This window comes from Echiichthys vipera, assembly GCF_963691815.1.
Source record: "Echiichthys vipera genome assembly, chromosome: 3".
Lineage (NCBI taxonomy): Eukaryota > Metazoa > Chordata > Actinopteri > Perciformes > Trachinidae > Echiichthys > Echiichthys vipera.
The window spans coordinates 31,529,459-31,601,547 of record NC_139828.1 but is presented as its reverse complement, the minus strand read 5'-3'; the positions used below and the strand labels follow the sequence as shown (position 1 = coordinate 31,601,547).

Below are 72,089 nucleotides of genomic sequence, written 5' to 3'. Positions count from 1 at the left end.
TAAGCATTTGTTTGTGAGCTATGCTTCCGTAAGTCAGGTAGGCTGAAAAGCAGCAAAGTAATGTCAGGGAACTGGCTATTTGCTGCAAGTGATTTTCAGGGAAAAGCTATTTAGCAAGCAGCACCTTGGCTGTTTGCTCACATCTATATACAGTAGGTTTCACCTTTCCAGAGAGTACAATAGCACTGCACTGAAGGTTCATTTATTGAGACGGCCAGGAGGACATTTTGGTAAATGTGAATAAACATCAGTGTTAGTCTAATATTTTATATTTTGGGGAGTAAAGATTAGTTTCTGTTATGATGCTGTATTGCTGTACATCATTCTCCCTCAGGAGCTGTTTGGCATTGTATTGCATTTCTACTGACGGACTGGATTCTATGGACTATTCACTGAGAAAGCAAAAACAGCACCACTGTATTCACAGATAGATGGATAAATGCCACGTCACAGGAAGGCTGATTTATATTTACTTTGTAACTTATTATTAATGGAATGAAGAAACCAGAAGGATTTCAAAAAAAGGTTAAATATTTATCTGATGACTGAATACATGTTACTTAGTTACCATGTGAGAACACTACAGGAGTAACTGTGATCAGTCAAGTCAGAGCTTAAGCACCCCAACTTTGATAAGCAATTAATGGATGATGCATAGATGGATGGATGAGTGGATGGCAATAGATAAATATGTAGGTATGTGGATGGATGGGTGAGTTTCCACAGATGGATAGGTAAATGGATGAATGGATGATGGATGGATGGACATTTATGAAAAGGCATATAGATGGATGGATGGATGAATTATCCATAGATGGATGGATGGATGGGTTGATGGATGGATGGATGCATGAATTATCCATGGATGGATGGATGGATGGATGGATGAATTATCCATGAATGGATGGATGAATTATCCATGGATGGATGGATTGATGAATTATCCATAGATGGATGGATGAATGGATGGATGGATTAATTATTCATAGATAGACGGATGGATGGATGGATTGATGAATTATCCATACATGGATGGATGGATGGATGGATCTATTATCCATAGATGGATGGATGGATTGATGCATGGATGGATGGATGGATTGATGCATGGATGGATGAATTATCCATAGATGGATGGACGGATTGATGCATGGATGGATGGATGGATTGATGCATGGATGGATGAATTATCCATAGATGGATGGACGGATTGATGCATGGATGGATGGATGGATTGATGCATGGATGGATGAATTATCCATAGATGGATTGACCATATATTAATAGGTATGTGGATGGATGGGTGAATTTCCACATATGGACAGGTGATGGATGGATGGATGAATTATCCATAGATGGATGGATGGATGGATGATGCAGTGATAGATTGGTGCAAAGATAGATGACTGAATGAATAGATGGATGGTTGGATAGATAGATCGATATTTTGACACTAACTGGGTTACTGTTATCTGTAACAGAAGGCAGAACTCTATTGAAAGTCATATCCATTCATATTAGTCTGATTGTAACAAAAGACACTCCTCTGGAACAAGCTGTACATTTTGTTGATGCTATGCTAAATAAAAAATATTGTATCTTTGTAAAGACATATTTCTATTGCACTGTGTTCTGCTGTAATTTTGTCATTCAACCATATTATAGAATGTATCAAGGCTGTATATTGTACAATCTGCCATTGTAATGTACATATTGATTAATTGTGATAATTTACAATATGCATTTTGTCACCCTGTTTTTTCTATATTAAACATAGTCCATTATTTCAAACTTAAATGCATGCAAGACTGAGATTTGAAACACACAGGGGTTTAATTTGAAATAAAGACACAATTCTTAAAGAATGTTTTACATCATTTTGAAAAAGGAAGGTTCCACAAAACCACATACACTCTACATAAACCAAGTGAGCCAACCAGATAAAAATGATTCAGTTATTAGCAAAATAAGGTTGCTGAAGAGAGAAAAAAACATTGTCTCTGTCTAATTTTGCTATTTGCCTTTTTAGTATTTCTAAACATTTTTGCTCTGATTGTGCTTGTAGGAATTTGTGCACTGAAATAGTTTTGTGATTTTATGAATTATGAATTATTATTGTGCACAACTCAGCAACATAACTCATATTAGTGTATGTACAGTGATAGAGAAATTGTCCTTTGAGTGTGCCAAACGAGACTTCAACTAGAATTATGATTGTTAGTAATCCAAAAATATGAATATGTAGAATATTTATTAAAAGCTATATTTAAAAAAAAAAATACACCCACAGGGTGTTTTGAGGGGTACAGAACAAAGTATTGCTTTTCCATAAAAACATATATTTAGTCTGAATTAATATTTAAAACATTTTTGACAGGTTTAACAATGACTTTCTGTCAGTTCTGTTTCCATTGTAGCAGCCAATAGCGTTGGGCGTTGCTGGTTGCCAGGGTTGTCTGTTGTTGCTACAGAAACAAGAATCATGTTGAGTTGAGAGCTAGCTAATGGATTCCACAGCACTCAAAGAAAGACTTCAGCCAAAGACTGGCTAACGTTAAATACTGTTATAAATTCATTGATTAGTCCTAATGAGTGGTTCCCCCCTGATTCATCACTGACAGGTAGCAGGCTGATCACTGACACACTCTGCAACAAATCTTGCGTAGTTATTGCGACTATGATCTTGAGACACTATGTGTCGGAGTTCTGCTCATTCTCCATATTCAACCTTTAATTATGATTTTACATGGCTATAGGTCTTTTTAAGTTAAGTGACGCAGATGCAAGCACACAAAAACACCAGCAAGTTCATTTTTTCCATACATATTTATTGCATACTACAGCTACAGCTGCTAAACACTACAATTGTTTTATAAACAAGAGGAGAAGGGAAACTGGTACACAAGGCTATGGCTATCCTATTGCCGGTGTGGATGCAAACAGAAAAAAAGCCCTTAAGGTATGTAGTTCTCGGGGGAGCTCCCCAGTGTGCAGTTCCTCTCAGTGAGTCCCCCTAACTGTTTGGTCCAAAAATGCCTCTGAGAGTTCAAATGAGATGATGAAGTCTGCAACAGCGGTTGGGTAATTCACTCACTGTCTGAGCAGAATCCTCTCTGCGTGTCATCACAGCTTGATTTATTATGATTTAAGACTTACAGTATTAAAATGAAATGTAATTATTATAAGTTGGGTGGTGAGAGGGGGAAAAATAGGAGGGCAAGAGATAATGCGGACATGGCTATCAAGGTGATAAGTGTAAATGGCTTTTCCATTTCATTGTACGTGATGAAATATGAGCATCATGGAACACCCTGGTGTGTTTCTTTTTTTTATCAGTGATCAATGGCTCCTCGGGTATAGTGGACCGGCACCTCCGCATCATTACCATTCCAGCCAGCCCTCCGCTTCTCCATCAAGGGAAAGAGAACAAGTTAATGTTAGACTTAAAGCATAATGTATTCTCTCTGTCTTTGACTGGTGCTAACTTTATGATCAGCTTTCCGCTGCCCCCAGATGAAACCATCATTTAAAGTGAGGAAATGCCTGTTATAAAGTCTTAAATGCTCCATATTGTCTGTCTGGCCTCATAAAGGTGATTTAAGGCTGCCATTTTTATCAGGATGCTTGCAGTTGCTTACCTTTCTCACTGTTTTCTATCTAACTACTATACTATAAGTCCGGGTAAAGTAAATTCAGAGATTTGTTTCAAAACAACAATTATACCTCTGCACCTCTGCAGTAGCATGAGAAGAGTCCCTACACATAAAACAAAGCACCAACAACGTAGTTAGTGAACCCAGAGTTTATTAAAAGAGTGTTTTAAAGACTTACCTACTGGCCCCTGTACCAGCTCCTCTCATAGTAAAGTCCATTCAAGTGGATTACCAAAGTAAATCCCAAAGGAAGGAGCCCATTGGTGCTTTGTTTTCTGTGTAAGGACTCTTCTCATGCTACCGCAGAAGTTTGCGGTTATTTTGAACAGTATTAGTGGTTAAAAAAGACGTTTTATTGCCCCGAGCTAATCAGTGTTAGCCACGTCCAGCGTCCATTTTATTGTTCATACGCGAAAGAAATTGTCTTGATGGCTTATTTTATGACCAAATTTGCCAAAAAAGACCCTGGGATGTTTTTACACCGGAATTACACTCTAAGGGTACAAATGGGTTCGGATGGTGCCAGAGCCAATCAGTCAAAACACCTTAAATACGACAATAATAATTCAATATGACAATACTTACTATTGATCTTTTTTGATCAGATTTCAAGCAGATTTTAAATTGGGGGAATAGAGAGAATTGGGTACTGGATGGTGGATGGTATTAGCAGATACTCTACTGAGTAGAGGTATCAACATGATAATCCTTTTTCTAGGAATGGCCATTGCAAACTAGCTTAGGCCATAAATGCAGTGGTATGTTGGGGTATGAGTCATTGGTTCATGCTACATACTTGTATCCAAATCAACATTAAATTAATAAAATCCTGATAGAAAAAGTAGGATTGTGCGTTACTAGTGTAATAATATGAGGATGGGTTTCATTTATGTGTGTATGTATGAGCCTAACCTAAAGCAGAGGGGTTGTTGTCTGCTTGCAAGCAATTTGTTATCTGTGTACTGAACTAACTTTTGTTTCACTATGCTGGGGAAATGCAAGCCAGTTCACAGGGCTCTGGGCCTTTTAGAAATCATGCTTTACAAAACCCCCTGTGGAAATGGTTTGCGGTTATTTTGAACAGTATTAGTGGTTAAAAAAGACATTTTATTGCCCCGAGCTAATCAGTGTTAGCCACGTCCAGCGTCCATTTTATTGTTCATACGCGAAAAAAATTGTCTTGATGGCTTATTTTACGACCAAATTTGCCAAAAAAGACCCTGGGATGTTTTTACACCGGAATTACACTCTAAGGGTACAAATGGGTTCGGATGGTGCCAGAGCCAATCAGTCAAAACACCTTAAATACGACAATAATAATTCAATATGACAATACTTACTATTGATCTTTTTTGATCAGATTTCAAGCCGTTTATCATATAGGACAGACAGGAAATGGGGTGAGAGAGGGGGCCGCTGCCTCGAGAACCTTCAGCCTCATGTAAGGCTGATTACTGACCAGTCTTCATTGCTTTTTGACTGATTATACATGTCCTTTTGTTTCTCTGCCAATATCCTGTGATTTCTGAAAAACCTCTGATTGGATTTGCTGAAATATGAGCAATTCATCTCACTTTTGCAGTTTTTATAAAAAGAACCCTTAAAGGCCTGATGGGGTGACAGTTCTAAACATGTTAGTTTTCTTTATTTGGTTGATACTATGAGTTCACACCATAACTATATCCTCAAAAGTGATGTGAAACTACACACAAAAGGTTGGTCTTACTGATGCTACGACTTTTATATCTGTATGACCTCTACAGATGCCTTTCCGTCAGCGCCATGAAATGTAATCTAAATTTATTTTAGTGTTTATGTTCATTCATGCACTTATTATGTCTATTTTGCAGATAGATTAGTGGTGCTGTTTGTGGTTGATGTTGGACAGGGATGGAATGAGGATAGGGAATCAACTCAACAGTCTCCTTCCCATTCAGCTAATGCCAGATGCCCACTACCTCATTTTAGCCCATCATTTTACACTTGCTGTCAGTTTTTGGAGCTCCCCGACAAAAGTCTAAGTTCAGAGGCAAATTGGGGTTTGCTGGTGCCTCACAGACATATCCCAGATATCTAGCAGGTTAAATATCTGGAGTCGTCTGGGACTCCAGGGGCAGTTTACTACATGTGCGGCCGCAGACAGGCCTGGGGGGAGCAAGTCAAAGCGCAGCACCTGACCGAAGGTTGTAAAAGCCCTTGGTGTATTATATGTACAAGCCATCCTTGAACATTGGTTTCAAATAGACCAGGCTTTAGATATCAGAGCACGTGCTCCAGTTTGGAGACCACACACACACATCAGGGATTCCTCCTGCAGAAAGATCTTGTAGCTGGTGACTCCTTGTCTGGTAATGTTAAAACCCCAACAAAGTCAAGACTCCTGACACAAGACAGCTTGTTGTATAATGTGAACAGTACAGCAAACTGACCACTTTGAAAGTCTTGGAGTGGAAACTTGGCATAACCTGACTGGTAAAGGTTTTCAAATGTAGCAATCAACACAGAGGACATGAAGAAGATGGCTATCAGCTATGTGTGGATGAATTAAACACTAGCTGCAAGGCATCCTGCTGACCAGTGTGCAGGCGTTGGGACAGTGACCTAGGAGGCCTTTGTGCCCATGTCCACTTTCGGGGGAAGTTGGGAGATTTGGCTGAATCCTGGAGTGCTGGATGGTTGGACCTGATACCAGTGTTTCCCCTACTTGCATCCAGGAGCGGAGGTGCGCTGCTTCAGGAATTTGATTGCTGCTTTTGAATTATTCAAATTATAAATAATGATTTTATTTAAATATATAAGGGATGGGCGTTTTAGGTAAGTTCATTATTCTAATACTCTCATTACCTGACGACCAGGCATATGAGTCACCAGCAGACAGAAGCACCTCTCTATCTTTTCCTCATCCTCCGTTGAGTGATTATTATTACTCTCCCTCTGAACACTTGGATGGGCTCGGTTTTCCCACTTATGCATCGGTTCTGTGTTGTGCTTTTAAAATGATTTCAAGAGCGTTGTGGGGCGTGAGCGGAGAGGAGCAACACGGTCTCTCTCACAGCGCGTCAGTGCGCGAAGATGAGAGAGAGGACACCGTCTGCCTCTACGGCCACGAATTGACCTACTGTTTTTTGCTGCCGTTAAGCTTCGTGGAAGGCTAAGGTTGTCATAAGCGGATTACTTTTATCGAGCCTGAGTACAAGTCCTCATGCAAACAACAGCAACAAGTTTGGAAAAAATGTATTATGACAGAGCGGCATCATTGAGGGCTGATTTGGAACATGTCGGAAAAGGCAACAGCTCCTCACTTCTGTGTAGAGAATGGATTCAACCAGTGGAACGATCTTTTTTACCGCGTGTCATGTATAGGGGGCCTTTATTATAGCCTACACAGCGCGAATAGTTAACCGTTACTCGAATAGTGACTTCAACGACTATTCGGTACTCGCGTAATCGTGCCCATCCCTAACATATATATATTATAAACAATTATATTATAAACAATTGTTCTTTTGCACATTTTACGGTACTTTGTAAATCATTACAGTACTTTTGTATATATAATATGACTATATATATAGTCATATATATATTGTTTTATACTTCTGTTTTTTACAAATATATAGTATGTTGTCTGTATATGCTGTGGTGTTAAATAGGTTGTTTGTATAGCTGGAGTTTGCAACGAAAATAATTTTCCCCTGGGATTATTAAAGTATTTCTGATTCAGATTCTGATATATGATATATATATATATTTTTTTTTTTTTCTGACCAGAGGAGCGTGTCCTAACAGCACACAAGAATCAGACTATCACGTCTCAATGACGCTCTCTGTCCTTACTTATTTACAGATAACAGGTATATATCTTGTGCACTATGGACTCCTAAGCAGCGCCATCACTTCAAAGGCCCCCGTCTGCCCAAAGCTTCCACACAAACACTCAGGCACACAGAGGCAGTGAAATTCATTTCCTCCTCACTTATCTGGCCTGTGGAGCAACAATAACACATTTATTTAGGTTTTGTAGTAGATAATAATGAAATTGTTTAGAGAATTCATCATTTCAACTTCATGAATCAGCTGTTCTTCGTCCGCCACAGCACTCTCAATGTGCCTGAATGAAATAACAGTTCAGCTGCATCACCTGTGGCTAGTGAGTAAAATCAAAATCTGTGTCTGCGTGGGTTTTCTCTGGCTTCTCCTTCTTCCTCCCACAGTCCAAAGACATGAACGTGTTAGGTTAACTGATGACTCTGTCTGTCACCTCACACTCGATGTCAACTGGGATTAGCTCCAGCCCCCCGAGACCCTTTTGGGGACAAGCGGATGAAGATGATGGATGAATGTTTTGAACTAATCTTGAGAAAAAAACAGAATAAAAAAAGACTATGTTATAAAAAGCTTGTTATTTGCATTTTCATCGAAGACTATGATTAAATTTAAAATGGTTGTCAAAATGAACTATGGGTGATACGGGTAACTTATAATTGCTTGTTCGTCAAATCACATTTTAAATTCCAGATGAGTAACTCTGCACAAAAGTACCATATGTACTTAGGTCCACAGAGCCCTTACGGATAGAGCACGCTTTGCAGGCCCAGGTTCTTTCTTGCAAATGCGCTTAACCTCCACTGCTATAACTCCATCCTAGGGGAAACACTGGATACAATCACATTTCACTGGAATTGTGCCTTGTACGATTTGATGTGACAAATAAAAATGATTGATTGATGTCCTGCTTATATTTCAAGAATTGGTAGTCTTCCTCAACCTTTGTGTGTTTTTATATTTCTGTTTGGTGATTGAGCGTCAAAGAGCAGAGGACAGAACTAGAAAACTAAAGGTTTAAGGAAGTGAAGAGGACAAAGCTGGATAGAAGGAAGATAAGGTCTCAACAAAGCTTTGTTACGTACAGAGAATTGAGTGTTGAATACAGGAAGACAGACCGAGATTGTATGTGCATGTCAGTAAGATGACTGGAGGAGCAGTCTAGCAGCCTCAGGCATGAAACAAGCATACTACGGATTTCACAACGTTCGAAGCAGAAGAAGAAAAACTTGGTGGAAATGAATGTCTTCACTGTCCTCCGGACTGCATGCTACTACCTAAAAGGCAGCTGTTTGGGCACCTGTCTTTTTAACTTACGTGTATTACCAATCTACTATCTTAACAGTGCACCCGGTAAACAGCAATCGCACAATTGCTTTTTGCTCCCACTAGATAGCAATGCAGTAACCGCACTGTGTTGTCTTTGAAGGGTTTATTTCTTCGGATGCACGCAAGTAGGTAGGGGTGGATAGAAAGAATAGCAAACGTGACACCCCTAAAACACGTTATTCAAAAGGTAAAGATTTAACTCTGTATGACAGCAACTTCAACAGTATTATTAACATTTATATTACTGGTACATGAGGGCTATAAATTGAACCGGGACCCAATTTTACAACCCTAGTAATACGTTTTTTAATAAGATTTTTTCATTATCTTTAACTCTAAGAGAGATGTTACTTTGAGGTTTAAATATGGTTTAAGGGTTCAGGTCAGAACAATTACTGGAAGTAGATTAGGATTCATCATGTAAGAATGAGAATGAAGAAGTGAACAAAGTGCACAGGATGCACTGATCCTGCACCTGATATCGGTGCTGATACTGACCTTTTTCAGCAGATTGAGTCAATGTCATTATAAAAAATATATATGTTTTTCATGATCAATCATTAATTCAGTCTTGGTGAGCTGCTGACTTTGTTTTAGCACTACAGCAATCCCTGACCTCATGTAACCTGAAGGAAAAAAATAACTTGTTGTACAAAGTGACGTATGCAGATTTTAAATTGGGGGAATAGAGAGAATTGGGTACTGGATGGTGGATGGTATTAGCAGATACTCTACTGAGTAGAGGTATCAACATGATAATCCTTTTTCTAGGAATGGCCATTGCAAACTAGCTTAGGCTATAAATGCAGTGGTATGTTGGGGTATGAGTCATTGGTTCATGCTACATACTTCCAAACACACATCCAAATCAACATTAAATTAATAAAATCCTGTACCTACACTGTTACTAGTGTAATAATATGAGGATGGGTTTCATTTATGTGTGTATGTATGAGCCTAACCTAAAGCAGAGGGGTTGTTGTCTGCCTGCAAGCAATTTGTTATCTGTGTACTGAACTAACTTTTGTTTCACTATGCTGGGGAAATGCAAGCCAGTTCACAGGGCTCTGGGCCTTTAAGAAATCATGCTTTACAAAACCCCCTGTGGAAATGTGCTCTTCCCCTGCCTTTTAGTCTAAAAGGAAAATCCAAGCATCTCACATGTTTTATTATTGACAGGGCTAGTAGGCTATACATACACCCACTTCCGAGAAGAGTTACAGTCACCTGCATAAATAGTGTGTTGTTTCAGGAGCAGCAAAAAAGTGATTTTCACAGGTATTACATAAAGACTACAGTACAGTGATTCTGTAACATTGTTTCCATAACCATAATTATAATATAAATGCATAGATTATATCCTCTTATTAGGAATATTAGGAGGGACAAGCATCAAACTGGTCTGTCTTAAAGCGTAACTCCGGTGTAAAATCCTCCCAGGGTCTTCTTCAGGAATTTCGGTAAGCAGTTAGGCCATCGAGGCAATTGTTTTCGTGTATGAACTATTAACGTAGAAATCGGGTAGAGATGCTAGCCGGACGTGGCTAACACTGATTAGCTTGGGGCAGCACTGTGCAGGCATTAATACAGCTTTTTTAACCACTAATACTGCTCAAAATAACAACAAACCTCTGCAGTAGCATGAGAAGAGTCCCTACACATAAAACAAAGCACCGACAATGTAGTTAGTGAACCCAGAGTTTATTAAAAGAGTGTTTTAAAGTCTTCATACTGGCCCCTGTACCAGCTCCTCTCATAGTAAAGTCCATTCAAGTGGATTACCAAAGTCAATCCCAAAAGAAGGAGCACATTGATGCTTTGTTTTCTGTGTAGGGACTCTTCTCATGCTACTGTAGAGGTTTGTTGTTATTTTGAGCAGTGTTAGTGGTTAAAAAAGACGTTGTAATGCCTTCACCGTACTGCCCCGAGCTAATTATTGTAAGCCACATCCGGCTGTTAGCGAGTCTACGACTCTAGCGGCCTACAGCTTGCATTTGCGCTGTGTTCCAATTTACAGGTGACACATTCTAGAACGTAACATCTTGTGAAGCTCGATGCGTCTGTGTTCCAGGCCTTGTATGACCATGTGTGACTACCATTTCAGTTGACATATATGAAATTGACGGCTCCTATTCATTTCCTGTCGAGAGCAGAAGATCTGGCTGCCTGCTGCATGATGGAAACAGCCTGGCATGTTCACTGATACACATGACTAAAGTTTGTGGCCAAAACCAAGCACTGCCCACTGGTCAGAGAGCAAACCACACTGTCTTGGGTTTCGAAATGTCAATCCGTTTGTTTTATGGAGTTGGTGGATCTCCGGCAAAGCCTTCTCTAGCATGCATTATCCAGTAACCCTGGGTCAGAATTCTGCCCTGTATAATATTTCTCACTGCGACTTGCAAAAGGTAGCCTATTCAGGTCAGGTGTTTTTGTGAGAGAAGGTAGATCCTTACAGAACTATTGGTAAATGTAGCTCTTTATTGCAAGAAATAGAAAAGATAGCTACTCCTTTTTTATGGCAGCAACAGTGGCAGAAAAAAATAAAACACAATTCAAACACAACGCTGTATATTTTCATTGACATGGCTATAATGTTTCATCATGCTGATACAATTCGTTTACTTAAAAAAGTTTTAAAAGTTTCTATATATCAATTAATTATGCACCTTGTTTCTTTCATGGAGAAGAGTATTTCCGACAGTACCTGAAGGCCGCAGGTCTGGGTGGAACGTGGAACGCAAGGCGCATCGTGATTTGAATGAACGGACCAATCAGCGGCCTCGTCGGGCGGAAGCCGCTGGCTTTCCGTCTCTCTGGCCAATCATCGCGCGGCACCGTTGTTTGCCCTGCTTTTTGAATTGAGCTCCAACAGCAGACAGACACCCTCTGGAACTACTATGAAGTAGTTAGCTGTCAACAAACTAAAGCAGCCACATTTCGACAATTTGGACTATTTTCACGCATCAAGGGAAACATGCATTGAAACCAGACTTGAGATTTAACGGAGAAATGTTACAGTTTTCCTGAGGGTTTCGGACCGAAGAGGACTTCTTCATTGTATTGTCTTACGAGCTCGGTAGCTAGCTAAATCAGCTACTGAGCTTATTTCATTTAGCTAGCTCAGCGGCTAGTGTATCTCTGCTCTCTCCCTGTTCTGATATTCCTTTATCTAAGGTACCAGCCGCTGAAACAGCCGGTAAGTTTGGTTTGCTACTTTAACGCGAGTTTGTTTTTGTGCTATTGGAAACGCAGCGTACCTTAATGTGAGCTAACCTCTGGTGACGTTAAGCTAAGGGAATCTGGTGCCAACGTTAACTGGGCTCACGTCAGCGTTACAATAAAGCCGAATAAATGCTTTGTTCGCATAGTAATTAAAGGCATTTAGCCCATTCCCTTGTACAAAGCATGTCATAAGAAACGCAAGATAAAGACACGTTGTTTAACCGTTTAGAGAAAAATAATTGCCCGTTTATTGCTTTGTTCATGTTTTTATCACGATACTTTTTGTCCTCTGTTTTAACCATAATCATAAATAACCCGTCGGTATTGACAAGTACTTCTCATTAAGCCCAGTGACTGTTGTGTGGCTACTCTTACGTAAACCATTCAAAAGTGTCAGTAACGTTTACACTTCTTATCCGCCTTGCCGAGTTGTGTTTTAAACATGTTGCTTTCTCTCCAGTTGAATTGTCAGACTTGGGCAGTATTTGTGTTTGAAGTCGTGCCAAGTTCTGTCTCCTGCCTTTAGTCTGACAGTTGTCACCCTTTTCCTCTTCTTCCCTGTTGCTATTTTCTCTCTCTTCTCTGCCTCGCCATGATCTCCCTCTGTGTGTCTCTGTTCACTCCCTGTAACTTCTGATAGTTTGGACAGTTTGGTGCCACCATAAGTTCCTGACATGGCTGACAGCAGCATAGTGACTTTAGGGACAGCTCGGAGTCTCTTGGTGGATTCTTCGGTCTATGATTCAAGGATTGCCGAAACCACCAAGGACCATGTATTTCTGGGCATGGCGTGTGAAGACGGGGAAGGTCAGTCTACATAGGTTACCATTTTTTCTTCCTTCCCCTCCTCCTTTATCTAAATATCTTAATGTATACCTTCAATTTCAACACAGAACCATCAGTGGTCAAAAATCAGGACATAGCTCTATATGTGTGCAAGTTAAAATCAGTACATTATGCTGTGGAGAAGCAGAGCAGTAAAACCAGAACACAGTCATTATAACAATAAGCTGTTCCTTGACTTCTACTGTGCATTCCTGCTTAGACACTCAAAGTACCTAATAAACTAAGCTAAAACAAATACTATTATCACAATACAACAGCCCTGCTCTCAGTTCTTGTTGAAATAGTTTTACACATGTCCGTAATTTGGGCTGGGGATTGTAAGAGCTGGAGTTTTTGAGTTGTAATGCATTATACTGAAAGGTTTTCCTAATATTTAGTCTACCCTCATTAATATTCAATGATGTGGACAAACGTATTAGAAACACAATAACATTAAACAAGAACTACAGCCTCTAAATTTATTATAAAGTTTAATCCAGGGTTGCACTTATTTATCGGCTCAACTTCAGCATCGCCTTTTTTGCTGCAATTGGCCAATATTCAGCAAATAAGATGATATTGACTAATTGCAGTGGCTGGTGTTTATCTGTAATGTTGCATCAGTTTTGTTAGATTTGGGGTTAAAAAGCTTTTGAAGCGCTTACTTTGCAAGAAATGGATCTTTTTAATTTAAAAGAAGGTTATATTAAAGGTTGTTTGTATGATTAAACGCTTGCTCATTCAACGATCAGTTAAAACAGTTCAGTTATTTTTGTTTCCCTGGTACAAAAGAAGGAATAAATGATAACAACAAAAAAGATCTGTAATGGCTTTTTGGGCGTAAGTATTTTTTATCGGTATTGGCCCAGAATTTCTATGCATCTATATGCATCCCTTGTTGAATCAACTTCTCTCAAACAGTTGAAACAAAAACTAAACATCCTAACCTGAATAAAGGTAGGAATAGTTGCAGGTCTGTTATCTTATGCCTGCAGAATGGTCTGTGTAGTGACCCGTGCGGTTCTGTGCGCACTGCCCTAATGTTCAAACTCACGCCAGTCTCTCATCCGTGTGGGAGTTGCCATTGCTCATGGACACTGTAGTTGGAAACAGTGTTTGGCATAAACCATGTACACGGTTTGTGCACACAATATCCCATCAGGTGAGACAGCTATGGCTTTCGGGCATGCTTGGTCAAAGCCACCTGCTCTGTGCTGACTGTTAAAGATGAAAAAGAACAATAAAATAATTAAGTTCATCTTTACTTATCTGGCTATTGCTCAGTATTTCAGTAACTTGTATATTCGCTCACCTTTCACCGGTTTGAGTCTCAGACAGACCCTCACTTTCCTCCTGAAGTGTTTCATCTGACAGGTTTGTTTATTAAGAAAGTGTTGGAAGACAATGGGGCACATTTGCACTGTATTAAATGTCACTGTACTGAGTTACTGTCCGAGTCTAAAGATGTTAAAAATAGCCTATTACAGTCCGTCACCTTCCTCTGTTCTAGGCCTTTTGTTAAAAAACAAAAGTCAGACACTCAAACAGCAGTACACTGTAGATCCATTTTAAGCTGAACTTCTTTTATAATCAAACAAACTCAGAACTTTCACAATCTGCTGGACAGCATGGGTCGTATGTAGATTGATTTTGTCTGGTCTGTTGTATTCTCACCTTCAGAACCAGAGAAACAAAACACTGTCACACCTCTGATTTAAAACAGGCTGGTGTGTCTCAGTTTGTCTCAAAGGGCATTGCACTCTTTTTCAGGTTCACACATTTGTTTTGGCTCCATACTAGAGTGCCGCGCATAACATCTGCACATTTAGTGTAAACGGTCCAAAGCAGTTGCTGATAAAAGGCGCAATAGTTTTGCCGTAAAAAGAAATTAGAATTTTCACCCACGGTGACAACCAATTAGACAAAGGCAGCTTGCCGTTGAGTTAACTTAACCTTTACTGGCCAATATGAATATATGTCAAGTTTGGGACTGTTAATTAGCCTGATAAGGTTGAGGTTTTTTGATATTGCCAACGCTAGCAACCACAATTTCGATTGTGTGTGTCCTTGTGTGCGTGTCCGCGTGTTCGTGCGCGTGTGTGTCCCAGCGTGTGTCTTCTTCCTTGTTCACTGTGTGTCCCTGTTGCTCTTCATCTCTCTCAGATATGCTGCCAAAAGTGGAGACAAGGGTTGTTCTTGTGGGAGAAGCAGGCAGAAATGGAGCGCTGGTCAAAGCACTGCAGGTACATCATTCTTCTATTAATCCTGAAGGTCCACCATCAGAGCTTGTCAACATTACTGCTGTTCTCTGTTTGATAAGTAGGGCACGGTAACTCTGTTTTGAAGGACGATCCTGATACTTCTGGGATATAACTGTCACTAGATGAGAACTTTTTGCCATTGTTCATTGTTTGTTAAATTTTCAGTCTTTCCTTCAGCTATTGTCTCAGGTGGGAGATGTATCTGAAGCAGCATGAAATGTGATATGAAAATCCCTCATGGATGTTAATTAAGGCGAATCAAATACAAATACAGAGCCTTTAGAAAGCCATGATACCCTTTTGAAATAGTATTTTTTTTGTTTTGCGGCCTGAATTTATAATACATAAAAAATATTTTTTTCCAGCGTGATTTACATATTTTGCCTTACAACATTCAAGTGAATTTCTTTTTCAAAATTTCTGAAAATTAATAACAAAATGAAAAACTATAATAGCAGTGTTGGAAAAGTGACGAACCATTATAAACACTCAGGTTTAACCAATCACCTTCCAGATCACACACCAAGTTAATTGGCCTCCACCTGACATCAACTGTGGTGTTTTTGATTTGACTTCAGCATAAAATCAGCTGTTCCTTTGATTTGACTTCAGAATAAAATCAGCTGTTCCTTGATGATTCCACTCCTAGTCGTGCATCGTAACACCAAGAATTCACCATGGTTGGAAAGATGTTTTCAAAAGAGCTCAGGATAAAGCTGTGGATAGGAACAAGTTAGGAGATGGCTCTAAAAAGATTTCAAAGGCTTTAACTGTCCCTCTGAGTACCGTTCAGAGTATTGTCCAGCAGTGAAGGCATATGGATCCACCCAGACCTGGCCCTACATCGGGCCGCCCCTCCAAACTGGATGACTGAGCCAGGAAACGATCCATCAGGGAAGCTACCAAGAGGCCCATGGTGACCTTGAAGGAGTTACAAGTCTAAATGTCAACGGTTGGATGATCTGTGCATGTGACAACAACTTCACAAGTTCTACATGTATGGGAGGGTGACGAGAAAGAAGCCTCTTCTGAAAAAATGTCGCACTGAGTCTCATAAAAAAAAAATACTGAAGATTCTGATTTCATGTGGGAAAATGTTATACCGTCAGATGAGACCCAAAATTAATCTTTATGGGCTGAACTCCAAGAAACCAAACACAGCACACCACCCAAAACACACCACCCCTACAGTGAAGCGTGGTGGTGGCAGCATTATGTTGTGGGCTTGTTTCTCTTCAGCAGGGACTGGGCAGTTGGTCAGGACTGAAGGGAAAATGGATGCTGCCAAGTCAAATTCTTGAGGAAAACCCTTGTCCCTCTGTTAGACACTTGAAAATGGGCGGGTGGTTCACCTTCCAGCATGACAATGACCCAAAACACACCTCCATAAAACCAACACCGTGGTTAAAGGACAGGAAGGTGAATGTCCTAGAGTGGCCTTGTCAGAGCCCTGACCTGAATCCTACAGAACATCTGTGGATGGACTTAATGCAGTCCATCACCACTCACCACAGAATTTGACTGAACTCCAACAGTTGTGCAGGAAGAATGGGGAAATATTCCCCAATCTAGGTGCACAATGTTGGTAGAGACATATCCAAACAGACTGATGGCTGTAATTAAAGCAAAAGGTGCCTCCACAAAGGATTACATCTGGGGACTCATCACTTTTCCAACCCTGCTTCATTTTGAATTAATTTTCAGATAATTTAAAAAAAAAAAAAAAAAAAATCACTTTAATGCTGTAAGGCAAAATGTGTAAATCACGCTGATGGGTGGGAACCCATGTTATGCGCACAAATACACACTGCGTTATTCCTAAAAGGAGTTCTCAACTTCCTAAACTGATCTTAGTTTGAAAATCATGTTAAAAATTCTATTTTTTAAAAACATCCCTGATACATCCGCATAATGTCCTGCATAAAAGGTTTTACACTGGCTTTGAGGTCATTTTTGCCTTTTTCAAAATAGGGCGCACTCACACTGTCCATACGTACCGTGCCCCGTGCTTTAGGGTACTTGTCCCTTCCTCCCTCTCCCCCCACGGGCCAGGCCCGTTTGTACTCACACTGCCTGGGCCTCGGCGAATGCTTCTTGCTGCCTATATGTCATCACACCGTAACACGTCACACGATTGACGTCATCGCGATGCGTCGCTTTGTTTACAAATCTTTCCATAGACCTCGGAGTTTTTGTGCGTCTTGTCCGACTGTTTTTGAATATTTTCGTCTGACCAAATCTGCAGTAAACACTCCACCTCCACATCACACCAACGTGAACCTTTCGCCGCCATTGTTTTTTTTTGTTTGTTTGTTTTAAATGTCCGCGCATGGTCCGTCCTTCTTTTTTCTATGTCCTAACAGGCGCACATAAAATGACATCAGAACTGCCGTGGGCCTCCTGCTCGTACACGTGCGCACGCTCGTGCCCGTACATGAGCAAACGTGCTTTACAAAAGCCCACCTCTCCAAAACGGGCCGTGGCAGGCAAACATACCGCTCCTAGGTGAGGTACGGTTGCACTCGCACTGGTCAAACTAACTAGACTTTAGCCGTGAAACGTGCTTGGGCACGGTACAGATGGACAGTGTGAGTGCACCCAGTTCTGACTCTCAGAACGTGTCCTCGTCTCTGGACAACATGAAACATGGACAATACTATCTGACATGAGAAGAACAATTAAAACTCGCAATTGAAACAAATTGCTGATGGCCTCTTTATTTTTCTCTGGTAGATACAGTTAGATGACTCGGGCAACTTGTTTTCCTTGTTAGCCACCTCTAATTCTCCTACTCTGTAATGTTGGATTACAGCCATGCGTAGCCTATAGCCCCATCTTCTGACAAAAGTACGCTTTGGTCTAGATTAACTGCTTAAACCAGTTGATGGAAATGCACCTTTATTCAAATTTCTACTTTTGCAACATTTCAAAAGTTCCCTTGAAATTCACTTGACGGTTGAATGGAAACCGCTACTAAGACACAGGCTTAGGTCTTCATAGAAGATGGTAACCCTACGTCACGTAAAAGGCCGCGCCCCTTCGCCGGTGAAAACAAAGAACACCTCAGTGTTCTTTAGGCGCTAATTCGGAAAACAGTTTATAAGAATAAATTTGATTACATTTGAGGAAATACAAGTTATATTTATTGATAGAACGATGGCAGAAAGATGACAGAATAATGACAAAAAGATGGCAGTGAGTGTGTGTATTTTCACCCTCATTAATCCTTAGGTGGACAAAGCCTCGGCTGTTTGTTTTGTTTCACAGAGCTAAACTAAAACGACAGGATATTAACGACAGAGAAAGGGATCGTTGTCATAGTTCTGCATTACCTGGTGGTTTTAATGATGTAGGAATAAATGTGTGGGGACTTCACCTCTGCACAGTGAGTGGGCCTGTTTACCCACTTAACCAGTAAACTGTATGGATAAACATTCACTAACTCTTAGATTTTTCAACGACGTAATATAGTTGTCTGCCTGACTAAAGTTAGCCATTTTTCAGGCGGGTTAATATAAAAAAAAAGCTAAATTAGGACAGATTACGGCAGGATTTGTATTTATCGCCAGTCAAAGCAGGCAGTTTGTTTTCACCGGAGTAGGGGCGTTGCCTCATGTGTAACTCTCTTCTGTGAGTTGTAGCATTTTTTTTATTGACAAATAGCCTAAACTGCACACACTGCATTGCTATAACGTTACTGCTAACTTCATACTTATCATCACACACATGCTCTGTCTTTCTCTCTATCTCTGTCACACACTTGCTAACATAACGGTGTTGTTGGTGTATATATGCCACAGTGTGCAGCCCTGCCTGATCATGCTGTTGAAACATATAGCATATATCATCCTGTCAAATGTGTACACTTTTTCATGGGGATATTTGTGTCTATCAGTGCAAGTTTTTGTCCGCTCCAGTGGGCAGCTTGTTTTCTGTCTTTGAGTTGCGCCGTGTGAAGGTGATTTGGAGGCGTGGCAGTGGACTAAGTGCTACGAGAATGACTTCCTTCGCAGGTCTTCTGAGCCCTGTCACTTCTGAAGGCTTCCAGCTTAAATCATCTATTTCTCCCTGCCAATCTGCAGCGCAGCCACATCCAAAGACATCTGCCAACAGCTCCATCAGAGCTCTCCCGATTGCCTGCCTGACCGCCTGCTGCCATTGCTCATGCAACCCACAGAAAGAAAGCCCCCCCCACCACTTCTTCACATCCCCTTCCCTTTCTGTCCTCTTTTTCTCTCCTCCTCCCTCCCCAGGGCTTTCAACGTTTATATTAAATTTTCAGAGAATTTTTTTTCTCCAAAGCCTACCCCCTGTGAAGCTTGATATTAAAGTCGCTGTCTTTAGACTTTCCAAGGACACGGACCCCGTCCCATCTCTTCCTCGCTTTCTCCATCCTGAATCCCTCAATCCGACCATCCTCTCTTTTGTCCTTGTGGAGTTATTTTGTATTATTTTTTTCTCTGGCTTTCTCTTTGACTCTTTCTTTGTTTCTCATTCTCTCTCAACCTTCTGTGCCCCCCCTTTTCGTTTTTCTGCTCTACTTCCAAATGCCAGTGTTTGACATCAACTTCCTGCTGGTTGGTTTTTACAGGCCATCAGAGTAATGGAGGTACCGGTGGTAAAGATAAGAGAAGGCGAGGCGGGTGCCGAGGAGAAAATGATGATAAAATCTATAGTCACTATGGTACAGTACAGCGTCTGCCTCTCTGTGTGTTAATGACACGTTGATGGGAACTGGGGCAGGTGCTGCATGTGTCTTAATTCACACTGGGTATTCACTCAATAGTTGTGCATGGCCGACTCACTGATGGTGAATTGATTCATGGGTGAATATTTAAATATACACTGGAGATCAAAATTAGAAAACAATGTTTTCATTCTTGATTTATTCTGAAATATAGTGATTATTTATTGTTCATGATTTGATAGAATATCCGCTGTATCTATACCTCCACTGTAGAAGTATGTTTTTATAAAATAACCAAGGCATTTCAACAAAAACCTTTATTTAGTGAAAAAAACAGTGATCAAAACAGTAACCATTGTTTTCCAGAAGAGACGATTTTAACAATGTTTTCTTCTGTAGGATTAAAAAATGAACAGGAAGTGTAGAGGCCACAGCTTTGAATGACTTCAGCACATCTGCACCCACAGGATCACTAATTTCTCACACTGCTCTGGTTTGATCTTGGTCCATTCTGACTCAGTCTCTTCCACAGTTCACTAACTGGAGTGGGTTTCTTACACATTACTTTGTCACCAAGTATTTTCCAGAGATTATCTATGGGGTTTAGATTTGGACTCTGGCCATTTCGTTGTTCAATATTCTCAGCTTCAAGGAACTGCTTCACCTGTTTTGCAGTGTGACAGGGGACAATGTCTTGCATGAAAATTGCAGCTGATTGGGAGACAATTGCAGTGAAGGTATTGCATGTTGCTGAAGGAGGTTCACATAAACATTTGCATTCACCCTGCCATGTAGCTGTACCAGAGGCCCAACTCATGCTGCAGAAGACATCCTCAAAACCATGACATGACATTGCTTAAGTTTTATTTTTAATTTTAATTTATTTCCGTCTGAACATTATGATCGGCGTCAGACTGGGAACAACTGAACCCCAGACAATGCCCCCTGTCACACTGTAAAACAGGATAAGCAGTTCCTTGAAAGAGACTGCAAGAAGTAATACATTTCTTTATAGAAAATTATATATTTTGATATATAAAAAAATATATATATATTTATATAAATGAAAATGTTAATGATAATTATTAGGATTAATTAAGCTTAATTAAAATGAGTGATGGAGAAGGGGTGCGATTAAATAAGTGATAGATAGATAACTTCTTTCCACTGCTTTTCGAACAAGCTTTTCTTTTCATCAAATGTTTGTCATTCATTTATCTAATTATGTGAAACATCGTTATTTCCTGTGAAAATGTTCTTTATTTTTACATGTTCTAAATAAAAAGTTCATTCTCAAAGAATAATGGATTCAGATCAAACCAGAGCAGTGTGAGAAACTAGTGATGTCCTGTGGGAGCAGATGTGCTGAAGTCATTCAAAGCTGTCCTCTACACTTCCTGTTCATTTTTTAATCCTACAGAAGAAAACATTGTTGAAATCTTCTCTTCTGACACAGTGGTTACTGTTGTTGTTGTTGAAGATTATTTAAAAAACATGCTAGTATGGTAGTGGTATAGCCACAGCTGATATTCTGTCAAATACTGAACAATAAATATTTTTATTTATTTATCTCCTTATTTATTTTTGATCTCCACTGTATGTTTTTTCTAATATCTTGAATCTGGATTTCTCTCTAACAATGATTTGCACTCAAATGTCAATGCAAGCTTTTAGGCTGAGGAGTAATATTAACGTCATTTAAAGGGCTTTTGTTTGGTTTCATGGTATTTGAATGGGCAATTCCCAGCTCATAAAGCAGCTAGCAGTGCAATAAAAATTTGTTTGCACACAAACGATTTCATTAGACAGCTCTTGGACTGTAATCAATAAAAACACACCTGAAGCTTTGATTTTTGAGTGGCCTCTCTTAAGTGAAGGATTTTGTCAAGCATGTCAAATGGCTTTCACTCAGAGTGAGATGAGAAGATTGATAACGATCTTATGTCATTACAGCAACGTATTCTCTCACAATTTCATATAATATTTTACAAAATATGACTTTTTGTTTAATGCCATTAAAAGATGAGCGGAAGTGGACTGCGACGGTTCCGTTTGGGTGTCAGTCATGTTTGGGCACCAAAATTAGAAGAGAAGTTGTGGTTTGTTGTGAGTTGTCAGATCTGGTTGGTGAGGTTTTGGTCTCTGCCCCCGGCCTCAAGCTTGGTTTTTTTCACACAGAACCAAGGAACGTGGAATAATGGCACCCCAGTTGTGTTGTCACATAGAACACCGACATTCTGTAAGCAAGAGGTCTTGGTTTCTAGTGTTTGTGAGCCAAATTCATTCTGTCATATTCAGCCGATCCATACCGTTAATCAACCACTCAAACCCGACCCACAAACCACACACTACGTTACAGTAGCACAATTGTCACTGTGTCAGAGAGTATATGTTTCTGAACATAATCTTCAGGTCTCACTTAAGCTGGGCTATGATATTGGTATTAATCTGCTCATCTCACCTTTTTTAAAGAAAGCAAATAAGTGTTAAACCATTCACTCAGGTGTCTTAAGTAATGTGTATCCTAACATTGTATGTCATTCTAACTGTAAGTATGTTTGTGGCACCCTGTCGATGCGTCTTCACTTTGTCTTCTGTCACCTACTGGAACTAATTTTACAGAGGTATTTAGTTTTCCGAGTAGTTTTACAGGTAATGCAAGTAAATGCACCCCTACAGCATTACCAGCTCAGCCCATAAGCAGCCTGAGTTTGTGATTAAATTTTTTATGTCTGTTATCGAAGCCATTGATTCAAACAATTCTATTCTCATACTGAGTAAGGCATTCTCTCTTCGGAGAGGGCAGGAGTAACTGTTTTCATGCAGCACTGAACATAGTTTCTGTATGGCACAGAGGGAGAATATGATTGTGTCTACTGTATATCTAAGAGTATATGATTGTCTTTTCTACACCTATTTTTCCTGCTCCCCTGAACTAAGTACATTCAAAGAGATATTTCACAAAATAACAAACAAAATCTTGAAATTTCACCATCAGCCTTTGTCATTTCATGTAGTCATTGTTTGATTACTGTTTCTTGTGATGCAGCATACCAACTGGCTTATATTTCAGTGATGAAGTTAGTCTTTTTTCCTTAAATCAACTTTCTTTAATGAATAAAATAAGTCACTTTCATGATGCTAATTGCTGCTAGACCACCCCGTTAATATGGGCGGAAAGTAGTTTTTAAGATTGAAGTGTAAATGTTTTTAAAGAGCCAAACACCAACAACAGTTGAAACAGAATATTTGGTTAGAAAAAACATGTTGTGAATGTTGGAAATCATTACATCTAACTTTTGGACTTTTCAATGCTCTGGAGTTATTGGAAGTCACACAAGTCAGAAACAATCACTACCACTAGAATCTAAATCTTTAAATAGTATAATACTAATAACATTAGTGTAGCCTAATCTCCATCTGTAACTGTGTAGAAATACCAGCTTTAAACTGAATGAGCAGCCATGTGGACTACTCGGCGTACCCCGAACTGGAGGAACCCTTTGGTGCAGATATTTGGTCTCAGAATAGTTTCAAGGGCCATGCATGCTTGGTTATCCCATTTTTTCCTTATTGTCAATGTCTTGTTTTTTTTTTTAACAAAACCAACTATGAATTGCTCCTACTAACAAGTATTGTCTGTGTATCCCATGCCTAATATATCTTATTCCCCTGTTCCATAGGCTGTCCAAAATACTATAAGATGAACAGAAATGTGCCATTTTAATGAATGTTACTTCATTGCAAAGAGACTCAATCAATCTAGTCAAAATTCTCATCGACTGCAACCCATGCTTGAGCATACTTAAGACAAAGGTCTTTGTTCTTCTCACAGGGAAACGGCACCATTCTACTGCAATGGCAGAAAAAAAGAATCAAAATCAAGCTTTAGTCTGACATAAAATCTGATCATAGATATAAAATATATAAAATAAATGACAATTAACAACCAAATTGAGCTATGGATTAAGAGTGTTTTTTTAAATAAGCACATGACCTGTTTGGACCCTGCCCCTCAAAGAATCCGAACCAAGAATCGCTAAGAGAAGGAATAGCTAAGCAGAATCTGAATCGGAAATGTTGAAATCCAGACCATACCCAGTCCTACTAACAAGGCTAACTAACTTTTCATTCACACTCTGGCAATTTGCTGATTAATTGTGCACTTGTGAATGTTACATTTCCTTTACCTGTACCAGTCTGTCATGTACTGCTCCATCAGTCTGTCGTGTGATTCTTCCTGTTCAGGACATCAACACCCCGTGCATCTTGACAGACAACATCCAGGAGTTTGGAGATGAAGAGAACACGGATTTTGAAACGGTGTTCGTCCTCACAGACTTCGATTCTCCCAACTTCAGCTACCTCTACAAACGTGACAACCGCATCGTTGGGCCTCCTGTTGTGCTGCACTGTGCTGCCAAGGAGGAAGTAAGTTATTCACTCATGTTTATTTCAATCTCTGGGGCATGAAATGTATCACAGACTAGATTCCCACGCATGATGACATCAACAAGTAATTCAATTGATTTCAACATTTCAAATATAGCATTTCCCCGCTTTGGTCAAAGCATGGCTTCTTACCTTATCATCCTGAAATTCAAATGAAGAATTTACAGCTGCACTTTGTAATACTCACATGAAATATATTATGATTATAAAAAGCAGAATGCAGAAATACATGATGGCTTTGAACAGGATGATGAACAGGAGCTGCCTCTGCTTGCTGTGCTGCCTGTCTGACAGAGACTTCACATGATGCTGAACATTTACAATATGCCCTGTCTGTGGCTTCTGTCAACAAGACAGAGTGTTCCCCACATTTGTCAACTGAAGATGGCACATACATGCAGGTTTAGACTGCATTGCAGAACATCATAAAGATGTATATCTCTTGATAACAGGAGCAATGGTCTTGGGCTCTGCTGCAGTTTTTCACCCATGTCAGGCAATTATCTGGCCTAAAAACTATTGGGTGTTGGAGTGCGCTATGGGTTTTTTTTCCCATTCTAGATTTTTCTATGTTGTTTTAGTTACAAAAATCAATTTAAAAATACCGTAAAGAAGAAATTTTCTGTGACCTTTTTTTAAAGGATTATCACTTGCATGCTTTAATAATATGTATTGATTTATTATTATTATTATTATTAATCCTATTACTATTATTTATGCCTTTACATGGACGTGAAAAGGAGGGGTGCTGAGGAGTAAAAAACAAAATGTAGCCTCCACTGATGGTGGCTTGGCTGTTTAAAAATGGCAGGTTTGTGCAGAATGTTCTTTGTTCTCTGACCAGTCAGTGGTCTACAGTGTTTAACTCCAGCTCAGCTCACTTGGAAACTGGGCCGAGGTGGTACCAAAAACTACCAGGTACTATCTACAACTTTTGCTGATGGAAAACCCAAAAACGTAGAGCAGAGCCGTGCCGCACCATGCAGTGGAACTGCAGTCACACTGTAAAACCCTGAATATGATGTTATAGTGCAGTGGTCTTCCACTGAATTGTTAATCATGTTGTTTAAAGTGAACCATTTAAACGTTCTATTGCACTGATTTTTTTTCTTTTTTCCTTTCCCACAGCCTCTTCAGTTTTCATGTCGTCCTCTCTACTCCACCACAATGCTTCACCTGTCGCTGTGTTTCACCGGCTTCAGGAACAAAGAGGAAATGGTGAGTATTTTAGGGTGGGCAAATCTCATTGTACTGAAAAGGCACCATCTTCGGGTCCGTTGTCCAGTTCTTATAATATGTACATGCTACAAACCAAGCAGCAACCTCCAGGGCGGAAAAATGAAGCCAACATCAAAGTGCCAAAAAACGCAATTCATCACATGGCCACTTGAGGCTGGCTCCAAAAGAAAGTCAATCCCCTTAGAGCCCCATGTTAAAATGCCTGACTTTACAGCAGAAATAAACATGTTTATAGTCTGGTTCAAAAAACGCTTCCCCATTTACCACCAAGCTCCTCCGCTCTCTCCCATTGAGTGCTCGTCAGTGCGCGTGCACCGGATTCCTTTGAACGCGTCCGTCTCTTCTCTCATCAATAACAGCATGGAGTAAACGCTACATGGAGGTAAGCTGGCTAACTTCAGGCATGAAAATCACTAACCTTTCGGTGAAATTCGCCGTTTTGAAACCAAAATAGGTGACCTACGTGAATCGTGTAGAGCTGATGAATAAATATTTTTTGGGGGTGGGTATGGACTGGACATGGAGGTGAAACAGTAATTGATGGCCGTGGTGTCCGATGTTGACCGCTGTCCTCTCTGATCTCAGCGACTCGAATCCTGGTGCGCTGGGAGACTTTCTCCACACGCTCCCCGTAGGCGCAGCCACATCTCTCTGCACGCTCCCGCTACACTCTTCTTTGTGGGTTTCTGAAGCCTCTTGACAACAGCTCGCCAAGCTTCACTCTGTTGTTCTCAATCATTTCCGTCTGGTTAAATCTGGTTAAATCACCACATCAATGTCTCTTTCTACTCTGAAAAAAAGAAAAGTTACACAGAAAACTGCCAGAGAATGGACAGAAGTTTTTGTCACTGTAAAGCCTGTTTTTACTCTGCAGCCATATTGGTTGAGTAAGTAAGTTGAGAAGGAATTTTAAGAAAAAATCATGCTAACTTCAACACCACTGAACTATAAAAAATACTCTGCATTAACGTTACAATTATTTTTGTCAGTCCAGTTTTTGATAAATAAACTAATGTTTCATATGTGCTCGTCAGCCTGGTAAAGTAACTAGTAACTGAAGTAATCAGATAAATGTAGTGGAGTAAAAAGTAAAATATTTCCACTTATTGTAGTGGAGTAGAAGTATAAAGTAGCATGTAAATAAAATTTTGAGTAAAGGACCTCAAACTTTACTTTAGTCCAAAAATGGAGAACCTCTGGTTCACAGGTTTGTTCATTTAACAAGGATTGTTTTTTGACAAGCTTGTTTCTTTGAGTCGGCCTATCACTACTTGTCTTGATCAGCTGTTATGCTGCTGCACTTTTAGGCCTATTGCTACTATTTATATTGATAAAAGGTTATTTGTTGGGTTATTTGAAAAAATAACCCAGAGGAATTTCTTGACTCCGGAGGTGACGTATCAGTCTGAATGTGTTTCGAACGATGCTTCGTTGATGCACTGTAACGGTTCTCCAACACTTGAGTTTGAATAATCTGGTTGACATTAAGATAGCTTTATGTGCATTTCAAGATCCGACCATTATCAAAATGTATGTCGTTCAAGAAAGACATTGAAAACAAAGAGTTTGATATTTAAGGTGGCTCATTTCATCCACAACAGGCAGCAAAGGGCCACTGGTCAGAACCCAAGCCTGGCTGCTGCGGCACTCATTTTAACAAGCACGTGCAAAGATGCTGTTGTGGCGTCCAGTACTGCCTATGCCACATCCCGCTTAGAGTTATATCCAATCGGCTTTCAGGGGAGAAAGACACTAACAAATACCCGTTCAAAATGGCCTTTAGGGGCGGTTCGCATTCAAATTAGGAGCAGTTTCGCGAGGGACACCTGTCTTATACCGGGTATTCGACTGTAATTGAAACGCCACTTATCTTGGGAAAAGAGGCCAGCGACATAGGTAAATGTTAGGCATATTCCACCTTGATATTGATTTTCCCTCTTTGTGCTAAGCTTGTGCTTGTCTTTTCTTATCATGTAGAAGAACTTGGTGAATCTGGTCCATCACATGGGTGGGACCATACGCAAAGACTTCAGCACCAAGGTTACTCATCTCATCGCATACTCCACTCACGGAGAGAAATACAGGGTTCGTAAAAGCTTTCTTTTGTTACTCTGATCTTTCTTTTATACTATTAGTGTATCTGACATTAATACTACTGTGCAGTTGTGCTAGGTAATATTGTAAAAAATGTACACCTATGTTCGTACTTGGCAATTTACTATGTACATCCTAGTGTTTAATAAATACCATCAGGTATGTATTTTTGACGTTTTAAAATTTTTTTTTTAGATAATAAGCAATAAAAACAAACAAAGATCTAAAAAACACATATTACAACATATTAAGGTAATTGCAATGATAATCTTGTTGCCTGCTTTTGTATGGCAAACAAATCCGTCATTAACTAGAAAAGTGCACTCAGTAGACTGCTGTAATCTCTGAATGAATACAGACCTCAATTGTCTTACCCTGAGGTGAAAATCTCGTCAGGAACATTTCTGAAACACCAACATTAATCTCAATTGCAGTAAGTGAAGATGCCAACAAAAGAATCCGCCAACACTAACGTGACCACCACGTACGCTGGAGATCAAAATTAGAGAACAAATTATAAATACCTGATTTATTCTGAAATACAGTTTTTTGCCTTTGTATTCTTTAGAAATTGATAGCAGTGGCTATACCACTGCTGTACTAGCATGTTTTTTAAATAACCAAGGCCATAGAGAATCTCTGCAAAATCCTTAGCAACAAAGTAATGTGTAAGAAACCCACTCCAGTTAGTGAACTGTGGAAGAGACTGAGTCAGAATGAACCAAGATCAAACCAGAGCAGTGTGAGAAACTAGTGATGTCCTGTGGGCGCAGATGTGCTGAAGTCATTCAAAGCTGTGGCCTCTACACTTCCTATTCATTTTTGGATCCTACAGAAGAAAACATTGTTGAAATCTTCTCTTCTGACACAATGGTTACTGTTCTCTCATTTACTCACTATTTTTTCACAAAATAAAGGCTTTTGTTGAAGTGCCTTGGTTATTTAAAAAAAACAACCTGCTAGTACAACAGTGGTATATCCACAGAGGATATTCTATCAAATTTGATGTACAAAATAACAGTATTTCAGAATAAATCCAAAATTAATACTGAAACAGTTGTTGATCACTCGGGGCCCCTACCTGCTGGTTAAGAGGAGTGGTCAGTCAGCAGTCTATGATGGTATAAACAGTTAAAACATTTTTTTACAATACATTTATTAATTTGTTTTCCTTTCCTCCTCTCTTTACTATGTCTTACTGTGCCCTCTCTCAGCTGGCAGTGTGCATGGGGACGCCCATTCTCACTCCATCATGGATTCATAAGGCCTGGGAGAGAAGAGATGATGTGTAAGTTGAAAAAAGGCAGCAAGCCTATTCAAAGCTGCTCTCCTTTACGACAGTCACTCTCTACAGTGTACTTTACCGCCGTGAACTGTAGGCTACACCGCTGCTAACCCAAGTACTATGCAAAGACACCTGCAGCACCACCACAGCTCTGCACAGGAAAATCTTTTTTTAATGCCAAAAATAATGGCATACCTGCTCGAAGTGATGTAATGTAGGTTTTAAAAATAACTGGTGGTAGCACGGAAACCCTGGTAATCAGCCGTGCTGATGTATTGGGCTCTAATATGTATTATTGCTTTGGTGTACTATAAGTGACCAGAAGTGATCATTGATTTGTGGCTGGGATTTATGGTTCATACCATTTAGGGCTGCACTGATTGTGAAATTCTGGGCCCGAACAAATGTTTAATATGATAATATGGCTGATAACTGATACAGTTGTTGTTTCGGTTTTTGTTGTAATTTATTCCCCTTTTGTGACAAGGAAAGATAGAAATCTTCATTCAAAGAAATAACTGAACCAGTTAAATGAAAGAACATTAATATGTACTCCTTTCACATGAAAATGAACTGCTTCAAAAACCCTTTTTGCTGCTGTGCAACTAATGTTACCTACGCAGTGACAATAATTTTTCAGTAATTACATAGTCCAACAAACAGAAATGACATTACAATAGTCAGATAGTTCTAATAGCATTAGATCCATTGTATTATTGTCCGAGTTCATGCACGTTTAAATTCAATCACACACTTAATTTTGTATGGTTTTCCTTATTTTTTTACTCCCTTTAGGATAGTTACTACAATGTAGGTTTTCCGTTTAATGATAAATGACAATAAATAAAATATAATTTTCACAAAGCATTTACAAAATACTTTAGTTACTCTATTAGGGGGAACAATGTCTTGGTAGATATATCTGCTTGATCAACACACAGATCCTATTCAAATATAACAGTAAAATAATCAATTGTGTACTTGACAGTTGTAAGACCTTACACATTCACCAGTCTTTTTGTGTAGGTGAAAGAAAATCATTTAAAATAGTTTAACACAAACCCAATTGCAGAAATGGTGACATGGAGGTAGTGTTGATAGTAACCTTGATTCTCCCACCTTTATGTGTTCAGGTATTTTCATGCAGGAGAGGAGGAGTTTCGCACAGAGTTCAAAGTCCCTCCTTTCCAGGACTGCATCCTCAGTTTTTTGGGTTTCTCAGATGAAGAGAAGACCAACATGGAGGAGAGGACTCTCAAACACGGTCAGTGCTGAAGCACACCAGGATCTATAATAGTATCTTTGCAGCAGTTTATTTGGCAGCCACATACACTATTTACATTATTTTGCACTATTTTGCTTAAACTTGTATTGTACACTTGTACCCTTCTATTTTTGCTTTATGATGGAGGTTAAAAGTTAAACCACCTTTAAAACTCTTTGGATACCCAGTATAACTCTTACTAGGGCCCCATGAAGACTGCTTCATTATGTTGGGAAATCCAAAGGGGGTTCAGTGAATGGTCAGTGCTGATTCAAGACATTTACACCTTCATTAAATTAGAAAAGCTGATCCATTAAGAAAAAGAAGTGTGTAGGCCTCTGTCTTCCAGCCAAGTAGCAGTTTACATTGATGTCTGTAGTGAAGACTTTAAAGGAAATAATATCCAGACTACAAACGGAAACCACTCCACTCCTGCCAAATCTTAGTCTCCGTAGTCTACAGGTTCTTCATCCCTATGCAGACCAAATATAGATAGAGATTATTATGCAACCAAATATCTCCCCTTCTGTTTGGAAATCCTGAAGGGGAATCCTGAATCCTGTTAGACGTGTGTAAAATGTTGTCATAATTAGCAAGGTCTTGTATGGACAAAAACATGTTTTGTGGGGTCACAGTGACCTTGATATTTGACCTCTGAAATCTAATCAGTTCAGCCTTGAGTCCCAGTAGACATTTGCACCACATTTAAAGAAATTCCCTCCAGACGGTATCCTGCGATAACGCGTTCATGATAATGGACCGTAAGGATAACCAGAAAACACAATGCCCCCGGCCATCACACACACAGAGGCATAAAAAGGTGTTTGTATAAATATGTGTAAGGATATGTATTTTTTCATCATCATCTTCCTGTTTTTCTGTGTCAAAGGTGGCAGCTATCTTGAGGTTGGAGATGAGAGGTGTACACACATGGTGGTGGAAGAAAACTCAGTTAAGGAGCTGCCGTTTCCTCCACCCAAGAAAGTCTTTGTGGTCAAACAGGAGGTAGGTAAATTTTCAAAAAGAGCAGAGTTTGTTTCAGAGCTGCTTCTGAAGTCGAACAAGGTTGACACCTCAATGATGCTTGTCAAGCACTTGAGGTAATAGAATGATAAATGAAGGTTTTTGCTACAGGAAGGTACAGACGCAAGGGGATTTAATGAATCATCCAAAATAAAACGTCAAATGATCATCCGGATTCCTTTTCACTTAAACCCCTATAGATCCACTCACTACTCTCTACTCCACACTCTCTTTGTCAGTGCTATGAGAGCGAGAGAGATCAATAATAGATTTCCACATTCCAGTGGATGAATAATTTGAGCCAAGGTAGAATGGGGGTTTAGTAGTAGTTATAACCTCACAACCAATATGGCCTTTTCATTATTGGTTTTCAAAGGAAAGTCTGTCATTATAGGATCAGAGATATTTTCCTACCTACCTCTGTCCTAACCCAGGGGTCAGTAAAAACAGTTATTTTTCTTCTGTGCTAGTGGTTCTGGGGAAGCATTCAGATGGACGCGCGGGCCGGAGAGCCCATGTACCTCTACGAGAAGGTGAGTGTATTATGATTAATGCTAATAATGTATGTGTATCAATTCAGGTCAAATGTTTATACACTCAGGATACTGCTCACTAACAATACAGAGTTGTTCTATTTTTGTTTTAAAAGTTGATGCAAACTAGGGGTGTCACGATGACAACTGAGTTTACCGGCTGAGGGGAAAAAAAATGCGTCTGTGAAGAGCATAGAACAGCAATAGATAGAATGTGCCCTATAGATGGTAGTAGATCTCGCTGCTTTAGTTGTTTGGTTGTCAACAAGTTCTAATCACTTCAGAAGTTTAATTGACCACTACCCTTTCATCATCCATATAACACATGGGAACTGTAAAATGTTGCAACCAGGAATAACATCATTTTTTCAGCTGTTTGTGTTGCGGGTCAACCTGTGATATTTGTCTCTCCGAATTTCCTCACCGTCTCCATACAGGGAATGCCAGAAGTGCTTCCTCTGAGGGTTTCCTAAGCAGCAAATTCATTCGCACAGAGTGTTGTTCAATTGAGTCTAAGGGTAGAGGTGTTTTTAGCTCTTTCAAGTGGCCACAGTCAAAGGCATGGTAGCCATCATAGAGAAAAGAGACACAATGAATTGAACAAATATATATGAAAGTGCACATGGCTGTTTGCAGTTGACATGCTTATTGGATTGTTGGAGTATGCTCCCCAATTTCCATGTTGGAAAGGGGCAGAGGGAGGGGGGTTCAGATATTGTTGAATAATCTGACAAGCACTCATTGGATGAGCACGTGGAAGTGCTGGCTGTTTTAAATGTTGTGTACCTCTCAATATTTCTGCACCTACATCTGTGTCCGAGTCCAGGGATGAACCTCTTTATTCACTGAGATGAATGGGCTTGGTAAGGGTGTTTTTTTCACAATAGAAATTAGACCAAACAGCAAGGTTTAGTCAGTGGATCAGTTTTCTTTTTTTCAATTCAATTTTCAATTCAATTTTATTTATAGTGTCAAATCATAACAAAAGTTATCTCAGGACACTTTACAGAGTAGGTAAAGACCACACTCAATGACTTATTTATGATTTACATAGACCCAACAATTCCTCTGTAGAGTACAGTGGCAACGAAAACCTTCCCTATAACAGGCAGGAACGTCAGACAGACCCAGCTCTGTGGAGGACGGCCATCTGTCTTGACCGGTTGGGGAGGAAGAAAAGGAGAGAGAAAGAGAGAAAAGACACACAGATGGACAGAGAGAGACAGACAGACACACTTCCAGAGATGCAAGCAAAGCCTAACAGTAACTATAATATTTATAGTAATGTGAATATGACGTATATGTTGAGGCAGTTAATACAACAGAATAGTAGAAACAAGCACAGCTAAGGTGACAGAATATGAAAATGATAATAATTATGGTGGCAAACATGATCAATGATGAGTAGTGGCAATAGCAGCTACGATACAGCTACAAATTTTATAGTTTATTAAACTAGTGATAGTATAAATGAGTAACAGTGACAATAGCAGCAGGAAGCGTCATGTAGGACCACGGCAGCAAGCACCACCACGATCAGCAGAGACCTGCGAGACGACAAAGCACAAACAGCTCCGGGGAAGAAGCTGAATCAGTAACATGCATTGATGGGACATGAATGATTCAGACAGAGAGGAGAGAAGCTCAGAGTATCAGGAAAAGTATTATCCCCCGGCAGACTAGGCCTATAGCAGCATAATTAAGCAGAATAAAGTCTCATCGTAAGCCCTAGCTGTAAGCTTTATCAAAAAGGAAAGTTTTAAGTTTACTCTTAAATATGGGGACAGTGTCTGCCTCCCGAATAACATTTGGGAGTTTGTTCCACAGGAGAGGAGCTTGGTAGCTGAAGGCTCTGCCTCCCATTCTACTTTTGGAGACTCTAGGAACGACGAGTAGCCCTGCATTCTCAGAGCGCAGAGATTTAGTTGGGTGATACGGTACTATGAGCTCTTTAAGATACGACGAAGCCTGACCAATAAGAGCTTTGTACGTAAGGAGAAGGATTTTAAATTCTATTCTAGATTTTACAGGAAGCCAGTGCAGAGAAGCTAATACAGGAGAAATATGTTCTCTTCGATTTGTTTTAGTCAGTACACGAGCTGCAGCATTTTGGACCAACTGGAGACTCTTAACAGACTTATTGGAGCAGCCTGATAATAAGGAATTGCAATAGTCCAGCCTAGAAGTAACAAATGCATGAACAAGTTTCTCTGCATCTTTCTGAGACACAATGTTCCTAATTTTTGCAATATTACGCAGGTGAAAATATGCAGTCCTTGTTGTTAGTTTTATGTGAGAATCGAAGGACATATCCTGATCAAAAATAACACCCAGATTCCTTACTGTGGTGCTGGAGGACAACACAACATCATCCAGAGTAACAATGTCTTTAGCTATTGAATTTCGGAGGCCTTTGGGGCCAAGTACAATAATTTCAGTTTTGTCTGAGTTTAACATCAGGAAATTGCAGGTCATCCAGCTTTTTATTTCCTTAATGCACATTTGAAGTTTATCTAACTGATGGGTTTCTTCTGGTTTGATCGACAAATATAATTGTGTATCATCAGCATAACAATGAAAGTTAATGGAGTGCTTCCTTATAATATTTCCTAAGGGAAGCATATATAAGGTGAAAAGAATCGGTCCAAGGACAGAACCCTGTGGGACTCCGTGACTAACTTTAGTGTGCATGGAGGATTTGTCATTAACATGTACAAACTGAGATCTATCTGATAAATATGACTTAAAGCAGCTCAGTGCGGTTCCTTTAATGCCGATCAGATGCTCTAGTCTGTGTAGCAGGATGTGATGGTCAATAGTGTCGAAGGCAGCACTAAGATCTAGTAAGACAAGTACAGGGACAAGTCCTTTGTCTGAAGCTATTAGAAGGTCGTCGAATTTTCACCAGTGCTGTCTCAGTGCTATGATTTGCTCTAAATCCTGACTGGAAATCCTCAAATAACTCATTATTATGTAAAAAGTCACACAACTGATTGGCAACTAATTTCTCGAGGATCTTAGAGAGAAAAGGAAGGTTAGATATAGGTCTATAGTTGGCTAGTACCTCAGGATCAAGACTGGGCTTTTTAAGAAGAGGTTTAATTACAGCTACTTTAAAAGAAATTGGTACATAACCTGCTGATAAAGACATGTTAATCATATCTAATACAGGAGTGCTAATTAAAGGTAACACTTCTTTAAGTAACCTAGTTGGAATAGAGTCTAGAAGACAAGTAGAAGGTTTTGATGCTGAAATAGTAGAGTTTAATTTGTTAAGGTCGAATGTAGAAAAGCAGTCCAAGAATATATCAGGTCGTACAGTTTGTAAGGTTCCTGGGTTCGATGAAAGATTGGTGCCAAGCGAGTTGATTTTGTCTCTAATAGTTATAATTTTGTCATTAAAGAAGGTCATGAAGTCGTTACTGCTGAGGGTTATAGGAATACATGGCTCAATAGAGCTGTGGCTCTCTGTCAGCCTGGCTACAGTGCTGAAAAGAAATCTAGGATAGTTCTTATTCTCCTCTATTAAAGATGAGTAATATGCTGCTCTGGCATTACGGAGGTCCTTCCTATAGGTTTTAAGACTTTCTTGCCAAACTAAGTGAGATTCCTCCAGTTTAGTGGAGCGCCATTTACTTTCCAACTTTCGCGATATTTGTTTTAATTCACAGGTTTGTGAGTTATACCACGGAGCTAACTTCCTCTGTTTTATTATCTTCTTTTTTAAAGGAGCAACAGAGTCAAGTGTTGTTCTTAGAGAGCCTGCAACACTTTCAACAAGGTGATCAATTTCAGAGAAACTAACGTTAGTGCAGGAGTCTTGAATATTAGGATGAGGCATTAAAGTAAATGCAGATGGAATCGCTTCCTTAAATTTAGTTATAGCACTATCAGATAAACATCTGGTGTAGACACTTTTACCCAGTGGTGAGTAGTCCTGTAATATGAATTCAAAAGTTATTAAATAATGGTCTGATAAAATAGGATTCTGTGGAAAGACTATTAAGTCATCAATTTCCACACCATAAACCAAAACAAGGTCGAGGGTGTGATTAAAACAGTGAGTAGGTTTATGTATACTCTGACTAAAACCAATCGAATCTAATAGAGAGATAAACGCGATACTGAGACTATTATTATCGCTGTCCACATGAATATTAAAATCACCTACAATTATTACTTTGTCGGATTTAAGGACTAAATTTGACAGAAACTCTGAGAATTCGGACAGAAATTCAGAATACGGACCAGGAGCACGGTACACTATAACAAATATAATTGGCTGCACAGTTTTCCAGGTTGAATTTGAAAGACTAAGAACAAGACTTTCAAATGAATTATAATTTAGTTTAGGTTTAGGGTTTATTAATAGGCCTGAATTATAAATAGCTGCAACGCCTCCTCCTCGACCACTGCCTCGAGAAATATGAGTATTAATATGACTGGGAGGAGTGGATTCATTTAGGCTAACATATTCTTCGGGACGCAGCCAGGTTTCGGTCAGACAGAGTAAATCAATATGGTTATCTGATATCAGATCGTTTACTAATACAGCTTTAGATGAGAGAGATCTAATGTTTAAAAGTCCACATTTTATTTTCTGATATTGTTGCATTGTCGCAGATTTTGCGTTGATTTGTATCAAGTTTTTCTTTGTAGCTCCTCTTCTGTTCATTTTTGATCTGTTTAATTTAAATGATCGTGGGGCAGACAGTGTTTGTATACTAAACTGAGCTGGAAAATGCTCCACAGGGAGCGCAGAGAGGTGTGTAAGACTGCCACTCTGCTTCCTGGGCACCTGCGATAAGGGCAGCGCAGAGAGGTGTATTAAACTGCGACTCTGCTTCCTGATCCCAACACTGGGTTGTCATGGTTTTTTTTTTTCAGGTGAGGAATAGTACAAGAAGTCTGTGTCCACAACACCGGCAGTGGCCTGCCCCGAGCTAACACTGATAAGCTCGGGGCAGTACGGTGAAGGCATTAAAACGTCTTTTTTAACCACTAACAGCAAACCTCTGCAGCAGTATGAGAAGAGTCCTTACACAGAAAACAAAGCACCAACAACATAGTTAGTGAACCCGGAGTTTATTAAAAGAGTGTTTTAAAGACTTGCCTACTGGCCCCTGTACCAGCTCCTCTCATAGTAAAGTCCATTCAAGTTAATTACCAAAGTCAATCCAAAAGGAAGGAGCCCACTGGTGCTTTGTTTTCTGTGTAGGGACTCTTCTCATGCTGCTGCAGAGGTTTGGTGTATTTTTTTTTTCTTTTAAAGATTATTTTTTAGCCGTTTTTGAAGCTTTCACTCAGTAGGACAGACAGGAAATGAGAGGGGGGGGGGGGGTGCAGCAAAGGGCCGCGGGTTCAACTCTGACCTGCTTTGAGGATCTTCAGCGTCTTTACATGGGGCCACTGCTCTAACCACTCTGTCAGATTTGTTGTTATTTTGAGCAGTATTAGTAGTTAAAAACGACGTTTTAATGCCTTCACCGTACTGCCCCGAGCTGATCAGTGTTAGCCACGTCCGGCTGTTAGCGACTCTACCGGATTTCTACGTTAATTGTTCATACAAAAAAAAAATGTTCTCTGACCTATTTGATGACCAAACTGCCGAAAAAGACCCTGGGATGATTTGGGGAATTATGCTTTAAAGCAAGACTTGAACAGTTCCAGATCGCTGCCCTCTGTTACACAGCACAATTGAGGTCAAGATCCATTTAAACCAGAGCAACAGTATTATATGTAAAACTAGGAATCCCACATAACAGAAGACTGTATGACATTTTGGATATGCCTATTGCACTGTTTAACAGATAATTGTATGGTAAAGGTTTTCATTTTCTCCCTCACATTTTCTGATATCATAATTTGCAAGACATGCAGTTGGCATTTATCTTGCTATCTTTTTTACTTGTGTATACCTCGTCCTCATATGTGTTTTTTTTTGTCCCACTGTACTTCAGAACGACAGCCCAGCCATGAAAAAGGCAGTGTCCCTCCTGTCCATCACCACCCCCAACAGCAACCGCAAGCGTCGGCGTCTGAGGGACACGTTGGCTCAGCTCACCAAGGAGACAGAGATCTCCCCCTTCCCTCCACCACGCAAAAGGCCGTCAGCAGAGCACTCGCTGTCCATGGGTTCTCTGCTGGACATCTCTAATACCCCTGAGACCTGCAAGGCCTTGGCAGGTAAAAGGAAAAAAAGATGGAGGAATAGAAACGCCCTGCATGCAATAACTTGGAGGATATTGTCTTCTGTAATTCTGACTTATTAATAAGACAACAGTAACAAGATGAACCCCTTTCATTTCAGAAGACAGAGTAGGGAACAGTTCAGAATGCAAAGGAAACAATACTGTGACCAGGAATAGGATAAGAAGAAGGAAAACCAGGGAAATGAGGATTAGGACAGACAGGGAAGAGAGGAGGAAAAGGTCCTACCAGGGTACTCTTCAATATCCAGAGGAGGAAGTGAAGCAGCAACCAGGAACTTCTGCAGGTCAGGTTTTACTTCAAGAGTATGACTGTGCTCGCCTGGAAACCAGATGAATCTTCCACGCTTATGTTTCATTTGCTCTGGCATGTTTATCTGTCCCGATTCAGACAAACTTACAGTCAGGCAGATCCTGGGGAAGCCAATCACAACCATTTATTTCATGTGGAACGGGTTTAAGAACACAATCGCACTTCCCATTTGTACCGTGCCCCGTGCTTTAGGGTGATTACAAAAGTTGTAGATGTAACCAATAGAATCGCTCCATTCCGTCTTGTTTTTTTGTTATCCCTCTGTTGAGGTACCTGACACACTGATCTGATACTAAACACACTACACATGCTAAAAGGTGGAGCTAGAAACACTGCAGTCTACGATTTGTGCAGATGTTTCATCATCAGTGAATAGGAAATGTAAAAAACAACACGCTTTTTACCATCTACTAACAATCTCACCTACATTTAAGAGTCTGGTCTGCGCTGGAACAGATCAAGATATTTAGGTACTGTGCGGTTCTAAAAGTGCTATAATGGAAGTTTTTTATGGAAATGCAGCTTGAATTTGATAAGCAGATTAGAAACTGGAAACTGATTTGATAAACGCTATTGCACCCCAGCCGTACTGCAGAGCAATACCAAATCGGCAGAGATCAGCCCAAACAGATGATATACCCAAGTCAGAATTTCCCCAGATGGACACATCCCTAATTGTTTTCGCTGTAGCAAAAATATTGGGAACAAAGCTGAAACGATCATGGAGTGTAGCATTAGTCTGTACTGTAAATTTTATTTAGCTATGTAGTAAAATTCACTAGAATTTGCCATTTTGATTCAGGCCTAGTTTCATTAAAATACCTTGCCATCTCTGTCCGTGCTTTAGGGCGGTATTAACAATGTGTCTTACTCCCTGCCTGCCTTGTTCCTCCAGAGAATTCAAAGCCATCCAAGAGTTCGACTCCGGTTCTAACCAAGCAGTCAGCCAGGTGGCAGGTCTCCAAGGAGCTCTACCAGACTGAGAGCAACTACGTGGACATCTTAAACACCATCCTACAGGTAGCTGTGTGTGTCTGTGTGTTCACTGTGGACAATTCTCACACTCCCTCACAGGTTGGCCAGTTGATAGACCCTAACAACAGTTTGACGCAAATCTAAAATCATTAAAAGATTCCCTCTTGGTCTCATTAGTTGGTCCTATGCAAAGAGTCAGACAGCTGAGCAGTGAAGGAGAACATGACCTGACTGACTGTATCTTTCTGTCTCCCTCACGTTCAAACCCTTTCTATGGTTTCCTTTATTATCTTTCTTATGTTTCCAACATTTTATGTCCTTTTCACTCTCTCTTTCTCTACCTGTCTAACTCTTTTTCTGTCTCAAACATCTGTCCTCAATCGTTGCCCTCTCCTTCTCACTTCGTCTTCTATGTTGTATTCTTCTGGGCTGTGCCATTTCTTGTCCTCACAAAAAGCTGCCAGGTTTGAATTAAGCCTGGAACTATAACATTAGCCCCTTTGGTGTTGTGGAATCGGCTGTCTTGAATCTAAAAAAACAAACTCACCACATGCAACCATAGCTTCACTGCAGTGACATTTATCATAGGAAAACACATTTGAGGCTGACTCCATAATCCAGACATTTAGTAATCCCTGCATGCTAGGCATGAGTGTAGAGCTGTTGATTACTGCTTATTTCAAAGTCAACCTATGCTCAGTTTTCGTGTGTGTGTGTGTGTGTGTGTGTGTGTGTGTGTGTGTGTGTGTGTGTGTGTGTGTGTGTGTGTGTGTGTGTGTGTGTGTGTGTGTGTGTGTGTGTGTGTGTGTGTGTGTGTGTGTGTGTGTGTGTGTGTGTGTGTGTGTGTGTGTGTGTGTGTGTGTGTGTGTGTGTGTGTGTGTGTGTGTGTGTGTGTGTGTGTGTGTGTGTGTGTGTGTGTGTGTCGCATAAGCGGTTGAAGATGAAATGATATATATAACAGTATACCTGTATGTATAGGTATATGGTGATGATATATATTTCTGAGTGAGTAAACAAACTGCTTCCTTTTCATTCACTGAGGCAGCAGATGATAAGCCCATGTTCAGATGGGCAGTAGACTGCTAATTGGATTTCGTTTTTCAGCATGACACCACATTAATACAAGATGACTGCCAATGTGTGTGGCACTAACATTATAATGTGTACTTTGAATGGAGAGAAAATCATGTTATTCACCGCTTTTTTTCTTAAAAAATAGAAGTATAGTTATCTCTGGAACATTTATTGTTTGTCACATGATGCAGATAATAATGCAGATGCTAGATAAGATCCAGACCTGAGCAGAATTAGACCCAGACCCAAAATCTCTTTGACCGGAGCAGATCCAAGTGCTCTTAGCTTTATGTCCCAAACAGCTGCAGTTGAAAATAAAATAAAACGTGTCTTTTTTTTTTTACTTTTTTCTTCTTTTTTTTTTGCTGCAGTTCCATATCCCATCTTGTCTGAAAAAACCTTAACTTTCCTCTGTGATGCATATAGCAAAATCCTGTGTTCAGAGCTCAAGTGTCCACTTGGACACTTGGACTTGGTGTTACTCACAAGTCTCAGGCCCAGGGCTACATCATACCCCGCCAAAATAGACTGGAATTTGGATGTGCCCCAGGTTGGGTCTCTGTTACTATAAACCAGGTGGACCTCTACTTTATAGTTTTTACATGGCTCCGTTATACAGGCTTGTTTTGACTGCAGGAAATTTCCACAGCAGTTTCAGCCGCAGGGGCCAGGGTCTAAATTGAGACATTTTACCCCCTAAAACACTTTCTGAAAGTAAAGGAAACTTCGGGGTGGGGCTTGTTGCACCGAACATTTTCCCAACCAGGCAAGAAACATGTCCGTCCTCCATAGAGCTGGGTCTGTTCCACGTTCCTGCATGTTATAGGGAAGGTTTCCATTGCCACTGTGTTCACAAGATTGTTGGATTGATATAAATATTATTAATTTATATGAATAGATCATAAAAAATATATAAAAATTATGAATTTTATTATTAAAGATGCGACGTGTTGCTGCTCATGGGGGAATTGTTGGGTCTCTTTGAATCATGAAAAGCATATACACATCAGAAAGGAAAAGTGTTAAAACAGAGCAGTGTTTAGCATGTATTTTTCCAGGTTTGTTTTTTTATTAGTTAAAAGTAAGTAAAATTAGTAAAATTTGGCAACTACACCGTAACTAATCCTCCCCCTCACATTGTGATGCTGACTTGGTACTGTTTCTACACGCTCATCAATCTTTGTGATATTATGAGGACCAGTTTCAGTTTCAACTCTCGATCAGTTATTTTTTCATTAGCTCTTTGTGGCAGCTGAAGAAGTTGTACACAAAATGTAGTAAGCTACTACGTAGGCTTAATTACTTTTTTCCACAGTCGCAAAAGCTGTGCAATGAATGAGTTACCTGTCAGTCTCTACAATGTCATGTTTGCTTTAAGCGGATTAAAACTAAAAGGTAGCGATGTGTCAGTTTTTCCTTGATCTAGACCAAATTAACCAAACTAATAGTTGTAAAACTAACCTCAAAGGTTAAAATTTTGTTAACCAATGCTCAGAGATGTGACCTCAAATCACTCTACGTCTTTTAAAGACATGCATATGAAAATACAGTGAGACAATATACTGTAGATGTGTATTTTTATCATCCTGATGGAACGTATTGTATTATCGCTGCTATACTGAGTATTGCCCATTTTTTAGAACGTGCTAATTTTGTTGTTTGTACGCTGTTTTTATTTGAAGCTGTTCATGCTTCCACTGGAAAAAGAGCGGCAGGTGGGTGGACCCATCCTGGCCCAAGAAGAAATGAAGACAATATTTGGCAGCATCCCAGAAATCTACGAGGTTCACACTAGAATAAAGGTAGTGTCCTCAACAGTTAAAAAAACGAGTTTGATCAAATTGATGATGGTGATTTTTGAAGAGCCATTGTTGACCTGTTCTTTTCTGTGTGTGATGGTTTGTTCATCAGAGCGACCTTGAGGAGCTCCTGACAGACTGGTCAGACGACAGGAGTGTAGGAGATATCATTCTCAAATACGTGAGTACAATCAAATCTCTACTGGTATGCAGCTGTTCCTTGCCTAGGTGCATGTTTATACAACAAAGAACATACATATTATTTGGTTGCATTTTGCGACCATTTCTGGAGAGATGGCTACAAAATGTATTTATACAAATACATTTTTGTGGGTGTTCGTTGTGCTCGCCGGGTCCAGACATGTGCCTTACGTTTGGTGCCCATGTTAACCATGTGGGCTGTTTTTTAAATGATATACTATCCCCCCCTATCTCAATTGTGTTTTAACAGAGTGAGATGAGCAGACACACACAAGCAGACGGAGAGAGATGGGGATGGGGTGGCTATAGGCCAACCTTGGTCAATCGAATGTCAAAACCTTCATCGTTTAGGCCACCAAACCTACCTTACATTGAACTTATGGCAAAAACCAGTGGATTTCTGGAGGATAGATGACATAAAGATGTTCCTCAAATTAAAGAAGTACAGGGAGTTGCATGATCCTCAGAGAATTAGCTCGACATGTGATTAGCAAAGTGCAGAATCACTTTTTGACCAGCGCAGAAAAATATGCTTCTGGTGTGAACAGCCTTCCAACTCCTCTCTGAACCCTGCATAGGAAAGGACGGGCCTACAGGGGGTTGTACTTTTTGCACTTTAATGACAAATGTACTGACCACAACCTAATGTTTACAATTGTTAACTTGTTTTTTCGTTGTTTTTTGTTTAATATTTTTTCTCTTAAAGTACTCCTTCACTTTGTGACTTTTCTTTTAAAATAAATCAGCACATTGTTATTTATTTATGGTATATTGTCTATTTATGACCACAGCATTTGTCAAATAATATAGTATATATATATATATAGTATATCATAGAGATGAAAAGAATGCCCAAGTGCAGAAATCAGTGTGAGTGGGATCGAGTAATGTATCAAAAAATAAAGTATCAACTAATATCAGAAGAAGTCCATTTTGACTGGGGCTTACAAGAACTGGAGGAGGTCATAACTATTGTTCAGGCACTGTCTCTAGCTGTGGAGGCCTCTGCATGCTTACATTGTAGTAACTGTAACTGTGGCATCATGTTTTAGTATTTATTCTGGTACTCATAAAGACCAAAGCAGCTTAAGAGTAAAACTTTGCATGCAGGCCCAAAACTGTGCCTGAATGGTTCATGAACACTTTTCAGGGATGTTTTGCTAGGTTTAATAACAAAATACTTCTTTGATGATTCCATTGCTTGTATTCATTTCAACAAAACATCCAAATTAGGATTCAAGGTAGTTTTTTTCCCTGCCTATGTGAAACCTCATGCTTGTATCTGTGTGTATCATTCTTCTGATGCATCTGACCTGTCATCCTCTTCTCTCTTTCCAGTCTAAGGAGCTGGTGAAGGCCTACCCACCCTTTGTCAACTTTTTTGAAATGAGCAAGGAGACGATTGTTCATTGTGAGAAACAAAAGCCACGCTTCCATGCTTTTCTCAAGGTATGACCTTTGTATTTGTACTGTATGTTTCCCTGACTAGTAAATTAAATGCAAGGAAGGAAAAAAATATTACACTACTTCACAGTAATTGTGATAGACGCAATGAAATTGCAATTGCGTCATCCACACCATGATGATGCGAACCCGCCTCTGGACCCTTTCAAAGATGTAAACATGAACATTCCAAAGCAGCCCTAGTTTAATTCCTGTTGCAGTGTATGTGAATGACATCAGCTGACAGGAGGTTACCAAGGACAAACTTATACCTAGCAATGGAATTCCATTAAAATGGTCTATATAAACATCTTTCTATCGCTGTTTCAAATGTTCAGTTTGCATTAGCAGTAACTTCAAGTGAGTCATCAAATAAGCCATTTTTTTCGTGTATGAAGAAGAAGATGAATTCCTTTATTAGTCCCGCGAATGGGGAAATTCAATGAACGGTTAACATAGATTTGCCAGAGAGACGCTAACACGGATAAGCTCCGGGCGGCGAGTTTGACATATTAAAACTTCTTTTTTAACCACTGATACGGCTCCAAATAACACCAAACCTCTGCAGTAGCGTGATAAGAGCCCTTACACATTAACGGACGCACTAACAACATAGTATGTGAACACAGAGTTTATAAAAAGAGTGTTTTGAAACACTTACCTACTGGCCCCAGTACCAGCTTCTCCATTACCAAATGCTATCCAAAAGGAATAAGCCCATTGATAATTCCAGCAAAATACGTAAATGTTCTGGTTTGTGGCATTGTTTTGAATCTGGACACTGAGCCGCAGATCGAGATGCTTAGGCAGAGGGATTGCCATGCCTGCAGCAAACCCCAACATTTACGTGTTTTGCATGAATAAATCATCACTGGGCTCCTTTGCTTTGGATTGCATGTAGTTATTGACTTGAATGGAGCAGCTGGTGCTGGGGCCAGTAGGTAAATCTTTCAAAACACTCTTTTAATAAACTCCATGTTCACATACTACATTGGTGGTGCGTCGGTTAATGTGTAGGGACTCTTTGGTTTGGTGTTATTTGTAGCAGTATTAGTGGTTAAAACAGACGTTTGAATGCGTCCAACTCGCCGCCCTGAGCTTGTCCGTGTTAGCCACTCTCCGGAAAATCTAAGTTAATGGTTTATACACGAAAAAAATTGTCTCAATGGCTTATTTGATGACCGAATTTGCCTAAAAAGACCCTGGGATGATTTTAGACCAGAATTTCACCTTTAACAGCGCAATAAATGTAGTGCTTTATTCATGTAAAAAGCCGGGTCCTGGGGTATTACCGGTGTTGGCAGAGAAGTTCGGCCGAGAACCGTTCACGGCAAAATGAGCCAATCGGCGCCGGTCGATCACTGGACGTTTGGGGGCAGGGCATGGCGCTCCCCTAATATAATGGTAATGGAAACACTGCTTAAAATGAAGTGATGTCTACTTGTCATCTGTCCCAGGTTATGGCAAATACTATCACTGGCAAAGCACTTTTTAGAGAAGATTGGCTGCTATCTGCAAAAAAAAACTCTGAGTAGATAGACTTACTGAGAACAGAGAGTAAACTGATCTTCATATTGCTGGTGGTTGGCATGTGTAGTGTTCATTTAAAATGGACCAGACATTCCCCAAGATGGTCTATTCAAATTGTTTTTTAAATTTTGTTTCAGCAGCTGTAATAAAAAGCATTGCAAATAAATAAATAAATAAAATAGAATTTACACAAACAAATGAACAAAAATACTTCCACAAAAATGAATAAATAAGTATAGCCATACATAAAGCCACTTACCTGTAATAATTAGAGAAACATTTACAGGGTCGCCTCAGCAGCAGTGTTCCCACATCTGTGTAACATAATCAAAATCACAACGTGTGTTTACAACAGGCTTCCCACTAGCGTTACGGCTACACAGCAGCCCCCCTACTCAGACATCAGACAACTTTTCCTCAGTTAACCGATTTATACATGAAACAAGCACACATGGAGCGGCAAACGAGTAAAATTGCATTAAATTAACTTGAAATTCATTCAAAGGACTTGTATACATCGAAAATTATCGAAAGAAAACAGTATATAAATAACGTACTCACAAGACTGGGCAAAAGAGGAAGTCAAGCTCGCCTAAGAGAGAGAGACAGAAAAGAGATGACATGTAGCCAAGGGCCACAGGTCCAATTTATACCCGAGCCACTGCAAAGGACTCAGCCTACATGGGGCGCACACTCTACCAGGTGAGCTAGAGGTCGACCCTGCAGTGAAAAATTGCTTTCATTACAGATCAACCAGGCCAAGCCAGAGTGCGGCCGGCAGACACTGGTGGAGCTGCTCATCAGACCTGTACAGAGGCTACCTAGTGTGGCCCTTCTTCTTAACGGTAACACACACACACTCAAATACACACCCCTTTTTTAAGAGTTAAGAAAAAAACTAATCCTTATCCTAATTACATCCCTCCTTGTCTTTTGCTCCTTCCCTTTCTCCTTCCATACCTGCCTCCTTCCTCCATTATCTCCTGTTGAAACCTCTGTCTGTAATTTCTCTTTCTCTGTACTCTTTTCTACTCATTTTCTTCCACATGATTGTCATCTCTTCTTACCAAACTTTCCCTTTCTTCCCTTTCAGACATAAAGAAGCATACGTCCGATGACAACCCAGACAAGATAACATTGGAGAAAGCAATCGAGTCTCTGAAAGAAGTCATGACGTGAGTTGGCGTGACCATACCCTTTCTTTTGTGACCATCACACAGCCAGCAATATTTGATAATTTCAAACCTCATGTGAACTCTTCCATCATACAAAGTCTTGAGCATTATGGAGGTTCAACTTGTAATAATTGACCGTTATTGAGAAAAGATTTAGCAAGATACAGGTGACTTTAATAGAAGTTTTTTTTTTTTTTTTTTGAAGATTTATAATCCTTGACATCTGAGACCAGGCGTTGTTAAACTCTTTGCATTTTCGGATCAATTGAGCTGTTGTCAAAACAGCTGCATGACTTCTAAATGAATGGCATGAAACACAGTTTTAGAGGATACTGAAGAGGATACTGTAATATGTACTGGAAATAATGGCTTTTTCCAGAGGTGATAACGGTTTCTCTAATTAAAATGAAATATATACGATCAGTGGCGACAGAGAGCTGTCTTTAGCTTAAGCTAACCCTACGTGTTCACGGAGGTAGCAGCTAAATCTGTCCATCGAAAAAAAAAAAAAATTTCTGCAGATATCTTGGTCAAAGCAGGATTGAGCTTTCAAAGCAGTTTAGTGTTTATACAATATGTGTGGAATTTGTTCTATTTGAGAAACTTCGCAATGTCTGCAAGCTAACATTAGCCTATGTTGACTGGTGACTCAATGGGCAGTGGAAACCGTCTCTGTTGCTTAAATCTGTCCACAGATGAAATATTCTTTCCCGCACATATCATAGCTATAACAGAATTGCGCTAGCAAAGCAGTTTAGGGTTTATTTGAGGCATTTATTCAGTTTGAGAAACTTCAAGATGTCTACAAGCTATGCTAACGCTAGGGTACGCTTGGTTAAGCTAACAGGGCAGCGACAGATTTAGTTAAATCAAGATAGTAACAGAACTGTGTCACCAGTCGGACAGTTTTTTAACGGCTTAATTTAGCTTTGTGTTTACAAGAGTGGTCAAAATGACGCTAAAATGAAGGAATTAGCCCCAATCTCCTTGCCGTAACCACTGGGAGCTGCCTCCGTCAAAATGAACAGCAGTGTTGTCAAAACGTCTGGGACCATACTTCAGTCCTTCCTAATAAAATTACATTACACAAAATGGCTCCAAAATAAACCGTGAAGTCTTCTTCATTTCCATTTTTAATGAAAACTACCACCTGAGCCGCTCAGGTTGAGCATCACTCAAACGTTCTTACTGATTTCACTCATTAAGGTCACTTTAGTTTACTATTTTGGCATGTTAATGGCCTCTGTACAAATATGAATTTTCACTTCTAGATTTCTTAGAAATGTGTAAATAAATTCTACTTGCATTTGGGTGGCGATCACCCAGTAAAAGCACCATGAAAAGAAGCGGCAAACCAGATCCGTCCGAAAAGGGATAATACCAGCGAAACGGCGTTTTATTGGTGATACAGTTACTACGTTCCATTGCAACCGCCACCCAGGAGGGCCTATTTCTTTGTAAGAACAATGGTTTGTGGATGATTTTTGTTCAATAAAACGGTTTAAATTGGAACCTGTCACTATCACTTAACTGTGTCATAGTTTAGTTGGTAACAGTTTTATAAAACGAATAGCTCACTTCAGACCGTGATGTTGGGATTATATCATGGCCATGGGGGTGGTAGAAGGGACGTGATGAACCAGTGTTCATGCGCTCAGAGGGACGAGCTGTAGCTTCTGTCTTGTTTTCTCTGCAGCACTGCCGGGTGATGTTACGCATCAACTGTAGGAGTTTGAGAAAGCACTTTTGACGGCAAATATCCGATATAAATGACACTGGTAAAGTATAGAGCAGGCGGTTGGATAAACAGCACTAAGTCCTAGAGGGTCGGATGGATCAAGTGAGCCTCAAACCATCACTCTGCTGCCAGATATGCAGGAGAGGTGAAATGATTGCAATTTTAAATTGAATCTATAATGCAGCAAAGTTTGGTGAAAGTGACAGGGTTCCCATACTTTTCCCAGCACTGTATATACAGTTTGTGGTGGGGTATGAGAAGACCGCTTTCTCAGTCTTTTTGTCTGCCCAAAATGTCTTTTCCCTGACGTTCTCCTCGTGGTTTCCGATCCAGCTCCAAAACCTAAACCTCTCCAAACAGGTGCCACTGATAACAGCTACTGAGTTAAGGACACAACCTTGATATCAGCCCAGTTGTATCATATCACTTTTAAAAACATTAAACTAAGTTTTTTTTTTTTTTTTTTTTTTTGCTTACTAGGAACCAGTACTAGTAAGCAAACGGAGAACTGCATCTAACAATCATTTTCCAGGATGATTTCTCAATGAATTGATTATAAAATGTAAAACAAAACATTTATATTCCCATTACAATTTCCCAGAGTCTAAGGAGATTTTTTAGTGAAAATATTTATTTTTCTGTTGGTCAACTAATTGATTTCTTGGTTAATTGTTTCAGTATTACTGAGATGCACAATAATGTTATTTTTTCGATATTTTCTAACTTTCCCTTTCCCTTTCCTCCCCACTAGTCACATCAATGAGGACAAGAGGAAGACTGAAGGCCAGAAGCAGATCTTTGATGTTGTTTATGAAGTTGATGGCTGTCCTGTAAGTTTGAGGATTGCTGCTGTTTTAATGTCTGCTGTTGTGTGTGCCTCTGCTTCAGAGCCCTCCTTTCCTGGTCTGTGGGCGTCCCATGCCGTTTCTTTTCCAGTCAGGAGGCTTTCTATCGTTCTTCTGAAAAAATAGATTAATGAACACTTGGCATGACAATGTTGCTTTTTAAAAGTTCTGTATTTAACTTTTGACATATTAATAATAATATATATCATTTTTCTATTTTCAAGTTGTAACGTGACTCAGAAATGACTTGCTCTGACTTTCTCTGTTGCCTATTACATATATATATATATATATATATATATATATATATATATATATATATAATCAATAGTGTGCAAAATTTGTTAAAGTTAGCCGACATAAATATACGATCAACCCACCACAACGGAGTCCATTACCGATCCATCATTCCAATCCAGTCATTTATTTTTTATTAATATCATACACAGCAATGCAGTTACAGCGATGTAGTCACTTCAATTCAAATAATATTAAGTGCATTTACTGTATATATGTGTTTATTTGTATATATGTATTTATTTAAATGTTCATGTCAAGCCTGGTGCCTTCACCACAGTAATATCGGATCGGTATTGGGTATCGGCCGGTATCGGATTGAATCGGAAAAAACTGGATCGTGCATCTCTATTCATCAGTACGATGCATGTCAATCTTATTCAGTTTCCCTGTTTTGGCCAATACTCGCTTGTGCCTAAGGAGTGTGAGCAGGCAACAAGATGCTGACTGCGGTTCACTTAGCGGCCACATGTCGCTAAAACAAGGGTTTACTGAACCTTACACCGAATCATTATGTTTCTTTAAAGTATATAGCTTAAAATATATATGCTTTGTCTTCTCTGCAGGCCAACTTGCTGTCTTCCCATCGCAGTCTGGTTTGTAGAGTAGAAACAATCGCCCTGGGAGACCAGCCTTGTGACCGTGGAGAAAATGTCACACTCTTCCTTTTCAATGACTGCCTTGAGGTGAGATAGCCACCATAGCGACTTCCTGTTTGATCCAGTACTGAAGTGTCCATGTTTCATAATAGAGCATTTTCTCATTGACCCCCATGTTAAACAGGCCGTTTTCACAGCATCATCAAACCTGTTTAAGGCCTGGTACAAAAAACATTCTAGTCTGTATGTTTAGGTCATATCTCCATGACAACACAGTTTGAATTTTTTTGTACCAAACTGGTTATTATTTTATTGGAATTTAAAGTTTATGAATAATTAGGGGCTTGGCCTCTTGAGTGACAGCTACATTCTGGCCCTCACTTCGCCTCAGAGGTATACGTCAGCCAGATGGACGTATCTCTCTGCCCCCCACATCACATACATGCCCTTTTTTGGTAAGAGGAAATGAGGGGGAGTCAAACTCTGATGGCAGCTCCCGTAGGCGAGGACAATTGGATCAACTTGAGAGAACGGACCTCAACGGAGAGGCTACGCCATTTGTTTTAATACAGTCTACGGTTCATACCTAATTTTTCCATTTCACCATAGATCAGGGCTTTAGGTAAACCTTCAGATTACACTGAGACTGTTAATTGCTCTAATCAAGTAGCCCCTTACTTGAATCTTTACCTGCCTTTAGTCATAACTGAAAAATCTAAATCTAAAGTTTTTTGTTTGAAGGCCTGGTTACCCTAACATTTAAAACAGTCACATTTCAATAAGGGTCCCTGCAGGTGAGAGCTGTCAATCTACTAATGTGAAACAGTAGATGATGTTTATTTTTGAAGGAAACTCTGGGAGATGAGGTCCCAGAGGCGTGCCTGCAATTACATCTTACTGCCAAAGCCGCCACTAGAAACAACGTACCTCAACTCTTTGGTTTGTGATTCATCTCTAGCTGAGAGAAAGACAGTTTCAAATGTGTGTTGACGGTTGGATAATGAACAGGAAGCCAGGGTCAAAACTGAATGGGAGTCAAAATCTGCTAAATACTGGCTAACCATACTTTTTATTTATTTTTATTTTTTCACTGTTTTTACAGTAAGAAGTATAAAAAAAATGTGCAATGTACAGAAATACGTGTTAATATAACATATAGACCAATGAGTGTATGATGACCAGGCCTTTCTGTCATGCAAGCTAGATCATCTCTGAAAATGTCCTGGGAAATGATCTCAAGAACAGAGTGGGAACCCTGCAGAGAGATGCTGGATCATGTTCAGAGATTGTCACATTGAAATAAAACCTTTGGTTTTGTATGACATGAAAGACGCAAGTGAAAAGTTTATTCAAATGGCAGTTACACATGCGTGTGTTGGTTGCAGTTATGTTGGATATGTAATGTGCTATTTAGAATTACGTTCAACAACAATATTGTACATATAGAATTACAATAAATGGCCGCATCACCTGCAAGTGCTTTCTGTTTTCACCACTTTAAACGCTGTTGTCGTTTAACCAACCATGTAAGCAGCGAATCCCTAAATACCTCCTGCGTCTTTCTACTTCTGGACCTTCTTTGTTAAAGGAGACTCAGCTTGGATCCCAGCATGTTCTTAAGCGCATGCTGAGATTCATGAGCACATGCAGTGTCGAGTACAAAAGCGGCATTTTGCAGAAAAGAACATTGAAATGGTGATCATTCAATGTGTGCATAGTACCATTGAATCAATCGTGAAAGAGATGACGTGTGACACCTCCTAATGAGCGCATGTGTGTTGGACAGCCACACGCAAGGTTTTCCATGTAGGCTTGTATGTGTAATGGGTGAATGTTTTGTTACAGTTGGTGACCTCAAACTCTTCTCCATCATCACTAATCACTGAATAACTCTTGTATTCATAAAACCACTCTCACCCTCTTTACTAACACTGCCAAAATAACAATGACCTATGATGTAGTGTCCAATTTCATCCTCTCCCCCATATCTCTCCCTCCCTCCTTCCTCTCTTTGGTCTCTCTCAGCGTCTAATTAATGTGGCATTAATCAGTTGCATCGTTTGCTTCTACGAAAGCTTCATTGATTCATTGCTAAGTAACTGATAGCGGCTTCACCCACACACTGCAAAATGCACCCACATTCAGTTCTAAATCCTAATGGCACAAACAACTTGCCTTCCTTCATGTTTACCACAAAAGTAACTGTCTTATTTTGTGCATGTTTTTTGTGTATGTGTGTGTGTGCTTCTCTGCAGATTGCGAGGAAGCGACACAAGGTGATCAATACATTTAAGAGTCCACTGGGACAGACAAGACCACCACCCCCGCTCAAACACATTGCACTGATGCCCCTGTCCCAGATTCGAAGAGTGCTGGACCTGCAGGATACAGAGGGTAACAAAGCAACAGCATGAACACTGTCAACTATTGGAGTTACTGCTTATCACTTCATCTGCCTTTCATTTTTTCCTCTCTATCGGCACTCCTTTGTTATACTCCAAAAATGGTTGAACACAGATCAGTGTTTTGGGAGAATCCAGCAGCAAGCCTTGACATTATTAATTGAACCTGTAATATCAATTTGGTGATTTAAGAATGTGAATTTGTAGCTGATTCAAAGGTTGGCTTTTAGCCCCCTTTAATACACCAACAAGAAAGTGTTAAAAAAGAAAAGAATGAACAGGTAAGATCAGGTGCCCATGTGGGGCTGGACATTTTTAATGAGCTATTGTGGATGTTCACTTGACGCAACACACCACCACATTTTAATCATTATTAGGGATGTGTATCATTAGTTTTTTTTCAATACTATTGCTCTTATCAATTCTCCATCGGTTTGGTTTCCTGATCTTTTTCATTACATAAACTTTTAAAAGTATTACTTGGAAAAATAATTTTAGAACAGGATGAGAATGCATAATGTTAAATATAGCAAAGTTGTTTATAGCAGCAACAGGGATTTATACAATAGCAAAGTCACTTTATAAAATGAATGATCTCTATGGAAATAAATAAAATGTATTTGTAAACAGAACTGATCGCAGTTGGTGGGCTGGATTTAGTCTGCAGACTGCCAGTTAGATAGGCCTGACGTAAGGTGCACGCAACCTGTAGTTATTGGGCTACATATCTACTGTAAGACTAAAGGCTTACTATGCTGGATTTGCTGTTCGCCCACCCAACCACAACCCGCTCAACAAATAAGAAAGAAAGCATAAGCAGTCGAGTAAATGAAGAGAGGGGGTGCGATTATTTTCTGATTGTTTTTCACCTATTCTAAAGGTTCTAAAGCACAAATAAACACACATACACACACCTCGACACAACCCAGCGGGAATATGCCGCATGGGTGGATTTTGTGTGAATCAGACTGTATACGTAGCTCCAGCTGGTACACTTCTTTAGAACCTTTAAGTGGATTTCATCCTTCATTATGCAAAGTCCTGGAGTTTCTCCTGCTTGAAGACTGCTCCATGATCCCATATTTCAGGATTAAGTGGAGGGGAACTGAAAGCAAGTGTTTTCTACATAATTTGTTGTTTTATTTTGTTTTGTCTACACCTGTAGTTTGATGTGAGAACACACTGATCAGAAACAAATGCTGTCTTTATACAGGGATTTTGGGAGTTTGGATGAAGCCCTGAAGTTGATCAGTTGTCATTCATGTTTGTTTTTCTTCCACCACTTCTGTCTGCACTTATCTTCCCATCTGTTTTCTTTTCCCTTTCTCCCCGCCAACACCCTTCCTCGATCACCCTCATACACTTTATATCTCATTCTGTTGTTCGCAATCTCTTTGCTGGCCGATATTACTCCTCCCTTCTTGTTGTCACTGTTTGTTATTTTCTCGCTCTCACTCTATCACTGTTTGTCCTCTCACTCTTTCACTTCCTCCCCTCAGAATGTGTGAATGCATTCGCCCTGGTTGTTCGCCCTCCAACTGAACAGGAGAACTTGTTGTTCAGCTTCCAACTGGCTGGAGAGGAAACGGTTAAAAGTGCCTGGCTGCGAACCCTTTGTCGCCACGTCGCCAACACCATCTGCAGGGCTGATGCGGTGAGAAGCCACACACAGACACACACTCACTCTCACTTACTCACTCACTCAAAAACCGAACACACACACAAACAAAAGACAGTCGATAGTTTAGATCGGCAGGCAGGGATGGACGCTGTAATAGCTGTCATCCTCAACAGTAGTTTAGACTGGAAGAGCCTTTTCCTCTCCAAAAACAAATAAGTTAAGTCTCACATCCATTTCACACCTACATCTTTTGGTCTGGACTTTAAAACATTTCATTTTTGAGCCAAGCCAAAATTACTGGTGTGCAAAATTTACAAACCAATCAATTGTAAATATAGTGAGACTCACATATGTGATGAAGAAAGGACGTAGGTACAGTATGTGATGTTCTTTAACAAGCTTGTGTTATTGCAATGTGAAAACCAAAATGAACTGGATCAACAGCATATAATAAAACAAGAACTTTGGTTCAGACTTTCAGGTGTGAAAAGGCCCTTTGTCTCATCACTATTCTTAAGCTGTACTTCTGGCGATTTTGAAGTTATGGTAGAATTTGGAACAGAAGACTTTCTACTGTCCATGTCGCATACAAAATACAGAGCTAACACAGGACAAAGATGAATTGTGATGCCAAATAAAAAGGTGTATGGGGCGCACCTATTTAAAAATGACGCAGTCTGATCAGGTTTTTTTGAGACAAAGGCTGGAAAACGTCCTTGGCAGTTTGTGCGTGCACCGTTTTAGAGTGGCTACTTTCCAGAATGAAGATGACATGAGGGATTGTGTATTCTGCAGATTACACAAGAAGAAAACAGACTTTATTAAGCCCAGAGGGGAGATTCATTTTTTCACTCTGTTATTATACACATCAACTACCAGTCTATACTTAGTAAATGGTCCGTACAGGGACATACAGAATCTGAAACCCTCCAGTTCCCAAGTCAAGTCCTCACAGACTGAGCTACTGCCGCCCTAAAACCCCTTTCAGGGTTTTTGTCATGGTTCAATTTTCTATAATGACTCGCTCACTCAGCATCATCCCTGACTTAGACTTCATAGAAATAACTTTTAACTCCTAGCGTTGCATCCAAATTGTGGTGGGGGTCCAGGATTTTCTCTGCCCTTGGAACTCAAATACGGCCTGCCTTTGTTACACTGGCTGCTGCCTTGGTTGATAATTCAGACCAAAACACAAATGCCCTATGCATGTTGCTGATGAAGGCCACAAGCTGAAACACGTTTGGACTTATAATAAAGTCGTTATATACACTACAAGTGTTCCTAGAGTTTTACTTCTTAAGACTTCCGGACCCGCTCTGCTCTTCCAATGCACACTATATCGGCACCAGGATCAGTTGTTAGTATCAGGGCCCGACCAATTACCATTATGGCCATTGAGCTGGATTGAAAACAGACCTTTTCTATGTGGATTGTGCAGATATGACTCTGCAAAGGTTCTAACAAGGCTGCTTTCCTAAACAAATAACTTTATTAAAGAATATTTAATTTTTATTTATTTATTATTATAAATTATATATACAGTTTATTACATTGTCAACCAATTCTAGAAATGAACACAGAGAAAATAAAGAATAAATTTAAAATAAACCTAAATAAAGATCAGTAGTGTATGTTCCATCATCAGTCAATTGTTACCATGCTCTGCTGGACAAACTACGTAATGACAGCATTTCTACATCACCCGAATTTTGTTTTCTGCATTTTCTGTTCTGTAAAAATTAATCGGACCACATAAGCACCGATACCGATATGTCTTTGATATATCAGTCTGGCTGTTGTTGGTATAATTAGGTCACTACATATAATGTTCAGTGATCTGCAGTTAACTTTACTCAAACATGAAAAAGCCTGATATCAGATAGAATTGTTTTCAGTCTGACATTGCCTGCACTCTAACTGATTTCTATGTGGGAGGTGTTCCATTTTCCCTAACCAATCACAAAAGACTTGCAGTCCGAACCGGCCAATTGCTGGTTTAGCGCTATGCTAACTTGAATGGAAGTAAAATAGTTAATTGATGCATCTCTTCTATACTTCCCTAAACATGTGGAACTGAATCGATTTTGTGGCAGTTGCGACACTCCAAACCATTTTACAGCCACAACAGGAGCTACAGAGCCTATGATCTTAGCACGCTTAACTAACTTGGTTGGGATTGGCTAGTGACGTAAACACACAGCTTGTCAACAGCGTTAGTCCCACCCATGGCTCTGATTGGCTAATCGGCAGTGCCCTCGCGGTGCTCATTAGCTCGACTCTGTGTTTAACCAATAAAATCACAGTTTTATATCGCAATGCCAGACAAATAAGTCTGAAGTGGGCATATTCTAGGGTCTGAAACCAATAGAAGGAAATTTCTCGGGGACTATTTTAAGCTGTGAATTAATACATATTTGGTGCTTCTGGTCAGTATTTCTGGCAGCAGGATGGTGAATTGGGGATTTTTTCATTTTATTTTCAAAATAAACTAGTGTGTGTGTGTACATGGTAATTAAGGAACATTTCAGCTAATAAAACGTTGTGGCTCATTGATGTGCTTTTAAAAAAAATTAGCAATAGAGCCCAGAGGGATACAGACTACTCAGGCAGTACTTAGTTAGTTAGTTATGCCAATTTCTACTAAGTTTTATTCTTTTCCTGGTATTTTTTGTGATTAAGAGAAAATATTGCCAAATGTATCTTCTAATGGTTTGGGGAAATTATTGAAAACCAACTTGTTATGGGCTGACTAAGCTAAATGATTGAGTCCACTGGAAGCTATGAAGGTATGTTTGTCTGTTGTATTTATAAGGGCAAGCAGCAGGGGGTGATGTTGGCCTCTGGTCTGCCTGCCACCTCGCAGCTGCATTTCTAATGCCGTCTTCACTGAGTCAGTACACTATGTGAATACCAACGGAATGAGCCCTGCTTGTTAACAAGCCCACTGCTGTGTGTGTGTGTGTGTGTGTGTGTGTGTGTGTGTGTGTGTGTGTGTGTGTGTGTGTGTGTGTGTGTGTGTGTGTGTGTGTGTGTGTGTGTGTGTGTGTGTGTGTGTGTGTGTGTGTGTGTGTGTGTGTGTGTGTGTGTGTGTGTGTGTGTGTGTGTGTGTGTGTGTGTGTGTGTGTGTGTGTGTGTGTGTGTGTGTGTGTGTGTGTGTGTGTGTGTGTGTGTGTGTGTGTGTGTGTGTGTGTGTGTGTGTGTGTGTGTGTGTGTGTGTGTGTGTCATAATTTATTGAGAGTGTATCCCATACATATTCATGGTGCCAGTGTGTGTGGTGGAAGAAGAAATACTCAGATCTTTACCTAAATAAAGTAGTAATACCAGTGTAGAAATAAGTCAGTTGCTCTTTGTAAACGTACCATTCAATTTTGGCCTCGGCTCAACAAGCCAGAGAGCAGCAGTGGTCGAGTGAGCTAAAGAGTTAATTAAGAGAGGGGGCTGTATTTGGCAAGAACCAAGTGAAAGAAATATTTTCTGGTTGTTTCATGACGGTAACGTTCTAAAGCACAAATAAACTCACCCACAGAGTCCCAGCCTCACGTCCCACACACTGTTATCGGTGGTCTTTCACGCCCATTGTCCAAACGCTGATGCCCAGAAATGTCCCTCACACAACAAAATCAAAATAAAATCTAGGCAGAGGGCAGCATCTTGGGCGTTTCAGTGGTTCGTAAGTAATGATTGACGGGGATTATTTTTGTAATCCTGCATAGTGTGCCTTTTCAGTAAAAGAGCAAAAGTATTGGCATCAAAATCTACTAAAAGTAACGAAAATTGGAGCTCCAACTAACAATAATTTTCATCATCGATTATTTTCTCTGTGAATTGTTTGTCAGAAAATGTTGATTTGAGGACATCATCAGATCAGTCAGAGTCAGAGAATGAAAGCATTTCTGATTCTGATTGATCAGTCTTTCCCAGAGCCGAAGATAATGTCCTCAAATGTCTGTTTTTTTCATAGAGGAGGAAAAAAAGCAGAAAATATTCACATTTAAGAAGCCGGAATCTGAGAATTTTGACCCTTTTTTTGGTTGTGAAGTTACTTAAACTGATAAATCGGTTATCAACATAGTTGCCAATTCATTTCGAAATTTAGTTTTGTTTGCAACAAATAAATGAATCTTTGCAGCTTTACCGAAACAAATTAATGACTTTATATACTGATGGGTCGTTGAATCTATAAGAAATCCTAATTTGAGTTGATTTATATTTTGCATTAATAATCTGAATTTGCAAAGTAACTAAAGTTATGAAATAACATTGAAATTACATTTATAATTAAATACAATCAAAAAATGTGATGTAGTAAAAAATAATATTTCTATCGAAGTAAATCTGTCATCTGATTTTGAAATTTAAAAAAACGTTGCATTTCAAGCACTGAATATTTCTGCATTGAAATTCTGGATCTGAATGTTTTGCCTCAGAATATATGTATATGTATAAAATTCAGTGTTCACACCCTTAGCTGCCGGAGCAGATCTACTTCTCCAGTCCTGCTTATGAGTAGAACTCACAGCTGCCGGGTATCTTCATAAGCGGGAGCCGGTGTGTGTTCCCTGTTGAATATGATAATGTTGTTCGACACCACACAGCCCTGACCTTCGTACCATATTCGACGGGAAACACACACCAGGTCCCACTGATGATAGTACCTTGGGCCGCTGTGCCTCTCTGCCCCTTATAGCCACCGCCGGTGGGAACTGACACTGACACCTTCTGCTTCAAACTGAACTTTGAATGAGAAACTCCTCGGAAATGTGAAGTTTTTATGACACAATACTCATTGAAGCACTATCATGCGAAGTTGTCACCCATAGTTCCACATAGCATCTAATCACAAGGACAATCTAGAAACCAGTATCAAGAATTGATTCCCTGGGTTCTGATGTTAACACTGAATTTTTATATGTCGAATTTTGCTGCTGAATTTGGCCTGTTTTTTAATTTTTTTTACATTGAATTTTTGACATTGTATGCATTGTATTTTGCATCTGACCAGGTATATTGGATTTTTTAACGTTGAATTTGGGAACATTACATAACATAAATCGTTTAATTCAGAGGTAAAACATTCAGTTCCATAATTTTAATGCATAAATATTCAGTGTTAGCATTTCAACAATTTAATTCAAATTCATTGGCTTTATAATTTCAAAATCCGATGACACAGATTTACTTCACTCTGAAATGTAGTGGACTAGAAGTATAAAGTAGCATTAAATGGAAATACTGAAAGTAACCTTAAAATGCTTCTTTTTTTTTTGTGGTAACCAGGAAGACCTGATTCAGTCTACAGACCCAGACTCACTACAGGTCAGCACCAAAGATATGGACAGCACCCTGAGCAAAGCCTCCAGGGCCATCAAGAAGACCTCAAAAAAGGTAAAGGCAGGAAAATCTGTTTCTCGTGATTAAACTTTTGCACCTTTTCTATGCATGGGGCATGACACCATACATGTTGAGCCTGAATACTAAAAAAAACCTTGTATTCTGTCAGTCCAATCGCTTGGTTTGTTTGTTTGCTTCTTAGTTGAACAGTAACTCAGTACAACTCACGTGTGGCTAGTTACTTTGACAAAGTGAGTTTTGTCTCTAAACAGTCCGTGTGGAGAGCGAAAGAGGTATTGGCCTAAATGTAATCGCAGAACCCATCAGCTATCGTCTAACGATAATTTAGCTTTTCATTAGCTTTTTGTTATTATTTGTCTGCATTCTTGTGCAGATATTTGCTTATAGAGACATCGAGATGATAGACAGATAGATGATGTGTTCTGAGATTGACTCAAACTGACTGTGATGGAAACAGTGCAGCACAATAGAGGGCAAAGCACAACATGTTTCTGTTGGCTGCTCTGGTATGTGCAGAAATATGTCACTAGAAACTGATCTGGAATCATTTACAGTATATTTGAAGTCCTCAACTTGAATGATTGCATTACAAAACTTTTGGAATTACACCATTTTGAAGTTGTATTGCAATTCATCTTTGTTTGTTTTTGTTAATCATTATTGTTTAGTGCTATACAAACACACAGAAAGATGATTCATAAAGCACAAAACTCACTTTCACCAGACGTTACTTTTTTTTGGATGGATAAAATTTGCCTCTTGAAAATATGTATTGTATCCCTGAAGAAAAAACACTATTAGATCCACTTGGTGTGATCTGATCACAAGTGGACAGCTTAAAGTACGTCAGTTCACGCATGGATTTAGAATGTGCTGTGAGTGACCACATGTGCTCAGATCTCACTTCCCCGCTCTATATGCAAATAAACCGATAGGAAACACATGGCTAATGGAGCAAACTTTGAGCCTTATGATTACAGGAATGTGCATAGTAACATCATACATATTGGTGAATTTGGGTAAATTTTATGAACATTAAATTATAAAGTTATTGTCTATCAGCGGCCCCTGGGAAAGTCCATGCTACCAACAGCAGAGCACAGAGCTTCAGAGCCATCACACCAGCGGTCCCCAATTAGAGAACAGAACCCCCTGAGTTCCCATAGTTTATAGTAACGTAGTGTTTGTGATGTGTCTGTGTTTTGCTCTGGTGCTCTGCTGCACTGCTCTCATCCCCTCTCTGAGCCTCTGCCCCGCCGTGCAGAAGTTAAAGCTCTGTAGCTCTTTTCCACTTAAGCAGTTAGTACATAATGGATGGTCTTGGAATGGCATGTACGATTATGGTATGATTTTATTTTTATTTTTTTAATATAATACTAATACTACTCCTGACTCAGATTATTCGCCATAATCTAATCATTGCTGCCCACATATTTAAAACACAGCAATCAAACTGTAATGGTTTAAATAGTTACCTGATAAAGTGGCTGGCAGCAATTGCCAACTTAATTTGATTTAATTTAAACAATTTGAATTATTTTTAGGTGAATCCACCAGGTCGATATGTTGGAGAATGCTGGTATTTTGGTATCAAAATGTAGGTTTTTCCACTTGGTAACAAGAAATGTCAGTAGAGAAATGGCAAAGATTTATTAGCGTTACCAAATTGTGAAGTGCAAACCTGCTCCAAATATGATCCCTCAACCACATGGAAAGAATACTTCAGACAAGGGCATCTTTGGATATTATTGTTGTGGTGTTATTATTATTATTATTATCACTATCATTATATCGTCATTTTACTGTGTTTGAAACAGATAAAGAACAACATGTTGTATCATTAGTCTCAGCATTAATGGATACTGAGTGCACAGAGACCAAAAGAGTTCCATCTACCGATAATCAAAAGGAAGGGGCTGAGAATTCAATTCAATACATTCTACTGTGTGTGTGTGTGTGTGTGTGTGTGTGTGTGTGTGTGTGTGTGTGTGTGTGTGTGTGTGTGTGTGTGTGTGTGTGTGTGTGTGTGTGTGTGTGTGTGTGTGTGTGTGTGTGTGTGTGTGTGTGTGTGTGTGTGTGTGTGTGTGTGTGTGTGTGTGTGTGTGTGTGTGTGTGTGTGTGTGTGTGTGTGTGTGTGTGTGTGTGTGTGTGTGTGTGTGTGTGTGTGTGTGTGTTTTTAGGTGACGCGGGCGTTTTCTTTCACTAAGACCCCAAAGCGTGTGATCCAGAGAGCATTCATGGCCAACAGTACTCCAGATGAGAAGAGGCTGAGTTGTGAAAACCGCATCGGCAGCAGCTCCACACTGGCTGTAAGTCTTTCTCTTTTTATATATATATACACTTTGTGAAAAAAAAGAAACTCCTATCCAAGTTCTTTGTGATTGAAAGACCAATATCTTATTAATAACTTCATAAATACTACCTTCAGTAATGAAGATAAGTTTTCTGAATTAAAACAAATGTTTCCCAAATGTGTCTCATTTGTATCTACAGCATAACACAATTAATACTGGGTGGTGGTTAGACGTCTCTCTGTCCATTTGTTCCTCATTTCTTTTCTATTCTCTCCATCTCTTTTCCCTTTGCTGGAAGCAGGCAGTTGATCTCTCCATCAATCTATGATGGAACAGCTTTCAGTCAGTGTCAGTCGTTTTGATCTAGCTTGATTTAAAAAGCAGGAAAGGGGCTTCTGCTCTAAAATGTGCTGCTTATTTGAGCAATTTTCATACTTAATTCTCTACACATTGTGTGTAGTGTTTGAACGAGTAATTTATAATACTGTATTTTATTGAAACAAACAAGTGTGAAGTTGAGGAGGGGAAATGTTAAGAAGTTCAGGAAAACCATCTAATTTCCTCATTATTCACAAGCATTTGTACACTTTTGATAAATCACTCATCTTTCTTGTTTCCAATTATACAGTTTTCAAAATAAATAAATAAAACCTATTTTGCATAAGATTATTTTATTGACTTTCTTTTATTGCCATATCACAGTTTTGCGCTCTGTCCAGGGGCCAGCGGCGCAGACACATTCCATGCTGCTAACAGCACTGACTTTTAAAGACAGTGATCAAGCAGCCGGCACCAGTCTTAAAACTCCAATGAGGGGATAGGAGATCTCTTCCTTTTTATGTTCCCTGAATCACAAATATTAATCTGGTTTCAGGTTATTCTTTGTCAATATATGAAGCAGTGTGCTTTATCCTTTTTTGCCTCTGGCACTACTTTTTTATGCAAATAGACCATGTGAGTCACATCAATAAATGCTGCCTCCAAAGAAGAGGAAGTTTAGTGGGGCAGGTGATACAAACGTGGCTAATGGGGACTAGGCCATATCATCTGGATGGCAATGGATATGTTATCATGCTAAATGACTGAGACAATAGCCAGCATCCTCGCCAGTAGATGATCCATGTAGGGCAGTGATCGTCAACTGGCGGCCCACAGGCCACAAACAGCACGCCAATGCTTCCCATCTGGTCCACAACCCTTTAGGGACCTGCAGCCAATCCTAGCACCATTACTGACTTTAAGAGCCTGCTCCGTTTTCAAGCTAGAGGGAAGATCTTGGTATAATATGAATCCTAAGTAATCCATCAGTTCAGTTCCATTCATGTCATGCTTGTCAGGAAGCAGCTACATAACACTCCTAAGTAAGTCTGAATTTTAGTGAAGGAAAAACTGACATGTCTATTTTCAAAGGGCTCCCTTGAGCTTTGACCTCACAATATCTGATTGAAAATGGATTCTATAGGTACCTTTGGGTCTTCATTTTAGAAAAAACCCACTCTATGATAATTCCAGACAGTTTGGGGCAAAAACATGTACATGAAGTGTGAATGTGTTTATTTTCGCCTATTCTAAACTGTGAGTTCCGTAAACAGTCTTGAATTGCATAAAGTGGGTCTGACTGGAAATTGAATACTCTTGTGGATGCCTGGGTAGAGCGTGCAGGAGGGAGGACGTGATGCAGATTACACTGCCGTCATGTAGCTGGTTCATAGTCTGTTGTTTTTCCTTGAATTTGTTTGAGGATTAAGGCCACCTAGACATTTTTATTGTCTTTTAAGTCACCCTCCTTCTTCACCCTTGAATGTTTGTTTTCTCTTGGTTTCACATGCGCTGCATTTGGAAACCCCATCAACGCGTCTACTTGCTCACTATGAATTCTCCGGACAATGAGCTGCTCTTATGACACATGGGCTCACTAAGACATTACAACATTCAGGCTGTTGCTGTGGTAACAACGTAGATGTCAGTAACCACGTAGCTACGCTGGTGACATGGCTTTCTCCATCGTTACCAGACTGATCTGCGAGTAAAATACGGTGGAGCTTGCAAAATCAAGATGGTCTCATGAGGCTAGCAGTCTGCATTCCTCCCGGTGAAGTGACATTTATGCAGCTGTGGGATGACTGTTTCTCTCAATTTTGTGATTTATCTGTGTAGCCAGGCGCAGTTTTATCAAGCATGAACTTTAAAATAGTACTGGCCCAGCAACACTGATCCAGAGAGAAAACGGATTTAAAGTGTTACTGTCTGTTACCTTTGTTTTTAAATTAACATGTAATTGTGCGTTTGTCTGTGCGGTCGGAGTAGAGGCGAAAGCACACCAAGCAGCAGCGGAGTGCACTAATCAGATTTTTCCTGCAGCAGGGAGATGTGTTCTTGTGTTTCAGACAGGAAAAATTCCTTTAACATAGGTTAACATATCACAGCAATCACAGGACTGATTGGCTGTGGTGGGAATTATCTGGCCCCACCTGCACTTGTTTTCCATAGACACTGCATGGCAGCTCGCCACTGGTGTGTTTTCATGTACAATACCGTGCACAGTATAGACCCCACTAAAAGATGATGAAATTCTTTGCCAACTAGTTTTGTAATCAGTTTAATCGATTAGTTGTTGCAATCCTAGATCCAACTGATTGGGACATTTGCGCTCTCACCTACAGCTCCTCTGCGTAATATCTAGATAAGTGTGTAAGGGACTTGATATACAAGCTGGCTGCCACACAATGGGGAAATACTACACACTAGATATGCTAGTGGACCTTTTCGTCCTCAAATCCCACAAAATAATGCAGTATTAAATGCCCCTGGCTAAGATTAAACAATAGCTGTTAGGGTGTATTTAAAATTACAGTATTGGTCTGTCCAGGTATGTGATTTTAAATTTGCAGATCTCCTTCTGTTAAAGCCTAACATTTATCTTACTTCATGCGATATTCATCCTCTCTCTCTTGCTGTATATATGTACTTTTTCACATGAAGTGTTTGTCCTTCTTTTTTTTAACCTTCTGAGGATATCCTCTCTCCACTGAATTTAGTTCCAGCATGTCTATTCTCTGCCTGTCTCATCTTGTTTTGATTTTATCATGTAAATGCCTGCTCCATATGTGTCTTCCTTCTGTTATGTACTCTAGATGTCTCGCTCCACCTCCACGTTCAGTTTGAATGATTCTTCCAAGAGCAGTGCCATGGTGCAGCGCTCTAACTCTCTGGACCATCCTCCTATCAGAGCCAGGGTCCCTGTCTGTATACGTACCCCCTGCAGCCCAGCCCAAAACCCTGCCAATAGCCCCGGCCGTAACACAGCACCTGAGTTCAGCCAGAGCCTCCGCCCTAACTACTGCCCTAGCAACCGACAACTCAAGTCCATTCTCCATGCTCCATTATTGTCCCAACCGGAAAAGGCTCATTCAGGCCTTTACACTTCCAAACAGTCCACCTCTTCAGCCTGTTCCATCTCCATCTCTGTTCCAGCTGTCCAAAACTCCACTCAGCTCAACTCCAAAAACTCCCATCCAAATTCTAGCCCAAATGTGTCCAGACAACAACCCTCTGTAGGGTTCCAGCCAAGGTTTCCGGCTCCTCAGCCTGTTAATGTCAAAGGCAGGACCTTTTCTGAGTCATGCAGGAATCCTCAAGTCCCTCTGGACCCACGCAAGGCTGCCATGACCAGTCCTCGCAGGGAGACTCTGCTGTAAACCATCGCTAGCTCAGTCCTGGAGTCTGATGTGAGCAAATTTATTATTGTGGTCTAGTTTCAACTCGGGGTGCACAAATTCCACTTAAATTTCTGATTAATCCTTAATCCCTGCTGTATGCTCTGTGTTAGCCTTTTAACATCCATATGCCACAGGTGCATTTCTAGTACCAAATCAACTCCTTAGAAGCTGAGACTCTACAGCAAAGATGGATCAGATTAATTGGGGTCTGCTATACAGCTGAACTTTGATCAGTAGATTAGAGGGGGTCAGATGTATACACGTATTCTCCCCACTTGAGACTGGTATAGGTGTTCAGGGCAAAGATTTTAAGGGTTGATTTGGAATAGCTCTGCTCCTATGAATCACCTGGGTTACTAACTGTTGGTGGTGGCTGGGAATGTTCACTGGGTGGTTGCTATTAATAATGTGTTGTAGACAAAATGGATATAATGGAGCGAAGTTGGTGTAGAGCTGAGACATATAAGAGATTTGTCCAAATGGTAGCCTGCTTTCCCTCAGGAGAAAAAGGCTCCTTTAATGGCATGCTGTCACCACATATTGAATCTTTTATTTTCCTGTCAGGTGCTTACCACATAACTGTTTATCCATGAATATAAATGCCTGTTTTGATTATTAATCTTTCACACTGATAGGCATTACTTGGTTTAACTTGGAAGTGTTTTTTAGTCCTAGCTGCATCTTTCGAAAGAACTTGAAGTGCCAGTTGAAGAAAATATCTAGTATAAATCTAATGTCTAGGCATGCCTTTGTATGCTCTTCTCTGTGTGTGTTTACACAAAAACAACTCACTAGAATAAATACCTGTGTTTTCATTAGAGCCACACAGACTTCTCATCTGAGTTTGTACCTGTGGTGGCAGGTCACATGCTTTCTGTCCTGCATTTTAAAGACATTATCTAAACCCCATAAAGAATCTCTGGAAAATCCTTGGTAACAAAGTAATGTCTAAGAAACCCACTCCAGTTACTGAACTGTGGAAGAGACTGAGTCAGAATGGACCAAGATCAAACCAGAGCAGTGTGAGAAACTAGTGATGTCCTGTTGGTGCAGATGTGCTGAAGTCATTTTTTGTTGAAGTGCCTTGGTTATTTAAAAAAAACATGCTTGTACAGCACTGCTATAGCCAAGGCTTATATTCTATCAAATTCCAAACAATTTAAAAAAAAGTATTTCAGAATAAATCAATTATGTATAATTGGATCTTTACTTTTAATCTCCATTATAAATTTATTCAACCTTTTAGTTGGACATCAACCTCAAGTTTACGCTGGTATTAGACTTGACGCGTAAATGAATGCTTCGGTTTGTTTGCGTCGATGCCCGTGAGACGGAGTAGAGAGGTGTCGTGATAAAGCCAAAAAAAAAAATGTATACCTCCTCATTGTCCACAATCATTTTGTGTCCATCCATCTGGGTGTTAAACTTGCAGTCACTTCTATTGATTTAAGGGAGTGATTTAATTATGCACAGGAGTACAGAAAAAAGCAACCCATTAGCCACAAAACATACTAAGAACATCGTCCATTACTCCCTTTGAAATGATATTAAGGGCGCACTCACACTGTCCTTCCGCACTGCGCCAAACCGGTTTTTCGGCTAAAGTCTAGTGCGTTTGACCAGTGTGAGAGCACCTGCTCCGCGCATAACAGCCTGAGAGAGGTGGGCTTTTTTAGAGCGCGTTTGCACATGTACGAGCGCGTTTGCACATGTACGAGCGCGCGCACGGGTACGAGCACGATGCCTATGGCGGTTCTGACGTCATTTATGTGCGCCTGTTCAGACATAGTAAATAGAAGGACGGACCATGCGCGGACATTTACAACAACAACAACAATGGTGGCGAAAGGTTCACGTTGGTGTGATGCAGATTTGGTTGGATGAAAATAGAGATATGTTTGTGTAGTGACCAGGACTGCCTTTGACCTGGCTTTCCCCTCCAGTGAATGCAGCTCGTTCATTGGCTCATTTATTCAGCTCTGTGTTTCTGAAGGCCTGTAGAATCTCTTACTCACGTGATAAAAGTCAGGGCGAAAGCTGAAAGTGTGATTGCGTTGGGGAAGGTTGCCTGTTTTGATGAGTTCAGTACCAAAGTTTGGATTTGAAGACAGAGAGATGCTAATGACCGCGTTTGTCCTAGTGCACTCAGTAATTAAAATCAGGCTGGAGAAAATAAAGCAACCTTTTCCTACACACACACACACACACACACACTCCTGACTTAAAGCTAGATGGCTCACAACCTATTTGGATGATTGGATTTAAACGTGCACATCTAAAGGGAGTTAGGCTGTCTTTATGGAGCTGAGTTGAATGGCTGAGTCGACACATTCACACGTGAACTCGTGCTTTCCAGAGGCCTGTACTATAAAGCCAGCTCAACATACCTAGGTCTCTTTTGGTTATCTCGCCTCACTGACCCAAACATCCGCAGTGAGGTTTAATGGTCACCCAGCGGTGGTTATCAACTCGATAAGTCAACCCGAGGTTACGGATCTATACATGAGAGCGCTCTTCGCGTAAAAGGGGTGGAGTTTGCGATGCAAAGATATGACCAATCACAAACATAGAAAAGTCTGTTGACAGCAGAGCGAAGAGCAAAAAATGCTTGATTAGACAAATACAAAGAAGTTAAACACAACACCCAGATGAAAAGCAAAGGCATAAATGAATAGGCTTCTGATATCACTGTATAATGGAAAGCAGCAGCTTGCACCGCTGCAAATGGACCAGTGGATTAGATGCGCTTTGAAGAAGAGAACATACACGACATTGTGTAATTTAAAGTTATGTTTGTTTTAGTTATTTGCTTTGCGTTATTATATATTAACAAGGTAATTGCTGTGATGTTGAAACGGGTAAGTCCATCAGGTCAAAGCAGGAAGTGAGAGAGATGTTTACAATGGGCCCTTTTTGAAAAATGATTTAACAATTAATTTAGTTGACTAACCTGGAGATGTGATAACTCTCTCTCAGATCTTCTGCCTGCTCATGTTTCTTGCTGCGTTTGGGCTTTGTTGAAGTGATGTCATAGCATTGATGTGGAGAATAGCCAAAAACATGAATAATAGACGAGTTTTAATAAACCACAGAACACTACTGGATATTAACATTTGAGCTCAGGTTTTTATCACCTCTCCTTCATACACATTTTTCCTTTGCTCATTTGTTCTTCTGTTTTATATTCCCAGGCACACCATTCCCCCTCCATGGTAAATCTGCCTTCCATGTTTGAGAGGAAGTATCACACGTTCAGTCGTTCGACCACCCACCTCTTCTGAGACACCGGGAGCACCAGCAGGGGTCCGCCCATCATATCACCTCCTTTGCCTTGACTGCCACGAACGGCAAGATTTGTCTGGACAGTATTTGTCTAAACATGAAGCTGCCTGTAAATTATGGCAAACTAGCATTTGTCCATATAGCAGCTCCGCACAGACCTTCAAAATCCAGAGGAAATGGCATTTAACTGCCTTTGGAACAATGCACTGAAGAATTCCAAACTTTCCAGCTACAGTTAGTGTTAGAGGAAACCTCGGCCTAGAAGGGTTAAAACAATACAAGTGTCCATCAACCTGATGCCTGCCGTATGATGCATTCAGCTAAAATTGCTCTGTGTTTGTGAGAAGCCGTATTTGACAAGGCAGTTTGGTGTGTCTTCCCAAACATGCACCATGTGCACTGTGACAAAGACTGTGACTAGGAGCTAAGTGGAATGGTACTGCACCATGCTGGGGGCTACAGGTGTGTGAACCCCACTGTACATTTACCTTAACCGTAAAAAATGAAGGATGCTCTGCTTTTTTACTACAATTGTTTAATTGACTATCTGGACATAATAGATTTCTTGTTAATGTATTTTACCAGACACATGTTGTTTCTATACATTGCCTGGTCAGGTTCCTGGTTGGTTTCCATTGTTGGCAGTGTTCGGTGAAGTGTTGGCACTAACTATAGACCAAGTGAACATCACATCTGTCCTCTGGTTTAAACAGTTAACATTTCATTTGACATGTTTAGGTATTTCTATTCAACTAATGTAGGTTGTAAAGATCTTTGTGTGTTTTATGTACTAGTTAAAGTTACGAGGTTGACCTCTCTTGTCCTTTGCTGTGTTGAGACTTTTTTAATTACAAAAGGTTACATCTACACTACTATATTTTCATTTAAAAGCACATTTTGCTAAGTTTATGTCAACACTAAAGTGTCATTTCCGAGCCCTAAAACTGCGGGGGAAACGCTGCTGACCCGTTTTAGTTTGAAAACGACTGTTTTATTCTGGACGGGCAGAAACGGAGACGTTTGGAAACGATGACGCAGACACCCAAGTCCCTCAGTCGTATCAGTCAGGGGGCGGACAGACCTTTTGTGATTTCATCCTTCTTGTGTGGGTTCTCCTTTCTCTTTGCCATGACTTCCTCTGGTGATGGATAATGCTCGGGTTGCCAAATTGGCTTTGCAACAGTACCAATCTGTGTTTTCCACGTTACCTCCTTCTACTCGTGTTACCTTCAGTATAGTATTTCCCGCTTCTCATGGATTTTCTTTATTTTTTTTAAAATTATTCATCCATTATTTTCAACCACGTAGTAATGTTAGACAATCTGCCTCCTGTTTACACCCGCACATAAATGGTCATGTGATATGTGTTTCCAGGTGTATTAAAATGGACAGATTATTTCTCACATGGAGCTAAAGCACTTGTATGGATGGAGATCTTTTTTCACAAAGAAAATGTAGTAGTGTGGATGGTGCCTCACTCTGTGGGAGACCTTTATAGAACTGACATTTAATGTTGTTTTATTGTAGTGGGGTAGACTTAATTTCACTTGATTTAATAATATTACTTATTGTAATTAACCCACCTTCAACATTTAAACATATGATAGTTTCCAGCTTTTATAAAGCTTCTATTTTAACATTTAAGAGATTCGGTTGAGAGGAATAAAAGCACTTCTGCTCTTGTTCCCTTTACGGCCATCCACGTTTTAAAGGATCTTTTAACGGTGTGTCTGCATCTGTGTGTATGTTTGAGAAGGAATGATGCATCAGTGTACATATTTATTCTTTATTTCTTTTTCTCTTTCTATTTATATTGTTTTCTACTTTGATGTCTGTTTTTTCTCTGATTCCATTTTCATCAAGCTTCATTCGTCTCCTGTTGTTTCATCTCTGTATTAAATGCACTTAAACATGTACCTGAAGGTTTAAGCTTTTATTGTACTCCTGTGTTTGTCTTTTATCAACAGAAATTTATAAAAACATGCATTCACTTCATTTGTATGGATGCTGACTAATTATACCAAGCCATTGGTGTGAAAATAAATAATTCTATTTTCTCTTTGTTCCGGAGTAAGGTTTTCTATCTGTGTGTGTACACTTGAAATCAAAATTTGAGAACAAGTTACCAATACTTTATTTATTCTGAGTGATTTTTTACCTTTAATAATTTGATAGAATATACTCTGTGACTTTACCACTGCTGTACTATCATGTTTTTAAAATAACTAACATGTCATTCATGTATTCTGGACCAAAACCATTCAGTGATTTGTAAACCAGTAGCAGAACTTTAAAATCTATTCTAAATCAGACTTGGAGCTGATGTAAGGTCTTAAGAACCTTAGGAACATTAGGGTTGTAGTATTTTATATACCATTTTGTTGCACTGTAACTGTTTTAAAAGGTATTTTAAATATACCATGAATGGTGCATATTTTGCAGAAAAATTAAAGTCTCCTTGGTAAATTCCTAGTTTACTTTGGAGGATTATACTGATTATACTGTAATTGCCACCTACTGACCTTTCTTGGTATGGCTGTAGTATCTGTAGTCTGTGTGCTACACAAGCAATAAGTATGTAGGTAAGTTAAAAACAGGGATGGATTACTGAACAGGCCTACAAGGCCGAGGGTCCCAAAGAGCTCTGGTGCTCTCCACAAAGATGCTACTGTAATATAGGCTTATATTGGGTTTGTTCATCTCATATCTGAATGTTGTCCATTTATTTCCACAAACTGTCTCATCGTTTCAGACTTTTTGGACTGAAAAGCCCACTCTGCAGTGACCAAACCTCTTATCAGCAGAAAGAATAAAAAGGCGAGACGTGCATTTGCTGAGGAGCATGTTGTGTGGACAGAGGAAAACTGGTCCAGAGTGACTTCAGTGATGAAAGGACGTTCAATTTATTTGGGTCTGATGGAAACATTATGATGGGCGTAGTACTGGGGAAAGACTGAATCCAAAGTGTGTAAAGAAATCAGGGAGAATGCAAATGTTTGTGAACCTCCTTCAGCAACATGCAATACCTTCACTGCAATTGTCTCCCAATCGGCTGCAATTTTCATGCAAGACAATGCTCCCTGTCACACTGCAAAACAGGTTAAACCGTTCCTTGAAGCTAAGAATATTGAACAACGAAATGCCCAGAGTCCAGATCTAAACCCCATAGAGAATCTCTGGAAAATCCTTGGTGACAAAGTCATGTGTAAGAAACCCACTCCAGTTGGTGAACTGTGATAGAGAGTGAGTCAGAATGGACCCAGATCAAACCAGAGCAGTGTGAGAAACTAGTGATGTCCTGTGGGTGCAGAAGTGTCTTGGTTATTTAAAAAACATGCTAGTACAGCAGAGGCATAGACACAGAGGATATTCTATCAATTTATGAACCATAACAAATAACAGTATTTAAGAAGAAATCAAGTATTTATAGTTTACTCTCTAATTTTGATCCAGCGTACGTGTAGCTGCAAAGTTAAAGCTACACTTCCTAATGCCTGGAAGGAGAGCCCCCCCCATTCCTTTTTT

The 72,089-nt window shown here is 39.9% G+C and overlaps 2 protein-coding genes across 3 annotated transcripts in view; both read left to right on the top strand.

Moving 5' to 3' along the window:
- The window catches only part of mcf2l2 (MCF.2 cell line derived transforming sequence-like 2), a 155,853-nt gene extending 154,146 nt beyond the window's left edge, over positions 1 to 1,707 (top strand). For both annotated transcript variants that reach the window (XM_083911079.1, XM_083911078.1), the window contains exon 31: positions 1 to 1,707. This exon is cut by the window's left edge and continues 2,775 nt beyond it. The gene's annotated coding sequence lies outside the window, so the exon portion shown is untranslated.
- A 10,999-nt stretch (positions 1,708 to 12,706) lies between these two features.
- ect2 (epithelial cell transforming 2) lies at positions 12,707 to 65,261 on the top strand (the record flags this gene model as incomplete). Its single annotated transcript, XM_083940730.1, has 25 exons — positions 12,707 to 12,839; positions 15,021 to 15,100; positions 19,710 to 19,802; positions 24,054 to 24,236; positions 25,386 to 25,475; positions 27,474 to 27,581; positions 28,805 to 28,878; positions 30,009 to 30,139; positions 31,029 to 31,144; positions 31,633 to 31,695; positions 37,656 to 37,881; positions 38,006 to 38,191; positions 39,113 to 39,237; positions 41,949 to 42,068; positions 42,178 to 42,246; positions 43,605 to 43,715; positions 45,988 to 46,084; positions 46,333 to 46,414; positions 48,904 to 48,982; positions 49,861 to 49,980; positions 52,149 to 52,287; positions 53,795 to 53,949; positions 59,195 to 59,302; positions 61,450 to 61,578; positions 64,698 to 65,261. The coding sequence occupies 25 exons, from the start codon at positions 12,707 to 12,709 to the stop codon at positions 65,259 to 65,261; spliced, it is 3,381 nt and encodes a 1,126-aa protein (XP_083796856.1).
- Between the last annotated feature and the right edge of the window lie 6,828 nt (positions 65,262 to 72,089).